Source organism: Neoarius graeffei, chromosome 17 (assembly GCF_027579695.1).
Source record: "Neoarius graeffei isolate fNeoGra1 chromosome 17, fNeoGra1.pri, whole genome shotgun sequence".
NCBI lineage: Eukaryota > Metazoa > Chordata > Actinopteri > Siluriformes > Ariidae > Neoarius > Neoarius graeffei.
This window is the reverse complement of record NC_083585.1, coordinates 946,046-1,018,134: the sequence shown is the minus strand read 5'-3', so window position 1 is coordinate 1,018,134 and position 72,089 is coordinate 946,046. Positions and strand designations below refer to the sequence as shown.

Genomic DNA, 72,089 nt, shown 5'->3' with positions numbered 1-72,089 from the left:
ATGTTAGCTTGATAGCTGCACAAAGTGATTCATGTTAACTTCATATCTGGACAGATTGATTCATGTTAGCTTGATAGCTGCACAAAGTGATTCATGTTAGCTTGATAGCTGCAGCGAGTGCTTCATAGCTGTACAGAGTGATTCATGTCAGCTTCATAGCTGGACAGAGTCATTCATGTTAGCTTCATAGCTGCACAAAGTGATTCATGTGAGCTTCATAGCTGCACAAAGTCAATCATGTTACCTTCATAGCTGCACAAAGTGATTCATGTTAGCTTCATAGCTGCACAACGTGACTCATGTTAGCTTCATAGCTGCACAAAGTGATTCATGTGAGCTTCATAGCTGCACAAAGTCAATCATGTTACCTTCATAGCTGCACAAAGTGATTCATGTTAGCTTCATAGCTGCACAACGTGACTCATGTTAGCTTCATAGCTGCACAAAGTGATTCATGTTAGCTTCATACCTGCACAAAGTGATTCATGTTAGCTTCATAGATGCACAAAGTGACTCATGTTAGCTTCATAGCTGCACAAAGTGACTCATGTTAGCTTCATCGCTGCAGAAAGTGATTCATGTCAGCTTCATAGCTGCACAAAGTGATTCATTTAAGCTTCATAGCTGCCCAAAGTGACTCATGTAAGCTTCATAGCTGCACAAAGTGATTCATGTTAGCTTGATAGCTGCACAAAGTGATTCATCTTAGCTTGATAGCTGCACAAAGTGACTGATGTTAGCTTCATAGCTGCACAAAGTGACTCAAGTTAGCTTCACAGCTGCAAAAAGTGATTCATGTTAGCTTCATAGCTGCACATAGTGATTCATGTTAGCTTCATCGCTGCACAGAATGATTTATGTTAGCTTGATAGCTGCACAAAGTGATTCATGTTAACTTCATAGCTGCACAGAGTGATTCATGTTAGCTTGATAGCTGCACAAAGTGATTCATGTTAGCTTCATAGCTGCAGCGAGTGCTTCATAGCTGCACAGAGTGATTCATGTCAGCTTCATAGCTGGACAGAGTGATTCATGTTAGCTTGATAGCCTCACAGAGTGATTCATGTTAGCTACATAGCTGCTTAAAGTGATTCATGTTAGCTTCATAGCTGCACAAAGTGATTCATGTTAGATTCATAGCTGCACAAAGTGATTCATGTTAGCGTCATAGGTGCTTAAAGTGATTCATGTAAGCTTCATTGCTGCAAAAAGTGACTCATGTTAGCTTCATAGCTGCCAAAAGTGATTCATGTTAGCTTCATAGCTGCACAAAGTGATTCATGTTAGCTTCATAGCTGCTTAAAGTGATTCATGTTAGCTTCATAGCTGCCAAAAGTGATTCATGTAAGCTTCATTGCTGAACAAAGTGACTCATGTTAGCTTCATAGCTGCCAAAAGTGATTCATGTTAGCTTCATAGCTGAACAAAGTGATTCATGTTAGCTTCATAGCTGCACAAAGTGATTCATGTTAGATTCATAGCTGCACAAAGTGATTCATGTTAGCTTCATAGCTGCACAAAGTGATTCATGTTAGCTTGATAGCTACACAAAGTGATTCATGTTAACTTCATAGCTGCACAAAGTGATTCATGTTAGCTTCATAGCTGCTTAAAGTGATTCATGTTAGCTTCATACCTGCACAAAGTGATTCATGTTAGCTTCATAGCTGCACATAGTGATTCATGTTAGCTTCATAGCTGCACAAAGTGACTCATGTTAGCTTCATAGCTGCACAAAGTGACTCATGTTAGCTTCATAGCTGCAGAAAGTGACTCATGTTAGCTTCATCGCTGCACAGAATGATTTATGTTAGCTTGATAGCTGCACAAAGTGATTCATGTTAACTTCATATCTGGACAGATTGATTCATGTTAGCTTGATAGCTGCACAAAGTGATTCATGTTAGCTTCATAGCTGCAGCGAGTGCTTCATAGCTGTACAGAGTGATTCATGTCAGCTTCATAGCTGGACAGAGTCATTCATGTTAGCTTCATAGCTGCACAAAGTGATTCATGTGAGCTTCATAGCTGCACAAAGTCAATCATGTTACCTTCAAAGCTGCACAAAGTGATTCATGTTAGCTTCATAGCTGCACAACGTGACTCATGTTAGCTTCATAGCTGCACAAAGTGATTCATGTGAGCTTCATAGCTGCACAAAGTCAATCATGTTACCTTCATAGCTGCACAAAGTGATTCATGTTAGCTTCATAGCTGCACAACGTGACTCATGTTAGCTTCATAGCTGCACAAAGTGATTCATGTTAGCTTCATACCTGCACAAAGTGATTCATGTTAGCTTCATAGATGCACAAAGTGACTCATGTTAGCTTCATAGCTGCACAAAGTGACTCATGTTAGCTTCATAGATGCAAAAAGTGATTCATGTTAGCTTCAAAGCTGCACAAAGTGATTCATGTTAGCTTCATCGCTGCAGAAAGTGATTCATGTCAGCTTCATAGCTGCACAAAGTGATTCATTTAAGCTTCATAGCTGCCCAAAGTGATTCATGTAAGCTTCATAGCTGCACAAAGTGATTCATGTTAGCTTGATAGCTGCACAAAGTGATTCATCTTAGCTTGATAGCTGCACAAAGTGACTCATGTTAGCTTCATAGCTGCACAAAGTGACTCATGTTAGCTTCACAGCTGCAAAAAGTGATTCATGTTAGCTTCATAGCTGCACATAGTGATTCATGTTAGCTTCAAAGCTGCACAACGTGACTCATGTTAGCTTCATAGCTGCACAAAGTGATTCATGTTAGCTTCATACCTGCACAAAGTGATTCATGTTAGCTTCATCGCTGCAGAAATTGATTCATGTCAGCTTCATAGCTGCACAAAGTGATTCATTTAAGCTTCATAGCTGCCCAAAGTGATTCATGTAAGCTTCATAGCTGCACAAAGTGATTCATGTTAGCTTGATAGCTGCACAAAGTGTTCATCTTAGCTTGATAGCTGCACAAAGTGACTGATGTTAGCTTCATAGCTGCACAAAGTGACTCATGTTAGCTTCACAGCTGCACAAAGTGACTCATGTGAGCTTCACAGCTGCACAGAGTGATTCATGTTAGCTTGATAGCTGCACAAAGTGATTCATGTTAACTTCATAGCTGCACAAAGTGATTCATGTTAGCTTCATAGCTGCACAAAGTGATTCATGTTAGCTTCATAGCTGCTTAAAGTGATTCATGTAAGCTTCATTGCTGCACAAAGTGATTCATGTTAGCTTGATAGCTGCACAAAGTGATTCATGTTAGCTTCATAGCTGCAGCGAGTGCTTCATAGCTGCACAGAGTGATTCATGTCAGCTTCATAGCTGCACAAAGTGATTGATGTGAGCTTGCTAGCTGGACGAAGTGATTCATGTTAGCTTGATAGCTGCACAAAGTGATTCATGTTAGCTTCATAGCTGCACAACGTCACTCATGTTAGCTTCATAGCTGCACAAAGTGATTCATGTTAGCTTGATAGCTGCACAAAGTGATTCATTTTAGCTTCTTATGTGCACAAAGTGACTCATGTTAGCTTCATAGCTGTAAAAAGTGATTCATTTTAGCTTCATAGCTGCACAAAGTGATTCATGTAAGCTTCATAGCTGCACAAAGTTACTCATGTTAGCTTCATAGCTGCAAAAAGTGATTCATGTTAGCTTAATAGCTGCACAAAGTCACTCATGTTAGCTTCATAGCTGCACAAAGTGATTAATGTTAGCTTCAAAGCTGCACAGAGTGATTCATGTAAGCTTCATAGCTGCACAAAGTGACTCATGTTAGCTTCATAGCTGCAAAAAGTGATTCATGTTAGCTTGATTGCTGCACAAAGTGATTCATGTTAGCTTCATAGCTGCACAAAGTGATTCATGTCAGCTTCATAGCTGCACAAAGTGATTCTTGTTAGCTTGATAGCTGCACAAAGTGATTCATTTAAGCTTGCTACCTGCCCAAAGTGATTCATGTAAGCTTCATAGCTGCACAAAGTGACTCATGTTAGCTTCATAGCTGCACAAAGTGATTCATGTTAGCTTCATAGCTGCACAAAGTGATTCATGTTAGCTTCATAGCTGCACAAAGTGATTCATGTTAGCTTCATAGCTGCTTAAAGTGATTCATGTAAGCTTCATTGCTGCACAAAGTGACTCATGTTAGCTTCATAGCTGCACAAAGTGATTCATGTTAGCTTGATAGCGACACAAAGTGATTCATGTTAACTTCATAGCTGCACAAAGTGATTCATGTTAGCTTCATAGCTACTTAAAGTGATTCATGTTAGCTTCATAGCTGCACAAAGTGATTCATGTTAGCTTCATAGCTGCACAAAGTGATCCATGTTAGCTTCATAGCTACTTAAAGTGATTCATGTTAGCTTCATAGCTGCACAAAATGATTCATGTTAGCTTCATAGCTGCACACAGTGATTCATGTTAGCTTCATAGCTGCACAGAGTGATTCATATTAGCTTCATAGCTACACAAAGTGACTCATGTTAGCTTCATAGCTGCGCAAAGTGACTCATGTTAGCTTCATAGCTGCAAAAAGTGATTCATGTTAGCTTCATAGCTGCACAAAGTGATTCATGTTAGCTTCATAGCTGCACAAAGTGATTCATGTTAGCTTCATAGGTGCTTAAAGTGATTCATGTAAGCTTCATTGCTGCACAAAGTGATTCATTTAAGCTTCATAGCTGCCCAAAGTGATTCATGTAAGCTTCATAGCTGCACAAAGTGATTCATGTTAGCTTGATAGCTGCACAAAGTGTTCATCTTAGCTTGATAGCTGCACAAAGTGACTGATGTTAGCTTCATAGCTGCACAAAGTGACTCATGTTAGCTTCACAGCTGCACAAAGTGACTCTTGTGAGCTTCACAGCTGCACAGAGTGATTCATGTTAGCTTGATAGCTGCACAAAGTGATTCATGTTAACTTCATAGCTGCACAAAGTGATTCATGTTAGCTTCATAGCTGCACAAAGTGATTCATGTTAGCTTCATAGCTGCTTAAAGTGATTCATGTAAGCTTCATTGCTGCACAAAGTGATTCATGTTAGCTTGATAGCTGCACAAAGTGATTCATGTTAGCTTCATAGCTGCAGCGAGTGCTTCATAGCTGCACAGAGTGATTCATGTCAGCTTCATAGCTGCACAAAGTGATTGATGTTAGCTTGCTAGCTGGACGAAGTGATTCATGTTAGCTTGATAGCTGCACAAAGTGATTCATGTTAGCTTCATAGCTGCACAACGTCACTCATGTTAGCTTCATAGCTGCACAAAGTGATTCATGTTAGCTTGATAGCTGCACAAAGTGATTCATTTTAGCTTCTTATGTGCACAAAGTGACTCATGTTAGCTTCATAGCTGTAAAAAGTGATTCATTTTAGCTTCATAGCTGCACAAAGTGATTCATGTAAGCTTCATAGCTGCACAAAGTTACTCATGTTAGCTTCATAGCTGCAAAAAGTGATTCATGTTAGCTTTATAGCTGCACAAAGTCACTCATGTTAGCTTCATAGCTGCACAAAGTGATTAATGTTAGCTTCAAAGCTGCACAGAGTGATTCATGTAAGCTTCATAGCTGCACAAAGTGACTCATGTTAGCTTCATAGCTGCAAAAAGTGATTCATGTTAGCTTGATTGCTGCACAAAGTGATTCATGTTAGCTTCATAGCTGCACAAAGTGATTCATGTCAGCTTCATAGCTGCACAAAGTGATTCTTGTTAGCTTGATAGCTGCACAAAGTGATTCATTTAAGCTTACTACCTGCCCAAAGTGATTCATGTAAGCTTCATAGCTGCACAAAGTGACTCATGTTAGCTTCATAGCTGCAAAAAGTGATTCATGTTAGCTTCATAGCTGCACAAAGTGATTCATGTTAGCTTCATAGCTGCACAAAGTGATTCATGTTAGCTTCATAGCTGCTTAAAGTGATTCATGTAAGCTTCATTGCTGCACAAAGTGACTCATGTTAGCTTCATAGCTGCACAAAGTGATTCATGTTAGCTTGATAGCGACACAAAGTGATTCATGTTAACTTCATAGCTGCACAAAGTGATTCATGTTAGCTTCATAGCTACTTAAAGTGATTCATGTTAGCTTCATAGCTGCACAAAGTGATTCATGTTAGCTTCATAGCTGCACAAAGTGATCCATGTTAGCTTCATAGCTACTTAAAGTGATTCATGTTAACTTCATAGCTGCACAAAGTGATTCATGTGAGCTTGATAGCTGCACAAAGTGATTCATGTTAGCTTCATAGCTGCACAAAATGATTCATGTTAGCTTCATAGCTGCACACAGTGATTCATGTTAGCTTCATAGCTGCACAGAGTGATTCATATTAGCTTCATAGCTACACAAAGTGACTCATGTTAGCTTCATAGCTGCGCAAAGTGACTCATGTTAGCTTCATAGCTGCAAAAAGTGATTCATGTTAGCTTCATAGCTGCACAAAGTGATTCATGTTAGCTTCATAGCTGCACAAAGTGATTCATGTTAGCTTCATAGGTGCTTAAAGTGATTCATGTAAGCTTCATTGCTGCACAAAGTGACTCATGTTAGCTTCATAGCTGCCAAAAGTGATTCATGTTAGCTTCATAGCTGCACAAAGTGATTCATGTTAGCTTCATAGCTGCACAAAGTGATTCATGTTAGCTTCATAGCTGCTTAAAGTGATTCATGTTAGCTTCATTGCTGCACAAAGTAATTCATGTTAGCTTCATAGCTGCACAAAGTGATTCATGTTAGCTTCATAGCTGCTTAAAGTGATTCCTGTTAGCTTCATAGCTGCACAAAGTGATTCATGTTAGCTTCATAGCTGCACAACGTCACTCATGTTAGCTTCATAGCTGCACAAAGTGATTCATGTTAGCTTGATAGCTGCACAAAGTGATTCATTTTAGCTTCTTATGTGCACAAAGTGACTCATGTTAGCTTCATAGCTGTAAAAAGTGATTCATTTTAGCTTCATAGCTGCACAAAGTGATTCATGTAAGCTTCATAGCTGCACAAAGTTACTCATGTTAGCTTCATAGCTGCAAAAAGTGATTCATGTTAGCTTTATAGCTGCACAAAGTCACTCATGTTAGCTTCATAGCTGCACAAAGTGATTAATGTTAGCTTCAAAGCTGCACAGAGTGATTCATGTAAGCTTCATAGCTGCACAAAGTGACTCATGTTAGCTTCATAGCTGCAAAAAGTGATTCATGTTAGCTTGATTGCTGCACAAAGTGATTCATGTTAGCTTCATAGCTGCACAAAGTGATTCATGTCAGCTTCATAGCTGCACAAAGTGATTCTTGTTAGCTTGATAGCTGCACAAAGTGATTCATTTAAGCTTACTACCTGCCCAAAGTGATTCATGTAAGCTTCATAGCTGCACAAAGTGACTCATGTTAGCTTCATAGCTGCAAAAAGTGATTCATGTTAGCTTCATAGCTGCACAAAGTGATTCATGTTAGCTTCATAGCTGCACAAAGTGATTCATGTTAGCTTCATAGCTGCTTAAAGTGATTCATGTAAGCTTCATTGCTGCACAAAGTGACTCATGTTAGCTTCATAGCTGCACAAAGTGATTCATGTTAGCTTGATAGCGACACAAAGTGATTCATGTTAACTTCATAGCTGCACAAAGTGATTCATGTTAGCTTCATAGCTACTTAAAGTGATTCATGTTAGCTTCATAGCTGCACAAAGTGATTCATGTTAGCTTCATAGCTGCACAAAGTGATCCATGTTAGCTTCATAGCTACTTAAAGTGATTCATGTTAACTTCATAGCTGCACAAAGTGATTCATGTGAGCTTGATAGCTGCACAAAGTGATTCATGTTAGCTTCATAGCTGCACAAAATGATTCATGTTAGCTTCATAGCTGCACACAGTGATTCATGTTAGCTTCATAGCTGCACAGAGTGATTCATATTAGCTTCATAGCTACACAAAGTGACTCATGTTAGCTTCATAGCTGCGCAAAGTGACTCATGTTAGCTTCATAGCTGCAAAAAGTGATTCATGTTAGCTTCATAGCTGCACAAAGTGATTCATGTTAGCTTCATAGCTGCACAAAGTGATTCATGTTAGCTTCATAGGTGCTTAAAGTGATTCATGTAAGCTTCATTGCTGCACAAAGTGACTCATGTTAGCTTCATAGCTGCCAAAAGTGATTCATGTTAGCTTCATAGCTGCACAAAGTGATTCATGTTAGCTTCATAGCTGCACAAAGTGATTCATGTTAGCTTCATAGCTGCTTAAAGTGATTCATGTTAGCTTCATTGCTGCACAAAGTAATTCATGTTAGCTTCATAGCTGCACAAAGTGATTCATGTTAGCTTCATAGCTGCTTAAAGTGATTCCTGTTAGCTTCATAGCTGCACAAAGTGATTCATGTTAGCTTCATAGCTGCACAAAGTGATTCATGTTAACTTCATAGCTTCACAAAGTGATTCATGTTAGCTTGATAGCTGCACAAAGTGTTTCATGTTAGCTTCATAGCTGCACAAAGTGATTCATGTTAGCTTCATAGCTGCAAAAAATGATTCATGTTCGCTTCATCGCTGCACAAAGTGATTCATGTTAGCTTCATAGCTGCACAAAATGATTCATGTTAGCTTGATAGCTACACAAAGTGATTCATGTTCACTTCATAGCTGAACAACGTGATTCATGTTAGCTTCATAGCTGCTTAAAGTGATTCATGTAAGCTTCATTGCTGCACAAAGTGACTCATGTTAGCTTCATAGCTGCCAAAAGTGATTCATGTTAGCTTCATAGCTGCACAAAGTGATTCATGTTAACTTCATAGCTGCACTTTGATTCATGTGAGCTTGATAGCTGCACAAAGTGATTCATGTTATCTTCATAGCTCCACAAAATGATTCATGTTAGCTTCATAGCTGCACAAAGTGATTCATGTTAGCTTCATAGCTGCACAAAGTGATTCATGTTAACTTCATAGCTGCAGAAAGTGATTCATGTCAGCTTCATAGCTGCACAAAGTGATTCTTGTTAGCTTGATAGCTGCACAAAGTGATTCATTTAAGATTACTACCTGCCCAAAGTGATTCATGTAAGCTTCATAGCTGCACAAAGTGACTCATGTTAGCTTCATAGCTGCAAAAAGTGATTCATGTTAGCTTCATAGGTGCACAAAGTGATTCATGTTAGCTTCATAGCTGCACAAAGTGATTCATGTTAGCTTCATAGCTGCTTAAAGTGATTCATGTAAGCTTCATTGCTGCACAAAGTGACTCATGTTAGCTTCATAGCTGCACAAAGTGATTCATGTTAGCTTGATAGCTACACAAAGTGATTCATGTTAACTTCATAGCTGCACAAAGTGATTCATGTTAGCTTCATAGCTACTTAAAGTGATTCATGTTAGCTTCATAGCTGCACAAAGTGATTCATGTTAGCTTCATAGCTGCACAAAGTGATTCATGTGAGCTTGATAGCTGCACAAAGTGATTCATGTTAGCTTCATAGCTGCACAAAATGATTCATGTTAGCTTCATAGCTGCACACAGTGATTCATGTTAGCTTCATAGCTGCACAGAGTGATTCATATTAGCTTCATAGCTACACAAAGTGACTCATGTTAGCTTCATAGCTGCGCAAAGTGACTAATGTTAGCTTCATAGCTGCAAAAAGTGATTCATGTTAGCTTCATAGCTGCACAAAGTGATTAATGTTAGCTTGATAGCTGCACAAAGTGATTGATGTTAACTTCATAGATGCACAGGGTGATTCATGTTAGCTTGATAGCTGCACAAAGTGATTCATGTTAGCTTCATAGCTGAACAAAGTGATTCATGTTAGCTTGATAGCTGCACAAAGTGATTCATGTTAGCTTCATAGCTGCACAACGTCACTCATGTTAGCTTCATAGCTGCACAAAGTGATTCATGTTAGCTTCATACCTGCACAAAGTGATTCATGTTAGCTTGATAGCTGGACAAAGTGATTCATTTTAGCTTCTTAGATGCACAAAGTGACTCATGTTAGCTTCATAGCTGCAAAAAGTGATTCATTTTAGCTTCATAGCTGCACAAAGTGATTCATGTAAGCTTCATAGCTGCACAAAGTTACTCATATTAACTTCATAGCTGCAAAAAGTGATTCATGTTAGCTTCATAGCTGTGTTGGTAACTCGCCAGCGCCCCCTATAACGATCCCACAATTTCCTTGCGCGCTCCACCCGGATGTGACGTGAAGTGGAACTGCTTTAACTGTATCGAGAGCGCCTCGATTCGCTCTCTCATGTTCTGACTACTGGAGTGGTCGGACGGACTGTAGGCACGCAAGCTACAGTGTTGAGACTAACCGCTATTGTCTGAGAACAGCCTGTTCAAATTAGTTTCGGCCGAACTTTTGAACGACCCGCTAAGTTTCAGCGATATAGTGGTTTCGATTCTAAACCTTTGCAAAGTTTAACTACAGTTAAGTAGTTTTCCACGCTAAGAGGCATTTGCGGACAGCTTCGCTCCTCTCAGCCTTTTTCTCGTCGACGCATCACCGGAGGTTTCTCCTGAAGCACCGTGGGCCAGCTAGGCCTTCATCTCCCTGCTTCGTTAGCCGCGGTTGGACGCAGCGCGCCGCTAACCTCCTCTCCTCGGACCGCGACCCTCAGCGCGGACATCGGAGAAAGAACTTCCATCGCATTGAGTAGGCACTTGGGCAAATTTTTAATTTGTAGCTTATTCAGATGGTTGTTAGGGTCATGTTTAAGCTTTGAGCTATTTAGCATACCCGCTCAGACACGGAAGGTGTTTGTTTGTTTTTATTGTTTTTGTTTGTTATTGTTTGTTTTGGTTCTGTTTTTTTTTTCTTTGAACTTGTTAGACAGGGTATCTTGCATGATATCTTTCCTTAACTCCATTGCTAGCTTCCCTATCTGATTAGCAGCGCAGCGACAAGTTTGTTATTTTAAGCTCCGAGGCTAGACCGCTACAAGGCCTAGTTCTCTCCATCCAACACATATACACACTCTCTCACACTCTTTCTCTCTCTCTCTCTCTCTCTCTCTCTCGCGTTGAGTTCTTTGCCTAGATAGTCTGTTGGAAATTGTTGTTAAGTGCAGTGTTTGGATCCAGCTGTAGCGTGGTCAGATTCTCCTTAGCAACTTATTGCTAGCTACCTCAGGGTGATACGCTAGCTGGTAGGCTTGTGTTCTCGACTAGGCCTGCAGGCGCCATTTTTCCGACGCCATTTTGATACCTTCCTCATTGAGTTACCTGTGATACGACACCTAGGCACTGACCGCCATTTTGTTTAAGCATTGCCAGAGTGGCTAGCATTAGCATCTGCCCACAGATACCTACACAAAGCACACATTAGCCACAGAGCTAATCCTTTGTTCTATTTAGCTAACATTCCTTTGTTTTAGCTAACATTCCTTTGTTTTAGCTAACGACAAGCTAGGTCACACACACACACACACACGCATCGGCTTGCCCTAGCCTCACACACACGCACACACAAGGGATTCTTTTCTTTTTTTTTTTCCTTCTATCTCTTTCTCTCTCTCTTTCCCTCAAATTTATAGTCCAGGTGTAATTGTTCCATTGTTTTGTCTTGTTATTACCTTTGCTGACATTGAATGTATTTTGAGTTTATTATTATTAGTGAGTAGTAGACAAATAAAAGCTAATAAAATTGAATTGCATTTTACTTGTTCCTGTTGTTTATTCACAAGGTCAACTATTTAGAACTCCTTTTTCCTTCAGAATTTAGCTTTTGTATACAACTGGGTTTCCCATCTAATACAGAGCTACCATTAATCTTGAGTGTAACCATTCACGGTGAGTATTAAGATTAATAATTTAAGATTTTATGAGACTGATCTTTATTTATAAATTGATTAATTTAATTATCAATTATTACATAATTTATAATTTAATTAATCCCAATTCAACCTACAGCTGCACAGACTGATTCATGTTAACTTCATAGCTGCACAGAGTGACTCATGTTAGCTTCATAGCTGCAAAAAGTGATTCATGTTAGCTTGATGGCTGCAAAAAGTGATTCATGTAAGCTTCATAGCTGCACAAAGTGACTCATATTAGATTCATAGCTGCACAAAGTGATTCATGTTAGCTTCATAGCTGCACAGAGTGGTTCATATTAGCTTCATAGCTGCACAAAGTGACTCATGTTAGCTTCATAGCTGCACAAAGTGAATCATGTTAGCTTCATAGCTGCAAAAAGTGATTCATGTTAGCTTCATAGCTGCACAAAGTGATTCATGTTAGCTTGATAGCTGCACAAAGTGATTCATGTTAGCTTCATAGCTGAACAAAGTGATTCATGTTAGCTTGATAGCTGCACAAAGTGATTCATGTTAGCTTCATAGCTGCACAACGTCACTCATGTTAGCTTCATAGCTGCACAAAGTGATTCATGTTAGCTTCATACCTGCACAAAGTGATTCATGTTAGCTTGATAGCTGGACAAAGTGATTCATTTTAGCTTCTTAGATGCACAAAGTGATTCATTTTAGCTTCATAGCTGCACAAAGTGATTCATGTAAGCTTCATAGCTGCACAAAGTTACTCATGTTAACTTCTTAGCTGCAAAAAGTGATTCATGTTAGCTTCATAGCTGCACAGAGTGATTCATGTTAACTTCATAGCTGCACAGAGTGACTCATGTTAGCTTCATAGCTGCAAAAAGTGATTCATGTTAGCTTGATGGCTGCAAAAAGTGATTCATGTAAGCTTCATAGCTGCACAAAGTGACTCATGTTAGATTCATAGCTGCAAAAAGTGATTCATGTTAGCTTGATAGCTGCACAAAGTGATTCATGTTAGCTTCATAGCTGCACAAAGTGATTCATGTTAACTTCATAGCTGCAAAAAGTGATTCATGTCAGCTTCATAGCTGCACAAAGTGATTCTTGTAGGCTTGATAGCTGCACAAAGTGATTCATTTAAGCTTCCTACCTGCCCAAAGTGATTCATGTAAGCTTCATAGCTGCATAAAGTGACTCATGTTAGCTTCATAGCTGCAAAAAGTGATTCATGTTAGCTTCATAGCTGCACAAAGTGACTCATGTTAGCTTCATAGCTGCACAAAGTGATTCATGTTAGCTTCATAGCTGCACAAAGTGATTCATGTTAGCTTGATAGCAACACAAAGTGATTCATGTTAACTTCATAGCTGCACAAAGTGATTCATGTTAGCTTCATAGCTGCTTAAAGTGATTCATCTTAGCTTCATAGCTGCACAAAGTGATTCATGTTAGCTTCATAGCTGCACAAAGTGATTCATGTTAACTTCATAGCTGCACAAAGTGATTCATGTTAGCTTCATAGCTGCACAAAGTGATTCATGTTAGCTTCATAGCTGCTTTAAGTGATTCATGTTAGCTTCATAGCTGCACAAAATGATTCATGTTAGCTTCATCGCTGCACAAAGTGATTCATGTTAGCTTCATAGCTGCACAAAATGATTCATGTTAGCTTGATAGCTACACAAAGTGATTCATGTTCACTTCATAGCTGCACATAGTGATTCATGTTAGCTTCATAGCTGCACAAAGTGATTCATGTTAGCTTCATAGCTGCTTAAAGTGATTCATGTAAGCTTCATTGCTGCACAAAGTGACTCATGTTAGCTTCATAGCTGCTTAAAGTGATTCATGTTAGCTTCATAGCTGCACAAAGTGATTCATGTTAGGTTCATAGCTGCACAAAGTGATTCATGTTAACTTCATAGCTGCACAAAGTGATTCATGTGAGCTTGATAGCTGCACAAAGTGATTCATGTGAGCTTCATAGCTGCACAAAGTGATTCATGTTAGCTTCATAGCTGCACAAAGTGATTCATGTTAGCTTCATAGCTGCACAAAGTGATTCATGTTAGCTTGATAGCTACACAAAGTGATTCATGTTAGCTTCATAGCTGCACAAAATGATTCATGTTAGCTTCATAGCTGCATAAAGTGATTCATGTGAGCTTCATAGCTGCACAAAGGGATTCATGTCAGCTTCATAGCTGCACAAAGTGATTCATGTTAGCTTCATAGCTGCACAAAGTGATTCATTTAAGCTTCATAGCTCCCCAAAGTGATTCATGTCAGCTTCATAGCTGAACAAAGTGATTCATGTCAGCTTCATAGCTGCAGAAAGTGATTCATGTTAGCTTCATAGCTGCACAAAGTGATTCATGTTAGCTTCATAGCTGCACAAAGTGATTCATTGAAGCTTCATAGCTGCCCAAAGTGATTCATGTCAGCTTCATAGCTGAACAAAGTGATTCATGTTAGCTTCATAGCTGCACAGTGATTAATGTTAGCTTCATAGCTGCACAAAGTGATTCATTTAAGCTTCATAGCTGCCCAAAGTGATTCATGTAAGCTTCATAGCTGCACAAAGTGATTCATGTTAGCTTGATAGCTGCACAAAGTGATTCATGTTAGCTTGATAGCTACACAAAGTGATTCATGTTAGCTTCATAGCTGCACAAAATGATTCATGTTAGCTTCATAGCTGCATAAAGTGATTCATGTGAGCTTCATAGCTGCACAAAGTGATTCATGTCAGCTTCATAGCTGCACAAAGTGATTCATGTTAGCTTCATAGCTGCACAAAGTGATTCATTTAAGCTTCATAGCTCCCCAAAGTGATTCATGTCAGCTTCATAGCTGAACAAAGTGATTCATGTCAGCTTCATAGCTGCACAAAGTGATTCATTTAAGCTTCATAGCTGCCCAAAGTGATTCATGTCAGCTTCATAGCTGAACAAAGTGATTCATGTTAGCTTCATAGCTGCACAGTGATTAATGTTAGCTTCACAGCTGCACAAAGTGATTCATTTAAGCTTCATAGCTCCCCAAAGTGATTCATGTCAGCTTCATAGCTGAACAAAGTGATTCATGTTAGCTTCATAGCTGCACAAAGTGATTCATTTAAGCTTCATAGCTGCCCAATGTGATTCATGTAAGCTTCATAGCTGCACAAAGTGATTCATGTTAGCTTCATAGCTGCCCAAAGTGATTCATGTTAGCTTGATAGCTGCACAAAGTGATTCATGTTAGCTTCATAGCTGCACAAAGTGACTCATGTTAGCTTCATCGCTGCACAGAATGATTAATGTTAGCTTGATAGCTGCACAAAGTGATTCATGTTAACTTCATAGCTGCACAGAGTGATTCATGTTAGCTTCATAGCTGCACAAAGTGATTCATGTTAACTTCATAGCTGCAAAAAGTGATTCATGTCAGCTTCATAGCTGCACAAAGTGATTCTTGTTTGCTTGATAGCTGCACAAAGTGATTCATTTAAGCTTCCTACCTGCCCAAAGTGATTCATGTAAGCTTCATAGCTGCACAAAGTGACTCATGTTAGCTTCATAGCTGCAAAAAGTGATTCATGTCAGCTTCATAGCTGCACAAAGTGATTCTTGTTAGCTTGATAGCTGCACAAAGTGATTCATTTAAGCTTGCTACCTGCCCAAAGTGATTCATGTAAGCTTCATAGCTGCACATAGTGACTCATGTTAGCTTCATAGCTGCACAAAGTGATTCATGTTAGCTTCATAGCTGCACAAAGTGACTCATGTTAGCTTCATAGCTGCACAAAGTGATTCATGTGAGCTTGATAGATGCACGAAGTGATTCATGTTAGCTTCATCGCTGCACAAAATGATTCATGTTAGCTTCATAGCTGCACAAAGTGATTCATGTGAGCTTGATAGATGCACGAAGTGATTCATGTTAGCTTCATCGCTGCACAAAATGATTCATGTTAGCTTCATAGCTGCACAAAGTGATTCATGTTAGCTTCATAGCTGAACAAAATGATTCATGTTAGCTTGATAGCTACACAAAGTGATTCATGTTAACTTCATAGCTGCACAAAGTGATTCATGTTAGCTTCATAGCTGCTTAAAGTGATTCATGTGAGCTTGATAGCTGCACAAAGTGATTCATGTTAGCTTCATAGCTGCACAAAATGATTCATGTTAGCTTCATAGCTGCACAAAATGATTGATGTTAACTTCATAGCTGCACAAAGTGATTCATGTTAGCTTCATAGCTGCACAAAATGATTCATGTTAGCTTGATAGCTACACAAAGTGATTGATGTTAACTTCATAGCTGCACAAAATGACTCATGTTAGCTTCACAGCTGCAAAAAGTGATTCATGTTAGCTTCATAGCTGCTCAAAGTGATTCATGTTAGCTTCATAGCTGCTCAAAGTGATTCATGTTAGCTTCATAGCTGCACAAAGTGACTCATGTTAGCTTCATAGCTGCACAGTAATTCATGTTAGCTTCATAGCTGCACAGTGATTCATGTTAGCTTCATAGCTGCTCAAATTGATTCATGTTAGCTTCATAGCTGCACAAACTGATTCATGTTAGCTTGATAGCTGCACAAAGTGATTCATGTTAGCTTGATAGCTGCACAAAGTGATTCATGTTAGCTTCATAGCTGCACAAAATGACTCATGTTAGCTTCACAGCTGCAAAAAGTGATTCATGTTAGCTTCAGAGCTGCACAAAGTGACTCATGTTAGCTTCATCGCTGCACAGAATGATTGTTAGCTTGATAGCTGCACAAAGTGATTCATGTTAGCTTCATAACTGCAGCGAGTGCTTCATAGCTGCACAGAGTGATTCATGTTAGCTTGATAGGTGCACAAAGTGACTCATGTCAGCTTCATAGCTGGACAGAGTGATTCATGTTAGCTTGATAGCTGCACAAAGTGATTCATGTTAGCTTCATAGCTGCAGCGAGTGCTTCATAGCTGCACAGAGTGATTCATGTTAGCTTGATAGGTGCACAAAGTGACTCATGTCAGCTTCATAGCTGGACAGAGTGATTCATGTTAGCTTGATAGCTGCACAAAGTGATTCATGTTAGCTTCATAGCTGCAAAAAGTGATTCATGTGAGCTTGATAGCTGCACAAAGTGATTCATGTTAACTTCATAGCTGCACAGAGTGATTCATGTTAGCTTGATAGCTGCACAAAGTGATTCATGTTAGCTTCATAGCTGCAGCGAGTGCTTCATAGCTGCACAGAGTGATTCATGTCAGCTTCATAGCTGGACAGAGTGATTCATGTTAACTTCATAGCTGCACAAAGTGATTCATGTTCGCTTCATAGCTGCTTAAAGTGATTCATGTTAGCTTCATAGCTGCACAAAGTGATTCATGTTAGCTTGATAGCTACACAAAGTGATTCATGTTAACTTCATCGCTGCACAAAGTGATTCATGTTAGCTTCATAGCTGCACAAAGTGATTCATGTTAGCTTCATAGCTGCACAAAGTGATTCATGTGAGCTTGATAGATGCACGAAGTGATTCATGTTAGCTTCATCGCTGCACAAAATGATTCATGTTAGCTTCATAGCTGCACAAAGTGATTCATGTTAGCTTCATAGCTGCACAAAGTGATTCATGTTAGCTTCATAGCTGCACAAAGTGATTCATGTTAGCTTCATAGCTGCACAAAGTGATTCATGTTAGCTTCATAGCTGCACAAAGTGATTCATGTTAGCTTCATAGCTGCACAAATTGATTCATGTTAGCTTCATAGCTGCACAAAGTGACTCATGTTAGCTTCATAGCTGCACAGTGATTCATGTTAGCTTCATAGCTGCTCAAAGTGATTCATGTTAGCTTCATAGCTGCACAAACTAATTCATGTTAGCTTCATAGCTGCACAAAGTGGCTCATGTCAGCTTCATAGCTGCACAAAGTGATTCATGTTAGCTTCATAGCTGCACAAAGTGATTCATGTTAGCTTCACAGCTGCACAAAATGACTCATGTTAGCTTCACAGCTGCAAAAAGTGATTCATGTTAGCTTCATAGCTGCTCAAAGTGATTCATGTTAGCTTCATAGCTGCTCAAAGTGATTCATGTTAGCTTCATAGCTGCACAGAGTGACTCATGTTAGCTTCATAGCTGCACAGTAATTCATGTTAGCTTCATTGCTGCACAGTGATTCATGTTAGCTTCATAGCTGCTCAAATTGATTCATGTTAGCTTCATAGCTGCACAAACTGATTCATGTTAGCTTCATTGCTGCACAAAGTGGCTCATATTAGCTTCACAGCTGCAAAAAGTGATTCATGTTAGCTTCATAGCTGCACAAAGTGACTCATGTTAGCATCATAGCTGCACATAGTGAGTCATGTTAGCTTGATAGCTGCACAAAGTGATTTATGTTAGCTTGATAGCTGCACAAAGTGACTCATGTTAGCTTCATAGCTGCACAAAGTGATTTATGTTCACTTGATAGCTGCACAAAGTGATTCATGTTAGCTTCATAGCACTGGCGGCTGGTAGTCTTTCAAACAGGGGAGGCTGGTCAGTTACGATATTTCCAGATTTTAAAAGAAAGAACACATCAATTTTGCCCATACTCTTGCCTCTGATCTTGCTGATTGTTGGCAGTGTCACAAACTGTGAAATAACAGGTTCTTTTGGCCCATTAGCCTACTGTCCAATATACATGATGGTGGTGTTGGGGGGGAGGGGTATATTTTAACATTTTATATTTTAAAATTGTGGCATGTTGTTTAAAAATTGATCATTACTGAAAGCAGCTCTTTGTCAGGAACCTCAGCAGTAGAGCTGGGTGCCAAACATTTCATTCAATGACACTTTCCCTATATTTTACTTATTTTGACTGAAATGTTTTATTGACAATTTTGATAACCCTTCCCTTTTAATCCAGGTCTGTAGTGTGAAATTGTTCTCGGCTGTGTTTTTGTTTAAAAATGTGTTCCAAATTGTAGCGGTGTTTAATTAATATCCAGAAAAATATATATTCCAATATAATATACTCAGCATAAACATTTTAAATAGATTCTATATTTTTGGTCCATCCATGACATATTACTAAAGTAGCCTATTTACTGTTGTTGATGTTGGTCACTTGCTGTTAGCCAATTCACTTTCTCGTACCAGGAGAGCTGAAAGGAACGAGTATTATTCCCTACCTTTTTCACCAAGTCAATTTGAGGCGTTGGTCTACCCTGCTCTTTAATTTTAATTTTTTCCTCGAAAGGAAGACTGGCAAATGGCTTCGCCAAAATTAAATCAGCAATGCTTGTCATCCGTGCGCAGCTTTCTTGCTAGCTGACTAGCCCCCTCAAGTTCAAGTTCAGTCACTCAAATAAACGAAATTTCTGGAACTAAGATAGCAAACTTGACAACACCATATTTACACTATATTTACAATGAAAATATATACAAACTAAAAAAGCTGGTAGAAACCGTATGTAATGAATGAAATCGAAATGTAAGCTTATCTCTTACAATACACCACAGCACTTGCGAATCCGCATGGGACTGAACTGAAATTCACCGCTGCCTGTCTATAGTTGAAACGAGCTGTCAATCAAAGAAAATATCCGGCCGCTTTCACCAATCACCAGTCTCCTCGGGGAAACTGGCATGTCCCTCCCATGTGAGGCTGGGAGTCCGTAGGCGGGCATTTTCGCAGTATTTGTCCAATAACCGTCTTGCATTTTGAGATTGAAAAGCACATAGCTACCAAATGCCATTGAAGTGCACTGAGGCTGGGAGTCCGGTGGGCGGGCGTTTTCGCAGTATTTGTCCAATAACCGTCTTGCATTTTGATATTGAAAGCGCAGAGCTCCCAAATGCGATTGAAGTGCACTAAGGCTGGGCTGCATTGCGCTGTCATGAGGGGGAAAAACTCACGCACACATTAGGCGAACTGGGGAAAGTTATAACGGAATGATTTCGCACTGCAGTTGGGTTGAGCACATATATTTCTATGATTCTGGATCTGAAATAGCAATGTTATAAGGTCGGCTATAACATAAGCCTAGCGCAATTCATCCTACACAATGTTCGTCATTTTTAGAGGAGGCTGAGCCTCCCTCGTTGTCTTAGAGCAATCGCCCGTGCTTCATAGCTGCACAGAGCGATTCATGTTAGCTTCATAGCTGCACAAAGTGATTTGCAGCTATAAAGCTCACATGAATCACTTTGCGCAGTTGTAAAGCTAACATGAATCACTTTGCGCAGCTATAGCGCTAACATGAATCACTTTGCTCAGCTTTAAAGCTAACATGAATCACTTTGCGCATCATTCCCCGCCACTTACAGCTCGCTGTGCGCAACGACGAGGAGCTGAACAAACTGCTCGGCGGAGTGACCATCGCTCAGGGTGGTGTGCTGCCGAACATTCAGGCGGTGCTTTTGCCCAAAAAGACCGAGAAGGCCGTCAAGACTAAATAAATTCACCCACTGCTGCATTCATCAGTCCCCAAAGGCTCTTTTAAGAGCCGCCCATCTATGCTCAAAAAGCACAATTTTTTTTAATCCTTATCAGGTTTTGGGGTATTAAATAATTCTAACATAAAAGGAATTCATAAATAACATAATCAAGTGGTATTAATAATGATGCATTTTATTTATAACGCATTTTAGCCGTAATAGGAAGGTTGATGGGTGAAAATAGATTATAACGGCGCTGTCCGTGCGGCGATTGAACCTACAAAACGCGCTAAGCTGCGCTGTTGGCTCTGCGGAGCTGCGCGAGCAGCAATAAATTAGGCCCGGCACCGTGGCTCTGAGGGAGATCCGCCGTTATCAGAAATCTACTGAGCTGCTCATCCGTAAGCTGCCCTTCCAGCGCCTGGTAAGAGAAATCGCTCAGGACTTTAAGACCGATTTGCGCTTCCAGAGCTCGGCTGTCATGGCACTGCAGGAGGCGAGCGAGGCATACTTGGTCGGCCTGTTCGAGGACACTAACCTGTGTGCCATCCACGCCAAGAGAGTGACCATCATGCCCAAGGACATTCAGCTGGCACGCCGTATTCGCGGAGAGCGCGCTTAAACGCAGACTCCGTCTAACGCACACAAAGGCTCTTTTAAGAGCCACCTCACTGTCTCACAGAAACGAGCCCGTCTCCATCCCCTGCACGGAACACCGTTCTGTTTGAGCTCACGGTTCGAGTGGAGTCGGAGCAGTGAAACAGAACAGCTGTTAGGACACAGTGGCCAGAGTTCTAGAACTCCTCGCGGTTTGACTGACAGGTTTTTGTCCTTTTAGATATTGTGGTGTCTGAGCGCCGCTTCAGTAATCAGAAGAGAGAAGCAGAAAGTTTTCTCCGCTGCTTGGAAATGAGCAAAGGTAATGCTGTATTTAATAATTGGTCTATATGTATCAAGGACAAAACCTTGTGCGTATTTCAATACATTTATCACTTCACACGTTTTGTGTTTTTAACAATGGACATTGTCACAAGGCAGATTTCCATTTATCCGCAGAAACAAATGAAGCATTTGAAATAACTCAGTGCAGCACCCATATAATTTTTACTCGGTTATTTTCGCTTTGCAAGTAAAATAGCTCCTTTATTTGCTCATTGATGGAGGTCTGTTTTCTTGATGTGGTAATTTTTCTCGCTGTATCTCCCGTAAATAAATTTTTATTCAATTCTGCATTTATTATAAAACAAGGGAACAGCACGAAGAGAGAGACACGAATTTGCTCTTCTATGAGAAAGTGGGTGGCTCTTAAAAGAGCCGTTGGGTTGCTGAAGGCGGCCGCAGCAGCAGCGCGCTTTACTTGGAGCTGGTGTACTTGGTGACGGCCTTTGTGCCCTCGGACACGGCGTGCTTGGCCAGCTCGCCAGGCAGTAAAAGGCGCACAGCGGTCTGGATCTCTCTGGAGGTGATGGTGGAGCGCTTGTTGTAGTGAGCCAGACGAGAGGACTCACCGGCGATACGCTCGAAAATGTCATTGACGAAGGAGTTCATGATGCCCATAGCCTTAGACGAGATGCCGGTGTCGGGATGAACCTGCTTCAGGACCTTGTACACGTAGATAGCGTAGCTCTCCTTCCTGGACTTTCTGCGCTTCTTGCCTCCTTTACCAGCCGCCTTGGTCACGGCTTTCTTGGAGCCCTTCTTGGGCGCGCTTTTAGGTGGCTCGGGCATGGCGCTGCTCCTCGGCTAAACTGTAAGAGAATGAATAAGGCCCGCCTCGCGGCCGCTCTATTTACAGGTCCGCAGTGTAATTAGACACGAGGCAGGAACATATTTTATTGGCCAGAGTTCCAAACCTCCTCATACGGGGCGCCTCCTACCGCTCCGCCCACTTCCTTCCCCTCCGCCTCGCTTTGTCTCCCTTCCCGCCGTTTTATATTCACAGCACTGATGGAAGAATTTTATAGATAAGAATTCATTCCATTCTTATATTTCTATTACCACCATCTGAAGCGTTTCTCTCTCACACAGCTTTCATATAGAAGCGGTTAAGTATTACTGATGTTACTCGTGTCTGCAGTTTCCTGTTCTCTGCTTCATTTTAAATAGACTTTATTTTCCTTCAGATTTGCATCAAACAATACACATTAGAACGAGATTTCGTTGCTGTGGCTCAGTGTAGTGCAGAACGAAACAGCAAGTATATTATCTGAGAATTAAAAAGTTATATACACACACTACTTTTCTTTTTCCCCTCTCTCACACACACACTCATGGAGAAAGAGCTCTTTGTGGATGTTTGGGTGGCTCTTAAAAGAGCCGTTGTGTTGGTGCGGCTCAGTGTCGGAGCGTTTAACCGCCGAAGCCGTACAGAGTGCGTCCCTGGCGTTTCAGGGCGTACACCACATCCATAGCGGTGACGGTCTTTCTCTTGGCATGCTCCGTGTAAGTGACGGCGTCGCGGATCACGTTCTCCAGGAACACTTTCAGCACACCGCGAGTCTCTTCGTAGATCAGGCCAGAAATGCGCTTCACACCGCCACGGCGAGCCAGACGGCGAATAGCCGGCTTGGTGATTCCCTGGATGTTGTCGCGAAGAACTTTCCGGTGCCGCTTAGCGCCTCCTTTCCCGAGCCCCTTGCCGCCCTTTCCTCTGCCAGACATCGCGCTGCTTTCTCCAAGTCAAGCCGCTCAGTTCATGTCACTGCCAGCGCCCACAGCCTTTATACAGTCTCTACAGGACCGAGTTGAGACCCGGAGTGGGCGGGCCTCAGGCCTAAGAACAACGGTCCCGCAGTAAAACACATTCAAAAAGAAACAGAACGCCACAGCTTTTCACTGGCGAGCGCATTCTTCATCCTTTCTGTGCACAGAAACATTATCATTCACATTATTTTTTACGCCGTTTTGATCGGCTGAGCGAACTGCAAACAACTGCCGACAGATCATGGTCTGCTCATGCGCAGTTACTCCCTGTCAACAAACAAACAAACAGCCATCACTGTAATGAGGTTAGTAAAAGCACTCTGTGTTTGTGCAACATTGGCGTTCCCTTTTGAGCCCGTCTGCGGCTTCAAGGCCCGGATTCTAAACTCCTCGGTCCACTACAGCTACAGGTCACAGAACGCAGAACATCGCCTTATTACTCGGCCCGGCACTCAGCTCTGATCCACACCGATGTCTGTGTACACTGTTAACGGAGCCGACGCTTCACCACACAAGCACCCTCGAAGAAACGCTGCCTTGTTTTTCTTCCTTCCCCAACCTAAACGCTGGGTCGAGGCTGTGGGGTCATATTCTTGGGTTATTTTAACTCATTCTGAGTTGCTTTCTATAACCCAGCTGCTGGCTTAGTGGTTGAGGACAGTCAGATATGATGCAATCTACCCAGCAGCTGCGTCCATTTAAATCGGTCGTTATAGTATTTGCGCTACATTACAATTAAAAAAAAATCTATTCTTCCAACTGTCCTGTCCAGTATCTTTCAAAATGCACTGGAAAAGGGCTGATTTTGGAGGGCAGTAAACAAAGTAGTTTCAGCGGATCAGCAAAGTGGCGATCCACAGGCAGAAGGGAACCGACAGGGAAGGGAATGGACAGTCAATGGGACAAGGAGCCACAAGCCGTAACCAGCTGTTTCTAAGCTCCTTCCCCTGCTGATTTTCAGCAATGATTGTGGATGATCTGATTAAGTAACGTAAACAAATAATGCTTTGTTTGTGACGACCATGTTGTGTAGTTTTGTGTAGTTTTAACAGCTCGGCATTGTCCAGTGTGCTCAGGCACGGTCACTTCTAATCTTGCGCAGCTGTTGGGCTGCTGTTGAGTCGAAACACCCCAGCCGCTGGGTCACGCTACATTTAAAAGCACTGTTTTTCCCCCAATGAACAGTCTTTGTGCCCGGGAAGACGACGACTGGCAAGGGGGCAGTTTAAAGCTACACAGATTAAGGGTTGTAATATTATGATGTGCTTATACAAACTCTCCCTGCTGTAAAGGCAGCAAAATTACATGGAAAAATTTATTCACAGTTAGCCAGTTTGCATGGTGATACAGGTGGTGAATGTCAATCCTTATTCGTATTGACACAGATATCATCAAATGTTACGACATGTTGCTGCTGCTTTTCTTCATTGAGACAGACATGTTGATTTTGTTTTGACAGATGTGTGTTTTTCCTGCAGCCTTTGTATGCATATAAACGGACAGCTGTGTCAAAAACAAACTTGCAAAATAGGAGCTTCACGAGCTCACAGATGGTTTTGGAGGTAAGCGTGTAATTGCTGGAAGTTTCTGCAATGGAAAACTACAATACTTATATTTATCAACAATAGTATACAATATAATACACAGTAAAATGTGTACTGTGTGTCTGTGGATAAGGGCTGGGATGGCAGTGGGTTAGCTGGATAATTTGTGCCATTATAAGACCCACAACGTACAACTACTGTTTTCTGTGTTTCAGGTGAGGCAGTCGATGAGGAGAGTTTTCTTCATTTAGATGAGGGCCCCATTGCGAGTCTCATTCCCAAAATTGCCCTCCGATCACAATTTTTAAAACTACATAGTAATGACATTGTCACAAGGGACATTTATATCAAAATATTCAAATATTTTTATGTTAAAAAATAATAATAGGTCATTTAAAGAAATAATTGGAGGAAGATTAAAAAGTGATGAATAAAATAAATAAACGTTTTTGTTTGGTTTTTTGTTTGTTTGTTGTTTTGTTTTGTTTTTGGCAGTGCTGCGTGTTGTTCTGTGTAGATCTTGACTACCATCGTATGGACAAGTTTAAGAAGTGCATGTCACTCAATGTTTACCCTCTGTGTGTGTGTGTGTGTGTGCGTGTGTGTATGAGACTCATGAATCTGAATCAGAATCGAGTTTATTGCCAAGTTGGTTCTCACATACAAGGAATTTGCTTTGGTGGTTGGTGCTTGAATGGTTAAGATAAAATATTTTAAAAATAGACAAAATAGTTATATAAATGTCAGTGAACATGCCACTAATTTATCTAAGTTACCAGCAGCAGCAGAGAAAGGAATGCAATAACAAATATCAGACCTTACTTTATCAGCTCTCACAAATGCAACATTTAATACAGAATTTATAAAGTTCTAAATTCGCTGCATTTTCACCAACACTAACCTCATTCTTACACTCCAAGTTTCATTTACAGGGAAATCTTATTCATTTCACCAGTTGGGCAAAATAAACCAACATGCAGAACATCAAACCCATCTGTCAAAATTAAGCCAGCGCTCTAATGAACACACTCAGCACTGTCTACTCCCAGGCCTTTTCTTCTCTATAGACCCTTTTCACATGACGTCACGACAAACGCGGCCGCCATTTTGGACATGGACTACCAGTAGTCTACCACAGCCAACAACGAGGAATGACGGCGAAGCATCGAAAGGAATATAGCCATCAAAGAAAGTTTTTACTTTCAGCAAGACTTCCATCATACCACTATATTGTTGTGCACCTGGATGTAGTAACCATCAACACACAAGGCAAGATTTATCATTTTATCGGATCCCGACAAATGCTGACCGACAGAGAAGATGGATGGTCTCTAAAATATTGGCAAAATGATGTTTATTGACTTTGCAATCGTGTGTAAGGGGAAGCATTTGCATATCCGAAGTGTTGTGTTTACATCAAAGATAAAATAAACTGATATGACAACGACTGCTGCTGCCAGGTTGGGGACACAAACTAGTAGAAAGGAAGTGTGCCAACAGTGCCAACACACTTCCTTTGTGGTCGATTCTGCTTTAAGGTAAGATGCATTTAATTATTCGTCTGCTGTGGGTTTGGAATCGGTAGCCTGACCGATTCGTTCAAGTTTGTGGTGCCATTTGTTTGTTGACGCGTGTTGAAATGGAAGATTGGTTGTTGACATGATTTCCAGTGATGCTTTGGTGCTGCTGTGGATCAGATGTGTTGAGTAGCCTGACTGTTTTTTTTTTTTCTTGTGTGTGGTATCATTGTTGACGCGAGGTTGTTTTTTTGAACATGCCAATGCGGACATGATTTCCCCTGATGAGTTATGACTTCAGACGCGATGCGTGTGTGGATGTGTGGAGTCCGCGTGATATGTGCGTAAGATAGGCTTCTCATGTGTTTGGAGATCCGCGCTCTGAGACAAGCGCAAGCACCCCCCCCCCCCCCCCCCCAAGGGAAAAAAAAGGGACCCCCCAAAAATATCGGCATAGTTCGAACACTGGGTTGGAGAAAGTAATGGCAAATAGTGAGTGCACAAACCATAGAAGGTAAACTGTACACAGCGCCAGGGCAGTGTGATGGTATGTCTACTTTTAGATTGTGTTAGCTTATCAATGAACACACTAGTCACTCGACGAGTTTCACATCTTTATGACGGATACTTAAATGTGTGTTAGGTATTATTGTTGCAGTCTAAGCAGTCATTGTAGCAGCTAGATGAGCGAGAACCGAAAGGGTCTGTGCCATAAACCGTTATTTCTTCATGTCCAAAATGGCGGTCGCGTTTACGAAGGTCACTTGAGTGAAAAGGGTCTATAAACACAATGCTCACAGTAAATGGGGGTTTAAGGCCCATCATCTTCCCAATCTGGGTTACAGTAAATGTATATTCATTTACACTCTGTTTTGACCAGATTGATGTATTTATTTAGTTTTGTGATTATTTATTTTGATTATTTTTGATCTAACTACTTAATTTATTACATGTCTACAGTATTCCTCAATTCACACTCCAGTGTTGATCAAACTGCCATGCAGTACAGTGGGTTGAACGCAGGCATTAATACCCAATGGTGACAAATAAACCCACGCTCTTCACATCTCTCATGGATGAATGGGATGGGAGCGGCATGCATCCATATCCTACATTACAATTATTGGATCATTTCATTATTTCAACCAATTTATTGACTGAAAATGCAGCGAGTCAAGTTTCCAAATGTGGCCACATGAGGGAAACCAACAGCCATCCAGTACAACATAAGTTATTATTATTATTATTATTATTATTATTATTATTATTAAATTCATTTTCTAACAGGCAACAAGCCTCGCACTGATAAGCCCCCCCCCAGCTATTTCTTACAGATTTATTGCTGAAACGCTGTGACTTTAATCAACAAAAGGAACGTGCACTTCCTAAACGTGGCCACACAATGGCAGTCAAGAGCCACGCAGAACACACAGCGCTGTCTAACACCCATTATTATTTACATTATTCATCAACCTTTAGCATTTCTCCTAGTATTTCCCTACTTAGTTAATTTATTATTATTATTATTATTATTATTGTTATTATAATTATTATTAGATGTGTTTCTACATTTCTCAGTATATAGATGTTAAACCGGATTTGTCCTCAGGAGCGAGCTACAACTAGTAGCCGAAGGTCCAAAGGAATTTAATTGTTTCTTCATAAGCATCATTTTCATTTTTCCAAAACTTTCCGCAATATTCTCGCTGTTCCTAACAAGGCAGTCTTTTGGAGATGTTCTATTTTAATACTCATGTCGATCTTTTTCATCCATTGTCCTAACTTATTCAGTTCATTCAATAATTAGGGGTACATGTCATGTCCACAGGTTGTATTTATTCATTTTACAAAATATTCACTTCAAAAAATTATCAATTTTATATTGATACACATTCTTTTTAAATTTAATACAAAACGTCAGCAAGTCCCATCGTTTATTTTGCAGAAATTGCGTACACTACATTGGATTTTTTTTTGTGCTGTCTGATTTGTTAAAGCTCAAGGTTTGCTCTCCAAATTAACAGTAGGATGCATGTTTTTGTATATTATTTTCATCATTTTTGTTGAAAATAACCATTAAAACATGATAAAGGTGTTTTTAAATCTATTTGACTCACTACATATTCAATTATTCACTTTGCATGTGTCCGAGAAATCTCTGTCAACTGTGTTAGCCACTGGCAAAACCCCTTTAACTCAGCAATGGTTTGCTCCAAAGTCACCTGTCCAACAGCATGTGATGTCACTTCCTTTAGTGGAGGAAATTTTAACGTCAGTGTGGTCCGTCTTTTCTCCTCCTCCTCAATATTTCATCAATATTATTGTCTGCACATAGAGTGGGTTAATTGCTCATCAACTGTGTTATCAACATGTTCGTGTGCACTTGATTTAGATATTATATTTACAACACTGTAGAGAAAGATTGTTTAAACAGATGTTGATCAAGGTCATGAGGTGACATGTTAGCACCTAGCGGCTAGCACAAGGGCCTAAAATGAAAGAAATGTTGTGTTACCCATCAAGTGTTGGTGGAGTGGAGGAACCTGTCTGCTTTGGCACAATCAGCTCATCAAAAGAAAAGGGCCCCGCAGCCATATGGACCCATTTATCCCCAATACTTGACCTGGTCAAGGCTTCCTCTCCCAATGTGACTGTGGTACACAGTCAGTTTTTCACAGTTTACTTAGTTTCTTTGAACTGCTATTTATTTTACTACATGAACTATGTTCAGAACACTCGTGTTTTTTCTGCTTGTTTGGGGACTTCTGTTCGCACTCATATTGGGGCAGCTGGCGTATAGCCATGGGGCTATTGTTTACACCAGGGAACCGCTGCTAGCACTCAGTAACACCGCATGCTCATACATGCACAAAAAAAATGCACACCAACATCTGGCTCATAGACACTCCTGCTCTGCAGCTCAGCATTTAATCCACTGTTTGTTTTGGGCTTTTTTTGTGGCTACTGCCTCATAAAGGCGAAGCGAGGCAGTAGCCACTATGTCATCGTGCTGTAAGAATGAGTGTAACAATAGCAAAACTTTTAGAAACGGAATAAGAGAAACCTCGTTATAACTTCGTAGTGTCATAAGATAATCGGCAGATAAAAAGATAAACGAAATTCACCTCGTGGTTCACCAAGGCTACTGATTCGATATCGAGTAAGTGGTGTTCATTTTAAGAAAAGTTACCTTTTTGATTAACACGGCTTTTGTTTGGTCCTTCTGAAAGGTCAAATGAAAGGTTTTGTAAGGTTTTTTGAGCTTTTTGGCAGATAGATTGAGAAGGCGATATCAAACTTCTGCTATTTGCTTTAATTTGTTAATTGTATTTTTTATTTCAGTCTTTACACTCCACTTGTGAAACAAAATGTGCTCAATAGTTCTAAATAATGCTTTGAAGACAATTCATGAACAAGTGCTTTCGTACTATTTTGAAAATAGATCGAGTTCACAGCACTGTATTTAGAACAAAATACACTAAACAAAATTGGTAACCAAAACACTCCAAGCCCTGATGCTGCTCACAGCTTGGTGATTGTAAGGTTTTATTCCTTTGTAAGGATAAATAATTGTAAGTATTTGTTCTTGACCAAGAAGGCAGTAATTTATTTTGTGACAAAATTGTAAGGATTTATTCTGTTCAGTTAAAATGACCTTCTGTCTCAGCTAGACATTGTTTAAAAATTCCATTCTGTCTGAACATTGCTATCATATCATCAGAACATTCTGCTTATTTTGATATGAAATGTGTATTATTGATTAGATTATTGTGTCTGAACAGTGCCAAGGTCTGCAATGATGTCAGACACACCCATACACACCCACAGCTGCATATCCAACGTGTATTTGGGATTAAAAGTTAGATTTAAAGCCATGATTTAAGTTAGTTTTATAGCTACACGTGATTTAGGATTGTTAGATTTAACCAGTCTCTTCAGTGTTGAATTTGAAATTGAAATGATTAAATGTTAGATTTAATGTTAGATTTAAAGCTGCATTAAGTGATTCATGTTAGTTTTATAGTTTTATAGATTTATATTAGCCTCATTGCTGTACAAGGTGTTAAGACTTTATGATTTTAATATTTTAGAGCTTACATATACTATAACAGTGATTTTAAACTATTCCTGTGTAACCTGACCTTCGTCCAGTGGAGAAGACACTTCTTTGTTAGACTAAAGATAGTCTTTGTTTAAAATTGTCATGATTGATCCAAGGTTTCACTCACATACACATGTATAAAACCCCTGTATACTCTCGTCTCAGGGGGGACTTGCGAATAAAGATTGCGAACTAAAGATTGTGGGGTTCCTTTCTTTTTTCTGCGACTCACCCCCAGATGTCTGGGTGACGCGAGGGGACTGATCTCGAGATGGTGAGGGCCAGAGGTGAAGAAACCTAACAGTGATGCTTTCAAGAAATGAGGCGAGTAGAATTGATAACATGTATAGATGCTATATTTACTGTATGGACATGGGATCAGAAAACTATTTTATTTGTAAGCAGTAGCCACATGGACCTATAGGGTACCTATTTTTTTTTCTTCCCCATTACGGTTTGCGATGTGTTTCCTTGTCGAAACACATCGTAATGAGTCATGTTATTGGTCGCATTTGAAGCAGGAAATTTTACATCCAATCACAATAACGATGTTAACACATAAATCAGACAGTGCACAGGAATTTTAGTGAAATCCCCAGAGTTGTGGTCTTGACCGGTCTTGAGATAAAATCTCGAGTCCTCCATGTCTGAGACCAAGACAAGACTGAGTAAAAATGTGGTCAACTCCGAGACGTGACCGAAACCTTCAAAAAGTGGTCATGAGATCAGTCTCGAGTTCTACAACACTAGATTAAACCATAGGTTCATAAAATGTTTCTAGATCTTCGGTGTTGCATTTATATTTTTGTTCACTGGAGAAACAGGAAGTTCTTTGAAACTGTTTCCATCTCTTCTGGTAATTGTAGAGCATTGTGTAACCAACAGATGGCAGCAGATGGAGTTGGGGAGAGAAAATAGATTGAATATAAGATCAAGTCCCTCTTTAAATGATTGAGGAGAGAAACATAACATGACTGCACTTTCAGTGGCCACTGGGATAGAAAACAACACGATTGGTTTAATATGATTCCCAGTTCGGTAAGACGATTGGTTTTTGGGGACAGGGGAAAAAATACCTGAAGGTTTGTCAGGTTCTCGGTTGTTCCAAAAGTCACACACAGAGCAGCAACGGCAGCTTAATGTTTATTTACTTCTCAGTCCAAGAAATCAAGCACTGTTTCTGCCTGGTTTCAAACCAGGATCCTTTCGCGTGTGAGACAAATGTGATAATAGGGCTGCCAACTCTCTGAACCCCAAAAGAGGGACACTTTCAACCCAAATGCAGGACTTTTTTTTCCCAAGGCCTATCTGCACTGCCCCACGATGGCAATCATAACGTTTCCTTATCCAGACCACAATCCTACTAATTTCAGTATAATTTTGGTAAATTAATACTGCACGAGCAAAACTGTATTGTGTTTAAGTAATAGTCAAAACAATCATTAGGCCTACAAGTGTCTCTCAAATTTCTCAAACTCTGAAAAGCTTTAGGCCTAAACCAACCATTGTCATAGTTATTCTATTTGAGGGGCATATCTTGAAGGAAAAGCAAAGACAGAAATGTATGCAAGTTTTTTAAACTATTTATTAAAACTTAAGAGAATATGTTGTTGGTCTGCATCTTTTCAGTATGGCATGGGCCTCCTCTTATCCTGCAATAAATAAGAGAAAGAAAGGATATTTAGATTGAGAAATAGCCTACTGCCATCCCATGAACTTATGTGTGTATAATAAGATGTTTATATGGACATTCAAATGAAGGCTCCCCAGTTACTTCTTTCATGGCTTTTCCAGATTCCAGCATCTCCTCATCCTTCTGCACAGCCCAAACTATTTACAGAACAGTGGCATGGACATCCTCTTATCCTGCAGTAAATAAGAAAAAAACAAATGATATTTAGATTGAGAAATACTGCCACCCCATGAAGTTATATGTGTGTGGGTTGCATAAACAAGATACAACATAGACAAATTAAAATTATATTTAGATTGAGAAATACTGCCACTCCATGTTATAGTGGAAGTGTGTGGGTTGCATAAATAAGATATACAGACAAATTCAAATGAAGGCTCACCAGTTACTTCTTCCATGGCTATTCCAGTTTCCAGCATCTCCTCATCTTTCTGCACAGCCCAAACTATTTACAGAACAGTGGCATGGACATCCTCTTATCCTGCAGTAAATAAGAAAAAAAAAACATGATATTTAGCTTGAGAAATACTGCCATCCCATGAACTTGTGTGTGTGTGTGTTGCATAAACAGGACACATAGACAAATTAAAATGATATTTAGATTGAGAAGTACTGCCACCCCATGAAGTTATATGTGTGGGTTGCATAAACAAGATACAACATAGACAAATTAAAATGATATTTAGATTGAGAAATACTGCCACCCCAAGTGTGTGGGTTGCATAAATAAGATATATAGACAAATTCAAATGAAGACTCACCAGTAAGGCCTACACCTTCCAGGGATATTTCCTGCTGCTCCTGACTGATTCCAGCATCTTCTTGTCCTTCTGCACTGTCAGGTAGAATTCCTTGCAGGACAAGTGACAGTTCACAGTGACAAGGAGTTCGTTCTTTATAAGATATGTGCTGCATCGGTTCCTGGCATCGGACCATTTCCCACTCATCAAAAAGAAAATCCTTTCCACAAAGGCATTAGAGCCTGGCATGCTGAGGACGAAGGAGATGATCTTGAATATGTTTGTCATCTTTTCTTTCCCAACATTTTCAAAGATAGCCACCCATTTTTCACCAGTGGATTCTGTGGCATCCTTTGAGTGCTTCTTGATTTCTTCCCTGCTGTTGCAGAACTCTTCATATAGCTCATCCATATTGATTGTGTCTGAAAGTTTTAGAGCAGGCACCATCTTTTCTAGGTCTGGGAAGGAGAGCTCATCATATAGGCCTATTGGCTTCAGCTGCACCATTACATTGTCAGGTGAGAAGTCAAACCACTTGTCGATGTATTGAATGGCTGAGTCATAAAACGTCTCAAAGTCATCTTTGATTTTTGACTCCTGGCACCTTCTCCATCAGCCTCTTGGTCTGATAGCCGAAGAAGCTGTCTTCCTTCCTTTGGAGCATTTTTTGCCTGAACTGTCTCAGCTCCTCATAGACATCAGTGATGCACAGATCAGTTTCCTCAAGCTTCTTAACAAGTTGGTCAAAGACGGCCCCAACATTGTGAAAAAAGCACAAGTAAATCTTTGCAGTGTCAGTTTTTTCCTCATCTTCAAATATCTTCCTCAGTGCCACCGGACCCTGTTCCCCTAAGGACCTGAAGTAGGAGGTAAGTGCAGGCCAAGTTTCCAGGAGACGTGTCACAGCTGGATGTAAAGAGAGCCACCTAGTGCTCACATGATGCAATATCTCCCGCCACTCAATGTCAGTGAAAGAAAAAAAGGACCGCAGTTCCTCTCGCTGAGATGATGACAGAGAGAAATTATTGTAAATTTTCAAAACGATGGTCTCGATATCCACTGTCAGCTTATCGCTCGCATACTTGCATGCGTTGTGTGCGACATGGGCAGGGCAGTTAACTTTTAGAATGCTATCGTTTGTGCTGCTGAGCAATTTGTAGACAGAATGGTGCTTTCCAAAGTTCACATTTGCATTGTCGGCGGCATACGCGGTGATGTTTTTAACATTAAGCCCATACATGTCAAGGCAGGCAATAAGAGCCTGGTGTATTCCATTTGCAGTTTCGTCGCTGTCTTCATAGAAATCCAACAGCTTGGATTGTACACTATCCGACGTGGAGAAATACCTCACACATACTGGAAACATTTTCCTATTTCCCTTGTTCGAGGCATCGCTAGCAAGTGAAAAATAAATTGGCTCACCATCATCTGTAGAACTAGAAAGGTCAGACACTATTTTCCCCACAGTGCTTGGTCCCAAGACATTCATGGTTATCATCTCTGCTTTGGTTCTTCCCAATTGCATCTTCTTAGCAACACTCGAGTCTTGAAATAAGGTCCCATTTAATTTCACTGTACAGTCCGCGGTGTTATAGCTATGGCCGTGTTTGATGGTGTGATACACATAGGCTACCTCGCTTGCAGAAATTTTGTCGATTTCAGAAGTAGATGTGGCGAAGAATGTACTGATGTTGCTAGCTCCTTTAAATAGCACAGCCCTTTTGTGCGAGTCTGTGTCTTCATGGCGGGATAAGTTGTGCTCGCCACCATGACCAATAGATATCTCTCGGCGGCATAATGTACAAAATGCTCTCATAGCGTCTGTGGTGGCTTTAACCCACGACCTTTTTGCTTCCCATTCCTTGTTGTAGCTGCAAAGCTTCTTTTTCTTACCAGGTTCATCCATTTTCACTGACTTGTTCACGAGCAGAGAACCACTGACTGAACTGAACTCAACAACCGTCTCCCACAGCAACGTTTGCATGAGTTTTGGCGCCTTATCACAGTAGCCTATCAAAGATCCCTGTTCAGAATGTGTCATCAATCACCAGTCTGCTACTATTGGATAAAATATTTCATCCATATTTCATCAAAAACTGTGACTGCGATTGGAATACGGGACAGGAGCTGTTCCTCGCAGGACAAATTAAATTCACCTAAAATTCGGGACGTCCCGGGCAAATCGGGACGGTTGGCAACCCTATGTGATAACCACTACACTATAGAAACTGCAGCAAGCATGCTGATTTGCTGTTGCCTGAGGAACAGACTTGCTTTTTAGTCAATTGGTCTCCTTGTTCCATAAAGACAGGTATGGTTGAAAATTGTGATGCTTGTCAAAGGAGTCCAATACCATAACAAGAAAGGGATTCCATGAACCAAGATAAGACTTTAGAATAATGGTCATAAAGCATACTTCATGATGGTAACATTTTCCAAGTGACCTGATGGTCAATCTTTTTCATGTTTGAAAAGAAAATATGTCCTATGGTTCAGTACAGCTCACCTTATAGCCTGCACAGCTCAGTAGATAGGACCAAGATTCAAATTCTATGAGTTAACTATATCATTTTGCAGGTTAAACAAGTACTTTTGATCATTATTTGTGCCAGATGATGGGCAATAATTTGGAAAAGGTGTTTTGTATGAGTTATACAAAGACAAGATGACACCTTGTTGGCTTGAACACACAACCTTCTGATCCGGAATCATGCTGGTAACATTTTTCAATTGACCTGATGGTTAAAATGCTTCATGTTCTAAAAGAAAATACATGTCCTATGGTTCAAGAAAGCTCACCTTAGAGCATGCACAACTCAGTAGATTGGACCAAGGTTCAACATTCTTGGAGTTACCTGTACCATTTTCTGAAGCAAGGACATCTTTCAACAAGGCCACTGAAACCTGTGTTCTGAAAGCTAACTCTGACAAAGCTCGAAGCTTCTGCTCACAGTCTAACCATGGGCTATGACCAGCAACCCTTTGAGAGGGGGAAAATTTTCTTACAGATGCTGTAATAGAGCTGTGATGACATCGCTAGTTACTGAAGAGACAGGGGGATGCTCCGACTGCCCAGATGAGGATTGGAGGGTAATGGAGTTAAAAGAGAGCGGCTCTGCTGATGACAATGAGGGGATAATAATGGATAGAGGTGGGAGTGGGCTTTGGTAAGCAGGGCCATGGATGGTAGTGAGGGTGGCGACATCAAAGCGGTTAAAATGCAGATTTAATGTATTTGCCCACTGCTTATCACCTGCTTCTAGGCCCTTTCCCTTATCTTTGCCATGGCCAGAGATCGTTTTCAGGCCCCTCCAAACCTCCCTTGCATGTTTCCTCTGGAGGCGTTCCTCAAGCTTCCTCTTGTAGGTGTCTTTCCCCTTCCTTATTGCCCCTTTTAACTCTTTCTGTACTCTCCTCAATTCCTCTTTGTCTCCAGATTTAAACACCCTCTTTTTCTCATTGAGTAGGGCCTTCAGTTCAGGGGTAACCCAGGGCTTATTATTTGCAAAACATTTCACTTTTTTTAAGGGAACTACAATGTCCATACAAAACTTCATATAGTCTGTAGCACAATGTGCAATATTGTCAATATCCTCATCATCATCAGGATTGCACAGAACTTCCCATTCTGTCTTCTCAAAACAGTCTCTTAAAATCTCAGAGTTATCTTCAGTCCATTTCCTCACATATCTATACATTGGTGGTTGTCTTTTCACTAAGGGTATGTAGTCAGGGAGAAGATGGACAAGATTGTGGTCTGAACAACCCAATGGGGGAAGGGGTAATGCTCTATATGCTTTCTTAATGTTAGCATAAAATAAGTCCAAAGTTCTATTATCCCTCGTTTTACAGTCTACATACTGTGTAAATGTAGGGATAGTGGCTGTCAAAGGGGCATGGTTAAAGTCCCCAGAGATGAGGAGGAGGGCTTGAGGGTGAGATGTTTGTAACCGGGATACTACAGTGAGTAGAAAGTCACAGGCTGACATAGAAGCAGCTGACGGGGGAATATACACAGCTATGACAATAACATGTTTAAATTCTCTTGAAATTTGCAAAGGTCTGATACTAACTGCTAGAACTTCTATGTTCGGGGTGCAGCACTGTTCTTTAACTCTAACGTGATATGGGTTATACCATTTGTTGTTCGCATATATCGCAAGCCCCCCACCTCGCTTCTTTCCACTCTCCACTGCTCTCCTATCCGATCTCACAAGTTGAAATCCATCAAGTGCTACATGCGAGTCAGGGGTGAGTTCATTCATCCATGTCTCTGAGAAGCACATGAGACTGCACTCCCGATATTGCCACTGCGTTTTGGTAAGCGTCATTAGCTCTTCCATCTTGTTCAGGAGAGATCTCACATTACCCATAATGACAGCCGGTACCGGTGGATTATATCGTCTTCTCTTCACTTGGCACTTCACTCCCGATCTGCAGCCCCTCTTCCTTCTCCTTATTTCCACCGGGATCGTAAATCTATCCCAGGGGAGCAACTTTGTGCTGCGCAGTGCTAGCAACTGTTCTCATTCGTAAACAATGGAGTCATGACCAAATGGGCCCGCTGATATAACATTAAAAAGTCCCAGAAAGAGCAACAGGCATATCACTAGTCTCAAAAGTTGTGTATCCATAACCGCACATCTCCGACGTAAAAACACAAAATATCAAACAAGCTGAGTTGTATATAAGCAGAGTTCCACACCAGAAGTGTGCTGGGCTCAGAACCCAGAGATCAAAACCATTTGCTGCTTTTTCTTGACAGTGGTGTTCTCAAAATTCCCAGCAGAGGCAATAAACTTCATCTATCTATCTGACTATAAATTTATTTGCTGAAGGCAGCTTAATGGCCCACCATTCCATGACCTTGAAAATTGTCCACAAGGAGGCCTGATTTTCAGTGTTCTGTCACTAGTTTGGCATTGATCAGTGTCTTTGTATCACGAAGACAAGCACATAGACATTATGGGAATGAAATAAGGCCCACCCCCAGTACCAACAGCTGTCACAGTATGTTACTCATGTCTAAGACTCACAACTCAGAGCTGTTTTGGTATCAAAGTGAATAAGGAAAAATCAGAGTCGATTTCATTGTTTTCTAACATTTTTCACCATGTTGTTCTTAAGCACAAGACATAAAAAGACATAATGCATAATTAAACAAGTGCTCTGACTTGTATACATATATTCATGACTGATATTCATGAAATGAGGATGTGCTGACATTAAAGCCAGACTTTGCAAGTGTTTGACTTTGGTGCAGACCCAGCAAAGTATTTCAACTGAGCAAATTGAGTACACATAAAAGAAAATTCTGTATCCGAGATGAGAAAAATCTGAAGAACAACCCTAGCAGTTTCTGAGTGACTGTACTATTTCAGTAGGGTACAGTGGTGACCGAATGGATAAGGCACTAGCCTCTTAAACCAGGAATTGTGCCTTTTAGTCCCACAGGGGCTGAGTGGTGCAGTGAGAGTGTGCTGGGCCCATTACCCAGAGGTTGAGAGATTGAAACCATCATTCGCTAGTTCTGAGGTCTTTGATACCAACGTTTTCCATGAGCCAGGGATTGTGGGTTTGAGTCCTATCTCAGGTGTGAGGTGAACAGAGTGCTGCACCGGAAGCGCACTGGGCCCAGAACACAGAGATCAAAAGCATCTGGTGCTTTTTCTCTCCAGTTTTTTTCCCAAAATTCCCAGCAGAGGCAATAAACTTCATCTATCTATCTTACTATAAATTTATTCGCTGAAGGCAGCTCATTGGCCCACTGTTCCCTGACCTCAAAAATTGCCCATAAGAGGCTTAATTTTCAGTGCTCTGTCACTAGTTTAGCATTGATCAGTGTCTTTCTATCACATAGACAAGCATATAGACATTATTGGAATTAAATAATGCCCACCCTAAATACCAATTGTTGTCACAGTATGTTACTCATGTCTCAGATTCCCAACTCAGAGCTGTTTTAGTATCAAAGATCTTGGTAAGTGAATAAGGAAATATCAGAGTCAATTTCATGGTTTTCTAACATATTTCACCATGTTGTTCTTAAGCACAAGATATAAAAACACATAACACATAATTCACAGAAACATTTCCTGTTGACTCAGGGCAGTTCAAAGCAGAATGTCTGTCCTCTTTCAAAAAACATGGAGAGGAAATGGGCATTTTGCTTTGTTGTGTGGGATATTAAAAAATGCCATCGGGAGTGATGGCAGAAAAAAAAGAACACTATGGAGCGCTTTATACACTCTGTGCATATTACAGTTGCTGTTTATTTTAACCAAGTAGGTACCAGATGGTGAAATAATTAAACACCAATGTGCTGTTTCTCAACCCCCCCCAAATAAATAAATAAATAAATAAATATAATAATCATAATTAAGAAAGAAACATCCCCAGAATCTTCAAACATATTGAAGCAATTCACTGATAAATCATTCAACATGTTGTCAAAAGCAATCTCAGGGTGACAAAGGTGAACAAGGACCCCCTGGTGAGCCTGGGCCAAAGGTAAGCATGCATGTATTATTCATTATTATAGCACAACTGATTTATTCTCATTCTGTGGCAGGCATGTGACCAGAAGTGGTAGAAGCAGACCAATTTTATACCCAAGTAAAAGTGCTAAGTCTTGTATTTAAAAAAAAAAAAATCCTTCAGTTAAAGAATAAAAAAAGAATTCCTTAAATTACCTTGAAGTGCAAGAATAAAGAAAGCAAGAATAAAGAAAGCTTGTTACCCGAGATTTTGGGTAACAGTAACTAACAAACTGAAGCTAGGTGTGTAATCTCTCAAATGTTAACTAGTCTGTTAATAATTCTGGCAATACAGCCTTGTTTACATGCTAGTAATAAGCAGATATAATACAAATTTGCTGATGCAAATACAAAATACAGCTCACAACATATATTTGAAACAATGCTGCATTTTTTGGAGAGAAAAATATTGCTATTTAGTGTAAACACTCTGCTTACACATGTAAAATGTACATATAAATATTTCACCCTTTTATTTATGATTTCACATAAGCTAAAAATTTGATTGAAGCGATCAGAAGAGAAAAAATGAGGTAAAGTTTTGAAAAAATATGTATATCATAGAATTTTGAAATGTATTTATTTATTTGCACATGATAAGTCAAGTCAAGTCAACTTTATTGTCAAATATGCTATACATGCTCGACATACAGCACAGATTAAATTTCAGTCCTCTCTGACCCACGGTGCAAACAGGCAATGCAATAAATAAAAATAAAAATAGAATAATTAAAAAAACAAACAATATAAACAGTATAAATAAACAGTATAAACACTAGATAAGAACAAGACATAGACTAAACACTCAGACAATATAAACAGTATAAACACTAGATAAGAACTACACAAAGACTAAACACTCAAACAGACAATATAAACAGTATAACCCTAGTAACACAGAACGTTAATGTACCGTTAGCCTATGGTTCTCTAAAGGTTTGTTAGAACGTAACCAACAACTAACATTTAGAGAACGTTTCCTCATGGTTATGCATAAACCTAACGAAGCCAAACGTCCCCGAAACGTTGAGGTAACTAACCAACTGAAATGTTATCATTTGGTTACACTATAACCTCCACACAACGTTATGTTTGGTTGTTTTTTTGTTGTTCTGAGAACTATACTATCTGCTTTTCCTGATGCTGGCTAAATTATCTTTTAATCTTTTATTTCAACCTCTTTTGTACTTGTAGCCTATTTTTTTTTTTGCCATAGTAAACTGTCACATATAACTTTCCTTTTGTCATGCATTGTTATGTCGTGCCATTTTGGTTTGGAATCCAACCCTCACACATTGAAAACGCCATGGTCAACAGAACGTGTGCATACTAGGCCAGATAAATAGGCTAGTCTATGTTGAGTTGTGAGATATACTGCAAGGAAATTTTCACAAAAATAGGCGACAAACCCATGTACATTCCTGAGTAATGTGTTTTGACTGTCTAGGTTGCCAACCTTTTTTGGCCTGGGACCCCATTTTTACATCACCAATTTCTCATGACCCCATACACATTTTTTAGATTTTATAGAGATTGCACAGTGTCACATATTCTATATTTTGATCAGCAGCCTAGCCTTCAGTTATGTGGATGTTTTCTTTTCAAAGCTGATATATAGCATTTTATTTGTAATGTATAACATAATTAGTTGAACATTTTTATTTTCAGTATTTTCCTTCTATTGGTTATTTCAGGCGACTCCAATTCAATTCCAGGAGACCCAATTAAGAACGAAGGAAAGGAAGCATTTTGAGTGTTAAATGTAAAAGATATTTTACTGGGCAAGAAGGGAATGGTGAAAGCAAAATGGACAGGTTAAATGTTTTTCTAGTTAGTGCAATGTGGGTAGAGTGTGGCTGATTTGCAGAAATGAACTTATAGGCTAAATTTGTTTGGATTGTAAGTGGTGATGTTTTTTGTGGAATTCAAGTGATCTGTAATGAGCAGGCTGCAGCATATATCATATGAAGAGGGTGAACATGGTTTGGCAATGGGTTGTTGTGACTTGGTGCACAGTCTTGTGTGGTGCAAATTGGCTCCTGATAATATGGCAGAGCAGCAACAAAAGTTTGACCTTTAAGTTGTGGTCACACATTTCTCCCTCAAAACATGCTGCATTACAATAATGCCTACATTTTCTCATGCACATACTTCTGGTACATTATCCCTATTGTTGCCCCAACTACATTTTCTCATGCACATACTTCTGGTACTATTGTTGCCCCAACTCACTCACACCCAGCTCCATTGATCAACTTATTTGTACTTTGTCCCAACAACAACCAAATCCACCCTGTACCACTAACAAAATCTGCTGCAATACAAAAATCCACTTCTCTTCTCTTCTTATTTTCTAAAAATAAAAGTCCAACTAGGTAGCTTCGATGCATCATCATCCTGCACATTACCCAGAATTCTCTGTGCTTTCAAACAGCTCTAAGGCAAATAACAAAATGGCGGACTTAATGGATGCTACGATAGCCCTTTTATTTAGCTATTTGAAAATTTCACCGAGTCTCCTTGTTGGATTTAGAACTACCAGCGCCAGTGTACGTTATCTGGATTTACAGTACGTGCGATCAGGTAATGTGTTATTTTATTCTGTATAAATGTGAATAGTATTCACCTAGCAGTTAGCTGCTATGCGTGCAATCATCTCCGGTCACATTATACAAAGTGAATCATTGTTGGTATCTCTAAAACACGTCTTTTCCAGTCTCCCATCTGACAAAGAACTTGTACATAATTCTTTCACCTTTGTTGTGATTTAGCACGCTGATATAATGCTATGTAGCATACCTTAGCATGGCTAATGCCATAGCGCCGAGATTACGCATGATTACCCCATATCGATATACATGTCGTGTAGGTGACGGTGTTCTCTGTTAAAATGTCTGTGTATTTGTGCCTCAGAACGCCGGCATAACAGCAGTACGGATTTCCCCATGTATTATTTGACAAAATATAGTATGTTGGTGGATAAAACCTCAAGTAAGGGCCTACTTTTGTAGGCTGCAAAGATCAGCAACATGTTTACTGCAGTACTCTGTTAGCCTAGCTCACTCAAACCACATTGCTTAGAGTTTAGAATATAGCACGAGACAAGCATTGTAGTTCAGAGGTTGCACAGAAAACGTAACGTAACTTTTACTGTCTGTTGAAAAACAACACTTTGTTGGTGTGAAGGGTTGTCATAAAAGTTAATAATCATCATGTATTAAATCCAATGGATAAGGGAATCTGAACTATAAAATAAGTAACTTATTTTATAGTTCAGATTCCCTTATCCATTGGATTTGTTCCCATGGGGTCTACAGGAAGAAACGAGACCTAGCCACTGTAAGTTGTTGATTGGTCAGGTTGCCTGACGCAACGGCATGTGACGCAAAACGAACACTCCTCATTGGCTGGACAGATGGATAAGAGGACGTAGGTGCGTGTAGTAAAGTCACTACCCGGAACTTGGATTTGGAAGCAAACATCTCTGTTGGAAGTACTGAAGCCTGCTTCTGTTCAAGTACTCTACTTTCGAAAAGGTAATTTGTGATTTCTTTCTGGTTGTGGTTATACCTTAAAGGAGAATTCCGTCTGTTTTGCAAATATGTCTCAAACGTTTGTGGTCAAGGAAAGTTGCTAATGATGCCTTTGTTTTCACAGATGAGTTCACAGACAATGCTATTGAGGTTGTGCCATCTTCATGGCTTGGACACACTTCTGAGGTACGAGTCTTTTTTTTTTTTTTTTTTGTCGATACATAGCAAATATGTATGCTTACATATATGCCTATATACTTTTGATAGCAAATATATATATATGCATATATATATATATATATATATATATATATATATATATATATATATATATATATATATATAAAATAAATATATACAGGGTGCGATTTGTCAAAAAACCAGAAGGGGGGATTTTTTATTTTTTTTAATCATGAAACGTCACAAAATTAAGGTAACAATAGGCTAACAGCTCAATAACATCCGATGATATCAAATGAATAACACTAAATGAAAACGAACACTAAACCAGAGATAGTAAATTCATCTTCCTATCTCTCTGACTAAATACACGAACACACAACAAAGTTTGCATTGCTTGTCGCGTTGCTGTGATGTTTCTCTCCCTCCGGATTAAATGGACAGTGACTCGAAAATCACTGAAATACATGAATACTAAATGAACAGTTTGCTCTGATGGTGCAGTTCATGTGGCCTTTTCTGCTTTCCCGTCGGTGCGCTATCCGCCGCGTTTCGCCCTTCTTTAATCCACATTTCTGCGAATTTCTCAGCAGGGAAGGAACGCACGTCTGGCCCATTGACAGCGAGGAAAAGAAGGCTGTCAGTGTGGATACATACATTCTGTTGCGCTCATCAGTAAGGATGTGATTCATGGCGCTAAATCCACGTTCACACTCTGATTATCTACAATATATCTATTTGCTGGGGATGTTCGTAGGGTTGCCAACTTTCTCATATCCAAATGAGGGACACTTTGTTCCGGGTGCGGACAAGTACCGGTACAGGCCCTGTACACGCACCCCAGCGCCCCAAAATAGTTACAGTACCGAATCGCCTTTAGGTGAGCGTTTCAAATGTAGGCCACTACAAATTCATTTCTAAAATAGAGCTTTTAAAAATTAATAGACCAATTAATGGATATTTTTAAGTAACTTAATGCAAAATAACAAACAATTCTAATATTATTGTCTCATTTTTCTCTTTTAAACTTTGGCCAAATAATTCATCAGGCCATATTTATGAAGGCAATGTCATAAACTGAAAAATGATTTGCTGTAGCTGTAAAACCCTGATATTTGCTTAATTGTCCATTTGAAAACCCTAAGAACCTTCTGCAATGCTTCATAGCAGAAGAAGAAGAGAGAAAGACATCACAAAGGCAGGAGTGTTTCGGAAGGTTTTTTTTTAAGCTATCTGCTATCCTTATCGAACAGTTATCAAATCAAATCAAATCAAGTTTATTTGTACAGCGCTTTTAACAATAAACATTGTCACAAAGCAGCTTTACAGAATTTGAACGACTTAAAACATGAGCTAATTTTATCCCTAATCTATCCCCAATGAGCAAGCCTGTGGCGACGGTGGCAAGGAAAAACTCCCTCAGACGACATGAGGAAGAAACCTCGAGAGGAACCAGACTCAAAAGGGAACCCATCCTCATTTGGGCAACAACAGACAGCCTGACTATAACATTAACAGTTTTAACAGGTATAACCCTCAACTGTCCTCATGGGGCCATCCTTCACAGGAGTGGGGCGATAAAACTCCGACCAGATACAGGGCACCAGGATGGATCAAGCAGGTCCGAGGGGCAGAAGAGGCCAGCATCTCAATCCCAGGATCAACATGTAACTCAGAGGGACAGATGGGGGGGGGGAGAGAGAGAAAGAAAGCACGTTGTTAGGTATGCCCTAAAAGTTGTATCCACTGGCTGCACCACTGGCTGCACCATCTGCTCTAGTTTACTTTGATGCCTATTTTGTCAGTATAGCTTAAAAATTCAGGATATGGCAACAGTGAATGGTTTTAAATCGCAGATGACCGCGACTCGCGGTAATAGCGCTTCTCACGGCAATTACGCGATTTACACCACAGCATTGGAGTGAGGGGCAGGATCTGTCCCTGACGGGACAAATAAAAATTACCCAAAAAACGGGATGTCCCGCCCAATACGGGACGGTTGGCAACCCTAGACGTTCGTGAACGTCAAAGCTGCCACTTCGGGTCATTTTGAAAGTGAGTGCAATGTAGACCATAGAAAACTGTCTCACAACATGCCTGTCATGTCAACTTTTTTTTTGGTTTGTTTGTTTTATTGACAGGGTTGTCCCCAAGGATTTTTTTCAGCAGAGATAAAAACCAGAGGGGGGGATGATCCCCACCATCCCCCCCAGCAAATCGCACTATATATATATATATATATATATATATATATATATTTAGCATGGCATGGTCTGCTACTGGACGATACACAATGTGCGATTGCATGTTGTGAAGTGCCGAGCACCAAATACAACTTGGGCCAAACATCCCGTTAAGAAAACTTGGTACGAAACAGGTGAGCTATCGCTGCTATGCACTACATAGAATATACTGAATTGTTCTCTCTATGGCAGCACTTTTTTTTTTTTGTGCTACTGACTAAAAGTCATTTTCCATAGATTCATACGCCAAAGCTGAACAGAAGTGTTTGCAATTGATGGAGTCCTCAAGTGTTGAGACAGAGGATGATGTGAACACTTTTGCAATAAGGCAGCGTAAGTGCCCAAGGAGGTTTGTCTCCGAATCCTCTGATGGTAAGCTCTCTTCACTAATGACAACATTAGTTACTCAATTCAGTGTTCATTTTCAAGTCATTTACAAGAAATTTACATTGCACATTGTATGGTCTTTCCTTCCAGATGATTCTGCTCCAGTGGTAGCAGCAACCAAGAAGCAACCCAAGACTCGGACTGTGCCTGGAAGCCCTGTGTGTAAGTTAACAGTTCCCAAATCATCATTCATAGCTTGGAGCTAACATTCATGATGAATACCGGTATATATTACGTGACTGATCTGATGTTTGTGTGCTCTTTTCAGGTCAGCAGGACCCAATGCCCTTACCACCACAATGTAAGTGTTTTTCAATTTATTTGTAAATGTCTAATGTATTATCATAGGTTCTTCTTTTGCGAATACCATGTATAAGAACCCCCCCCCCAATAAATGACTTAACATCCATATGCACCATCTTTTCAGGGTCAACACCAGCTGGGACTGGAGCCAGTCCTCACCACCCTAGCCCAAGTCCTGTTGACCTTGTTCAAGGTACAGTTGCTTTCAAGTTCCCATTTACAGATGTTGGAATACAAAGTCATTAACATGAAAACTAACATTTTCTTTGTGAAAACTTCAGCCAGCAGCCGGGCACTACACCCAATTCAGTCAACCAGGCACCTCCAAGAATCACTGGAAACCTCTTTTGACTCTGTTCAAGGTACAGTTGCTTTCAAGTTCCCATTTACAGATGTTGGAATACAAAATCATGAACAGGAAAACTAATATTTTCTTTTTGAAAACTTCAGCCAGCAGCCGGGCACTTCATGACGGACAGGGTGTCTCGGCTATCGCAGCCATGTTTGAGAGAAGTAAGTACTTTTATACACACTAACTAGTTCACTCACTCAGGAAAGTACATTATAAATTACAACTTCCATCACATTTGTCCCCATAGTCACAGAGGCCCACATGAGTCGCTTGATGCGGAGGCTCCAGGCTAGGTTTGACAGGACCGAGGCTAGGTTTGACAAGATCGAGTCATTGGTGGAGACCAATGCCCCGACACACACGCCTCAACTCCAGCAAGATGATGTGGTGTTGGCTAAACCATGCAGCATGGTGATGGAGCTGCTGGAGTTGGATAGGAGTCTGGAACAACCAGACAAGTGGAACAAGATGGTAATTTGATCTATCTATCTATCTATCTATCTATCTATCTATCTATCTATCTAATAAGCTCGCTACAGTAATTTTCATTGTATAATTATTTTTATTTTTTTACAGCAACATTTTCTTGAAACTGTCAGAGGGGCAGGTTTAGGGGCAGCCATTCACCGTATGCTACGCCGAGCAGCAAATAATGAGGTACTCGCCCAGTACAGCTTGCGGGGCAGACGGGCCAAAATGTCCTTTGATGACCTCGTTCTGTGCAAGATTATAAAGGGTAAGTGTTTACATATTGATCACATCACTTTTATGCCATGCTTGACTGACTAGGTTTTGATGTGTAACTTTCCTTTATTTTGCCTTCTAGCTGCATGTGTCAAAAAATTTCCTGGCCATACGGAAGCTGAAGTGGAGGAATGCCTTGGGCAGACTCTAAAATTTGCACCACACAGACGGTATACTTCTGCTCTATAATTTGGTGCAATCACAGAAATTTCGTGGTTGGTAGTAGGGTGGTTTATCATGCTTTTGTGGACATGTGCTCATTGTTCTTGTTTTTAAACATTTTGTTCCTTTTTCTTTTCAGATCAGCTGGTCAGCAGCAATGGATGGACAATTGAATTGTGAACAGTGATTTTTATTCTTTTTTTTGTGAAGTGATTTTTTTTATTCTATTTTGTTTGTTATTGAATGCACAGTTACACTTTAAAAAACTGTTATTTCTATTTTATTCTGTTTTGAATGTGTTTTATTGAATGCACCATTTCAGAAACTTTTCTATTTTATTCTGTTTTGTATATATGATTGTTTTATTGAATGCACTGTTACACTTTCAGAAACTTTTCTATTTTATTTTTTTATTTTCAAACATTTTTTTATTCAAATTTGTTATTGATATTTTATCTCATTAAACTTTCAAGACCTGCCAAATTTGCCTGTTCATTCATCACTGAGTTTTCTCATGTAGATATGCTAGCAGTTGTGTTGATGTTGCTAATTAGTTGAAAGCAAAATCTAACCAAAACATAACATTCTACAACGTCAGGGGGACGTTAGGCTAACATTCAGGGAACCAAACATGCAACCAGCAAGGTTAGGGGAAGGGCAGGGGAAGGTTGTTGTTGTAACCAACAGGAAACGTTTGGGCAATGTCAGAAAAACTTTCCATGGCAACCATATGGCAACCAAGTGGCAACCAAACCTAACGTATATGCACCGTATAGGCAACCAAAGGCGTACGTGCCCAGAACGTTCTGGGAACATAAAATTGTTACTAGGGAAACACTCTAGATATGAACTAGACGTAGACTAAACACTCATATACATACATATACACACACACAAACACACACACTGGTTCAAATAAACAAAACAGTCAAGGGCACTTGAGGTATAGCAGGTAAAAATGAAATAAGCAGTATAAACAAACTAGCAGCTGTTAAGATGAGGTAGTGCGGAATAGTGCAAATGAGTGAGGTAAAGTGAGATGTGCGGTCCCTGAGTTCAGTGTGTTAATGAACGATGAGATGTATGTGTGTGTGTGTGTGTTGGGGGGCGGACACTGTGAGGATGACATGTCAGATGCTGAAGGGGGGCAGGGGTGTGTGTGAGCAGAATCTGTGGCAGGGGGCAGAGGGGGGAGGAGGGGCAGAACAGGGAGGGAGTTGAGCCTCCTGACTGCCTGGTGAAAGAAACTGTTCTTGAGCCTGCTAGTTTTGGCCCGGAGACTCCGCAGTCTCCTCCCCGATGGCAGCAGGCTGAAGAGGCTGTGAGATGGGTGGATGGGGTCACCTGCAATTCTGATGGCTTTGCGGGTGAGGCGGGAGTTATAAATATCCATTAGAGAAGGGAGAGAGACACCAATGATCCTCTCAGCTGCTCTCACGATGCGCTGCAGAGTCTTGCAGCAGGACACGGTGCAGGCGCCGTACCACACGGTGATGCAGCTGGTCCGAATGTTCTTGATGGTGCCTCTGTAGAAAGTGTGCATGATGGGGGCCGGGGCTCTTGCTCTCCTCAGTTTGCGGAGGAAGTACAGACGCTGTTGGGCTTTTTTAGCCAGTGATGCGGTGTTGTTGCTCCAGGACAGGTCTTCAGAGATGTGCACACCCAGAAACTTGGTGCTGCTCACCCTCTCCACTGCAGCACCGTCGATAGATAGTGGAGCATGCTGGGTGTGCTCTCTCCTGAAGTCCACAACAATCTCCTTCATCTTCTCCACGTTCAGACGGAGATTGTTGTCCTTGCACCACATGGCCAAGCGGCTCACCTCACTCCTGTAGATTGTCTCATCGCCATTGTTGATGAGACCCACCACAGTCATGTCATCCACAAACTTAATGAAGAGATTTGAACTGGATGTTGGTGTGCAGTCGTGGGTCAGCAAAGTGAAGAGGAGGGGGCTTAGCACACATCCTCGGGGGGCCCCTGTGTTCAGTGTGATGGTGCTGGAGGAGTTGCTGCCGACCCGTACAGTCTGTGGTCTCCCCGTCAGGAAGTCCAGCAGCCAGTTGCACAGGGAGCTGTTGAGTCCCAGCTGGTCCAGTTTATGAATGAGCTGCTGAGGAATGATTGTGTTAAATGCTGAGCTAAAGTCTATGAACAGCATTCTGACATATGAGTCTTTTGTCTCCAGGTGGGTGAGGGCTGAGTGGAGGGCAGTGGAGATGGTGTCATCGGTCGAACGGTTGGACTGATATGCAAATTGGAAAGGGTCCAGGGTGGGGGGGAGGGCAGACTTGATATGTCTCATGACTTAGCCACTCGAAGCACTTCATGAGGATGGGAGTGAGTGCGACAGGGCGGTAGTCATTGAAGCAGGAGGGAGACGGCTTCTTCGGGACCGGGATGATGGTGGTGGTTTTGAGGCATGTTGGGACAACAGCCTGGCTCAACGAGATGTTGAAGATGTCTGTAAAGACATCTGTGAGCTCCTCGGCACAGTCTCTCAGGACACGACCAGGAATGTTATCAGGACCCGGGGCTTTCTGTGCATTTGTCGTCCTGAGAGCTCTCCTCACGCTGTCTGGGGACAAATAAAAGAGATTTACAAGAAAACATAAATTGAACAAAAACAGAAAACATGCTGGGGGAAGAAAAAAAGCACAATGGCTTGTTTTAAGTCTTCCCCCATTTAAATTAACAAGTAATTAATACAAATTTAACAAATTAGAGAATAACTATATTAACAATCGTAAATAATAACAAATAATAACAAAGATAGTAATAATATAATAATTGGTAACAAAATTATACATTAAACTGTAACTGGTATCATAACTAAAATAAATATAAACAATGTCAATTGCAGATAACAAAATATAAGTTAATGAGTGAAAATAAGAAACAAATAAAATGTAACCTAAGATCTATACATAAAGTAAAAAAAGTATAATTGATTGATTTCGAATGGTGAATAAATATTGTACTAATAACAGAAGCCTGGTGCATGGTGTAGTGTAATATTTTACAATTTGATCCAAGACTGAACTATATTTAAAGATAAAGGTCAAGTGTGGCTGGTGAATGAAAATAGGTGGTTTTGGAGATTATGTTTAAAACTAATCATGGATGTAAAACTTTTAAAGTGAAGGGGGAGGTTATTCCATTCAATTACACATTTGTATTGAACACTCTTTTGACCTAGGGATGTTCGCACTAGGGGGATATGCAGTTGGTCGCTTTGTCGAGTTTTGTAAGCATGAAATTGGGAATTAAGGTTTAAAAAACTATCAAACGTGTCTGGAAGAGAATTTCTAAGAAATTGGAAAGTGAAGATATTTAGCTGAAGTCTATTGATATCAATAATATTTAAAATCTTAAGCTTCGTAAATAGAGGTAAAGAATGGGCATAAAAACTGGATCCGGTGGCCATATGAACAAATCTTTTTTGGAGTAGTATTAGGGGCTGTAGTGTAGTTTTGTAGGCACATCCCCATACAATATTTCCGTAGGTCAGATATGGGTATATTAAGCTATTATATATGGTGATAATGGTTTGTTGAGTGAGAAGATGTTTGATTTTTCCCATAAGTCCAATAGTTTTAGATATTTTATTACATAACATGGCTATATGTGGTTTCCAGGTCAGTTTGTCATCGATTATTACGCCTAAGAATTTAGCTTGACACTCTTGAGAAAGGGGTATACTTTTTAGTAAGATTTTTGCGTTATTTCTATTGTAGGTTTTATTTTTATTACAGAAAATAAGGAAGTATGTTTTTTTGACATTGACAGATAATTTGTTAGCCTCGAACCAGATAACAACTTTTTCTAATTCTTGATTAGCTAGTTTTATTAGAGTATTAAAGTTTGAGTGTGAAAGGAAAAGATTGGAGTCATCTGCAAATAAGATAAAGAAGATGATTGTGGAAGCTTGTGCAAGGTCATTGATGTAAATTAGAAATAGTAAAGGTGCTAAAATTGATCCCTGTGGTACTCCACATTGTACTGTTTTAAGTGTAGATTTAGTGTTGTTAATTGTTACATATTATTGTCTGTCAGACAGATAAGAAGAGAACCATTTTAATGCACAGTCATTTATGCCATATCGTTTTAGTTTGCTTAGTAGAATAGAATGATTTACTGTGTCGAATGTTTTAGATAAATCGAGAAAAATCCCAATGGTGTACTCTTTGTTGTTTATAGCTGAGGAAATTTTGTCCATTAACTGAATCAGTGCCATAGAGGTGGAATAGCCCTTTCTGAAGCCATATTGGTGTTTGTATAGGATGTTATTATGATCTAAATGTTTCAGAAGACGGTTATATATTAGTTTTTCGAGAACTTTAGATATACAGGGGAGGGCAGATATGGGTCGATAATTGTTGATATTAAGTGGATCACTACTTTTAAAGATGGGAGTTACCTTTGCGACTTTTAGTGAGTGAGGAACAACTCCATTTTGCAAGGAAAGAGTAAGAATGTGTGTAAGAGGGGCAATGATATAGGGCAGGGAAAGTTTTAGAACTTTAGCACTTATTTCATCATGCCCAGCAGATGAATCTTTTAGGTTTTTGACGATGTCTGTGATTTCGGCATTAGTTGGTGGTATAAAGGTCGCTAAATTAGATTCTACTTGTAAGGTAATGTAATTCAGAGGGTCCTGTGGTCCTTTTTGTATTTTGCTTTCTAGTGAAGGCCCAATATTGACAAAAAAATCATTGAATTCATCACATAGTTCTTCTTTATTTTCGATAGTTTTATTTCCAATTTGAATTTTGTTTGGACCGGGTGTTTTTATTTTGTCACGATTTAAGATGTCATTTATCATTCTCCATGTTTGTTTTATATTAGAAGCGGCTTCAGTAAACTTTCTGTGATAGTATTCTTTCTTTGCAGTTCTAAGGAGATGATTTAGCTGATTTCGGTACTTTTTGTAGACACTGTGGTTAAGAGGTGTAGGGTTCTTGACGTACTTAGCATAAAGTTTGTTTTTTCTGCGTATTGATTTTAATATTCCGCTACTTAACCAAGTTTTTTTTGAGAATGGTTGAAAATTTTTGCATTTTTCTTAGGAAAACATTTTTCATATAAAGATCCGTACGTTTCAAGAAACTGATTGTAAGCTTTCTCTGTGTCCGCCTCGCTATGTATGTTGTCCCAAACTATACCTGATAGGGATTCTGTAAATTTCTTAATGTTTGTCATGTTAATGAGACGGTAAGATATTTTGTCTGTCTTCCTTCCTAGTTGGTTCCACTAAATCAGATATAAGGAATATTGGAAAGTGATCCAATATATCTGTTACCATAATCCCAGCCGTGTAGTCAATGTTAAGTGTGTTTGTGTATATGTTATCAGTTAAGGTAGCAGAGTGTGGGGTAATCCTGGTGGGCTTGTATACAAGAGGGAAAAAGGAGTTAGAGAAAATGTTATTAATGTGATCAGTAGTAGAGGGAATGCGAGGTTTTAAGTAAGTCTGTTATAGTCTCCAAGAATGTAGCAAGTACTCTTTTCTTTGTTGATGTTATTCAGGCATTCTGTTAATTGGTTATTAAATTGTTGAATGTCTGTATTAGGACGACGGTATACGCAGCTAATGACGATTTTTTCCCCTCATTACCATTTGAAAACAGTTCAATAAAAATACGCTGTGTGCCCGATTCATCGATTACAAATTCCAAGTCATTTCTTTCTATACTGTATAAGATAAATTATTTCTTATGTATAGAGAACCCCCCCACCTACCTTGTTCAGTCTACAGTGATGAATGCTTTTATACCCGGGTATGTTATAATTGTGGATTGTATTTTCAGTTAGCCAAGACTCTCTGAGAACAATTACTGAGAACCTATGTTTTATAGAGTATAGGTATTCATTGAGCTCTTCAAAGTGGCATGAAAGGCTCCTGACATTTAAATGAAACATAGAGAGAGAATTGCTTTTTCTTGATTTGCATGTATTGATGAATGAGTTAGTGTTGTAATACTGTGTGGTGCTCTTAGAAGAACTACGGTATAGTAGTTATTAAAGAAATTTAAATCCGGGTCGAGAGATGAAAAGTGTGATTCATAAACATTTTCATTTAAGTCAAAGGGGTTAAAAACTAGGGTACTTAAGTCACTGTTACTTATTTGTGAAGGTAGAGATGGCTGTTTTTCAGTAGTGGAGATCATGAGGTTTGATTACCGGTGATGACTTAGTCGAGTCTGGTTTCTTCATGTGTTGTCCCTCCTTGGTGTGTCTCTCGATGGGTGCACGACCAGCCGATCGTACCGTAAGTATGCCACGTTTTCTCTCTCTCGCTGCCCGCATTTCCGGGAGGAGTTCTTTCCTCTTTTGGCGTACTGCTTCCGAAAAGTCTTCGTTGATGTAGATGTTCGATCCTTTGAGGTACTTTGCTCTCTGCATGATGGCTTCTTTGTCTTTGTATCGGAGAAGTTTCACAACAATGGGTCGTGGCCGGCCGTCTTCCTGGAATTTTCCATTACGATGAGAACGTTCGATTTCAATCTTAAGTGGGTCGAGCTTGAGTTTGTCCTTGAGGATTTCTCTGACTTTCTGTTCACATCGGTACCAGTTCTCTTGTTTGTTGTCAGGGACGCTGTCGATCAGAATGTTATTACGACGAGACTGGTTCTCCAAGTAATCGGATTTATGAAGGATCGTGTTGATGTCAGCTCCTAGACGATCTATTTTCATCTCAACTTCCTTGATATTGTGGCTCTGGTCATGTTGTTTTGCTTTACCGTCTTGGATTTCTGCCTGGGAGAATTGTAGACTGTCCTTTATTTCCTGCACCTCACGGATGAGACTGTCCATTCTTTTGTTGTTAGTATCCATTACTGTTGCGATGAAAGACTGAAAGGTGGATTGTTGTCTCATCAACAGGTCCTTATATTTTGCCCTTTGTTGATCTAGCATTTCTTTCAGGGTACCAAGAGTGACTACGTCCTCATCTTTAGTTGTTTTTGTCCTTGAGTAGGCATGGCATCGACGGTATGTGGGAATTTAGAGATCACACAATTCCCACCTGGGTAGATCTAATTAGCGGACTCCGATGTAAATTTGGCAGGAGTGGGGATGAACACACCACGCCGCGGGGGCTCCTTTTAAGCCTGCTACGGTTAAGCCGCGTGAAACAGAAGTGTAGACAACTCGCTGCCGGGCTCGCCAGGCCGATCACTAGTTGTTGGGACAAAACTGGCTTCAAGTCACTTCAAATTGCAAATGATGGTTTGAAGACAATCTCCGTGGTCCTTGAATGTCCAACTTACAAGGATGTCTTGTTAGTTTAAGTAAAAGTTGTAAAAATTCGCCTTTTTTTTGCTGATAGTTACGGAGTTGTAAAAACCGGCGTCTTTAACCTCTGGCACATGCGCACTCCTCAATGTAGTGAGTAAAATCAATAGGAAAATAATTGAAAAGAAATATAGATACTTGAAAACAACACTAAAATATATAATAAGATATAAGTATTTAAATACTGTAATAGTGTAACAGCAGATGTAAGTTCCTTCGTATGTTTGTAAAGGACATATACTAGGATATTTATATCATGAAGAATCAAAACTGTGTTTTACAATTTATAATTCTGCACGGTCATCATTTAAAAGTATACAATACAGAATTGTCAACTACCTTGGTTAAAATGACAGAAATTATGATGCACTTTATATAAAATACATTTAAAATACTTGTATCAACTACAAATATACTTGAAATAGTGACAAGTTGTGAATATACAGCATGTGAGTGATATCTGTGATGGTCTGCTGTCATTGCCAGCTGCCAAAAAGCAGCAGTGCATTCACAGTGTGTTCAGAAAAGGTCTACACATAGATGAGGCTAGATTGTGCCAGCTAAAGCAAGCTTCTGTCAGCTGCATAATTAAAGCACATTTCTTCTGTTCTTCTGTTCACTGTTCTCTGCATTTAACACGCATCACAATACCCACAAATGTTTTCACACTTTCCAGACACTTGGAAAATAAAGAACTAAATAGTCTAGACAGGGGTTCTCAAACATTTGCGATCTGGGCCCCCCTGACTGTACCAAGCATACTTTGATCACCCCCCACCCCCAACTGTACACTCAAGAAAAAAAAAAAATTGGATTTACTTAACCGAGTTATGGCAACCGGTCCCACGAAACTGTGTTAATTTAGATGTATTGAATACAGTTATGTTGAGTTATTCAAAACATAACTGTATTCAATACATCTAAATTAACACAGTTTCGTGGGACCGGATGCCATAACTCAGTTAAGTAAATCCAATGTTTTATTTTTTTGAGTGTAGCAAGAAGAAGAAACCTTTATTCATCATATGCACACTTCAAGCACAGTGAAATTCATCCTCTGCATTTAACCCATCTGAAGCAGTGAACACACGCACACACTCAGAGCAGTGGGCAGGCACACCAGAGCACCCGGGGAGCAGTCAGGGGTCAGGTACCTTGCTCAAGGGCACCTCAGCCCAAGGCCGCCCCATTTCAACCTAACTGCATGTCTTTGGATTGTGGGGGAAACCAGAGCACCCGGAGGAAACCCACGCAGACACGGGGAGAACATGCAAACTCCACACAGAAAGGCCCTCGCCGGCTGCTGGGTTCGAACCCAGAACCTTCTTGCTGTGAGGTGACCGTGCTAACCACTCACAACCATGCCGCCCAAGTGTACTTTGAGCGCACCCACCCAAAAAAAAGATAGATCAGCTATTATTATTATTGGGCTTTTTTTATTGCCGTGTATTATTGTATTATTACAATGTTAGACAACAGTCTGAGACTGAAAATGTTCAATTTTGCCCTGTAGGTACAGTCCGTCAAGGAACAACAGCAGCCCGTCTCTTTAAGAAACTACATTTCCCATCAGCCAACTTCCACGTTGACCTACATCACGCATGGGCGGGATCATCTACGTCACTTCCTCTACAATTCTATAAGCAACTGAAAAACGCTTCCTTCTTTCTCTTTTCCATCTGGACTTCAATCCGTCTGGACACAGAGAGATCCGCTCGGCCGAGCAAACTAGATTAAACGTCTTTTTGTCTAGAATCAGAGTTTCGCGCTGTTTCTTTTACTTACCTTTGGCCACGATAGACTCGAGAATTGTGCGATTTTGACTCAACTTGAATATAACCGGTTTCATCTGTTCCTCATCAGCACGTGCAAAACTGCAGCCCAAGTGGTTTTTAGTCTGAAGACAAAGAAGCGGCTGGACCTCTTCAGTAAAGCTGTGCACCTTGTTTCTACAGAGATTTTTCTTCGCACGAGCAATGAAATTTCTCAAAGAATTCTCTGTTTTTCACAGATTTTCTTCTCAGGAGCTCCTGTGAAAGTCACCTTCTCCAAAAATTCTCAGCCCTCTGCAGAAGGGCGAAATACGGAAGTAAGACTTGGCATTCTTTTGGGCATAGTAATAAAGCTAGTCTCAGGAATTTTGATTTATTGAGGTAGTGTGAATTTTAAACTCAGGAACGGTTTGTGTACACTGTATGATTGTTCGATTTTGATTTAATCTCTCAATTGTTTAATTGATAGGTTATGCATGCCTCTTTTCCCTCTCTAACACTCTAATTTCATTCTTATACATATATCGACCTCATCAAGATTTCAGGAGATTTAATAATACTATAAAGCTATTGGGTTAGCTTTCTAGGGAAGCCTTTTGTCCCCAGGGACCAGGCTTCAACAGGTGGTCACACACACACTAGGCCTCATACACACTTTAGCTAGCAAACCAAAGCTAACTCTCTTTGTTCTGTAAGGAAACACATGGTGAACCCTCCCCCCTCCTTTGTTCTTTATCACGAGGTCTTTTGTCTCAACTTTAGATGATATTCTAAGTCCTGATTCAATTCAACCTTTACAGCGCACTCCCCCATGCCCACATTCAACTCCACATATATCACGGATGACCATTTGAATGTATTTTAATTGTTAACATTTAATTGTTGTTATCACACATACACACATGCTCACACACAACCACGTGGCCACTAGGCCTCAAAAGCACATGTTAGCTAGCCTTCCTTTGTCTAGATAGCACACAGAGCTAATCCTTTGGCTTACACACACTCACACACACTGCTGAAGAGTTCATCTGCTGTTATTCAATTTTATCTTTGTTATAATAAATTCCATTATCATTGAAACTGTGTGTATGTTTGTTTGCTGTTCCGATATTTCTGGAAGTCACCCAAATCTCAAAAGAATTCTGAGGTGTATATGAATACTATTAGCTGCAGCTTGGTAAGTGACCATAATAATTTGGAATATACCATAATTTAGCTGTTTGGTAATTTATTATTAAGCACCAAAATTAATGGTGGGCGGCACGGTGGTGTAGTGGTTAGCGCTGTCGCCTCACAGCAAGAAGGTCCTGGGTTCGAGCCCCGGGGCCGGCGAGGGCCTTTCTGTGTGGAGTTTGCATGTTCTCCCCGTGTCCACGTGGGTTTCCTCCGGGTGCTCCGGTTTCCCCCACAGTCCAAAGACATGCAGGTTAGGTTAACTGGTGACTCTAAATTGACCATAAGTGTGAATGTGAATGGTTGTCTGTGTCTATGTGTCAGCCCTGTGATGACCTGGCGACTTGTCCAGGGTGTACCCCGCCTTTCGCCCGTAGTCAGCTGGGATAGGCTCCAGCTTGCCTGCGACCCTGTAGAAGGATAAAGCGGCTAGAGATAATGAGATGAGATGAATTAATGGTATTAATTAATGAGATTGATTCAATTTAATTATTAATGATTGATCACTTAACACCAATCTCATCTCATTATCTCTAGCCGCTTTATCCTTCTACAGGGTCGCAGGCAAGCTGGAGCCTATCCCAGCTGACTACGGGCGAAAGGCAGGGTACACCCTGGACAAGTCGCCAGGTCATCACAGGGCTGACACATAGACACAGACAACCATTCACACCTACAGTCAATTTAGAGTCACCAGTTAACCTAACCTGCATGTCTTTGGACTGTGGGGGAAACCGGAGCACCCGGAGGAAACCCACGTGGACAACATGCAAACTCCACACAGAAAGGCCCTCGCCGGCCCCGGACCCAGGACCTTCTTGCTGTGAGGCGACAGCGCTAACCACTACACCACCGTGCCACCCTAACACCAATCTACATACACATAAACATAATACACCTACAGCCCTATATCCTTTTAAAAATTAATGGATCCAGATGCGGTTCTGGATCACCTCCAAAATTTAAGTTCTTCATTGGGCCAAGATACGTATCTCATAAAATTTTCATGAAAATCCGTCTGTACATTTTGTTCTGCAAAGTTGCTAACAAATACATGAACGAACAAACACACTCTACCAGAGTACCAGAGGTAGTGTTAACAAACATCTTAGTGTGACATATGAGCCTACTTTGTTTGGCAGAGTTTTCAAATTCTCAGCTCAATTTTAGTTAAATACAGCCTCAGGTCATCCTCAATCTGTGCATGATTGCGGTACTTAGTTTTGAGTGTGGTCAGTTTTGAAAAGCCTGCATCACACAAGTATGTTGACACGAAAGGTAGGAGAATTTTTAAGGCAATGTCACAGAGCTGGGGGTACTCCTGCATCAGTGTTACCCAGAAGGATGTAAGAGAACAGGTGCTAAAAAGGTGCTTCAGCCTGCTGTCACTCTTCAGCTCATTAAGCTGCTGTTGCATTTGCAGTGACAAATCGTTTGCGGTGGAAACGAATGAGTCCCGAACCCATGAAAATGACCGGTAGTCCTCCTTGAAATAAGAAACTAACTGCTGCTCAAAGGGCATATTCTGGACCAATTTTGTGTTTTTTATATGAAAGCATGCCCCTTTACACACTCATCCAGAAGGGTAATTTTGCACAAGGCCATCTTTCAACAGCAGAAAAAAAAATAAATAACAAAACGCACCTGGAAAAATCCCAAGGGAGTCTGGAGCCAGATTCATGACGTTATCTGCGGAAGCACAAGCAGGATGCGCGAGCTTTGCACGGTTTAAGTGCACAGCCTGTGTAGACCAAGCACTCCCATTTCTCTCTCATTACCCGGTCTTTTGTAAAACAATGAGTACTAAGCCCATCAAGATTGGTGTTGCTACACCCTCCTACGATACATCTGTTAACCATTTTAATAATTACGCGATAACGTTGAAGAAATTTGCAGAAAACCACCAGGTTATTTTCTCATAAACAAACCAGTGCTGATGTAGGATTCAGAGGGAGGTGTCCCACAGATGGCATCACGAAAATCAGTATTTGCCAGGAAATTCAAATGCCAAGTTTTTTCAGAGGCGGACCAATTTGCCTCAAATGGCTTGATTTCAACTGAATTTTTCTGGCATTGTGCAAGGTAAAAAAATTGCAGAGAATGCAGAATGTTACAGATATTTGACCAAAGTTTAATATAAAATAGGAGAATTACATTGATCTTGCTCCTGAATTTACCTGTGATATGCACTTTACAGTCCCACCAGGATTGCGCGATGTTTTTTCGTGAATTATGTGATCAAAATCACTGATTTTGCGGCAGCATTTTCTCATTTTATGCGAAGAATTATGCGCCCCTTTTTTGTTGTTTTATTTACTTTTAAACAACATCAAAAAGTGAATACAGGCTTAATAAGACTAAATCACGACAGACAGGTTGAGAAACACTGTTTCCTTTTTATTTTTTTGCCAGAATCATTACTTTTCTACTGGAGTGTAAAACCGAACTTAACCCAGTACTGAGTGATGCTAGATAATTATTAGTTATCCAAAACAAAAAAGACAAATGATTGGCAGTCTCTCATATTCACAATACATAAGTGATTCCCATCCCATCTGGACAATGAGAAAGGTCTAATGCTTTCCATAAGTCAAGAAACAAGAACACATTTTCACATGATGGCGCTGCATTGTGGGTGATTGTGGGTGCATTGGTATTTTTGTGACTCCTCAACACACTGAAGACAACATGAACAGACAACCGAACAATAGCAAAACGAAAAACATAGTCCCATGGGCATTTACATGTCAATTTCATCATGTGGCTCTTCTGACTCAAAAAGACCACACTGAATTTTCTGGTTGTAGTAAAGGAAAACTAGAGCCTTCAGGTTGCTACATGATGTTGACCGCCTCCTGTTGGACAGAACAAGTTTGTATATGCTGTTGCTGCGCTCGGCATCGGCTGAATTTGACACAGCATTCATGTACATCAAAGCCAACTGGCTCATGCTTGGGAGCCTTTCTCGCAGGCCAAGCCAAAACACATCAAGGTCGACAGTTCCACTGTCAGCAACTTGTAGTGCTTCCGGACCAAACTTGTTGAGGTAGTTGCTGAGCTCCTCACTTGGCACTGAATCGAAGCCAGGGATGGTATTGTAGCTTTTTGGGCAAGTTGGCATGAAAGGAATGCATTTTGGTTGGAAGACCCTGACCTGTTTCAAAAACTTAATCCCAGGTTGTCTGTTGGACATGTATTTTGTAACCTTTTCTTCAGCTGCACCGAATGCTTCCTCAACCTGCCTGAGAATTTCTGACTTTTGCACCCCAGTCAAGGGAAACTGAGAGAAGTAATCAGCACAAACATCTTCATGGAGCGCTTTGTTTGCTGCTAGGTTCATCTGCAAGTCTTCAAGGTAATTAAACACCTTCGTTGTGACGGGGGTTCTGCTTTGGAAAACATCCAACAGTTGCAACGTCACCTTGCACTTGTCTGAAATGATTCTCAACTGGATTTGTCGACACTGGACTCGGACAGGATCTTCGAATACTTCATGAAGTTTTTCCACTGACATTGGGGCACTACGACCACAAACCTGAAGGAGTAAAAGGAAAAAAGACAAAAGGATGTGATGAGATTAAACAAATAAAGCTGATGTAAATTTCACCTGTTTCATTACTATTATCTGAGTATTGGGAGCAGCAGGGCCTATGGAATTGATGGATAATGATTATTAATACTGGGACAATGAGACATAACACAAGCAGCCTAGCACATGGGTCCCAAACAATACGCCTCTATACATTTTTAATCACTTAGGTATTTTAGCTTTTTTCACAGCAGTGTTAATGTTACATGGCAAATTTACATGATGAATTTACTTTTGTGCCTACCTGCATTTCTGACTGAAGAAACTCTCGGTAGAAAGAGAAGTGTCTTGCGTGGTATTCTGCTGCACAGAACCAGGAGTTCCAACGGGTAGCACAGGGATTGGGTGCCATTGTTGCCTTGGAGCCTTCCATTTTGGCTGCCAAGTGGGACAGGTATCTTCTTTTTCGTCCTCCTGCCATGTAGAACATCTGACTAAAGTGCATCATGAATTCATTGAGTTCAGTGAAAGGCTTGCGGAAAGCACCTCCAATCAAATTCATGATGTGTGCCGTGCAGGTTATGTGAATGGACTGTGGAAACAAAGACTTCAAAGCTTCGCGATAAGCTTTCAGCATGTATGCTGCATTGTCTGTGTCAAACACGATGACATTTTCATTGGCGATGTCAAACTCCTGCAGTGTTTTTACCACAGACATGGACACAGTGGAATGGTTGCACACATCCAAAAAAATGGTGTTGGCCAGGTAAGCTACAATTCTTCCAGATGGGTCTTTCTCCAGGGGCGCAAGCAAAATGTTGAGAACGCACCTTCCCTCAACATCAGGTGTCTCATCAAATATGACTGCGACATGTTTCCCAGATACCCTTTTCTTTAATTCAGACTTCTCCTTTGCATAAAGATCTCCCAGGTACTTTTCCTGCAGCTGGTGAGACCTTGGAATGCTCCCTCCATTTATTACTTTTTCTGACCGGAATAGTCTCACCAGGGGATGGTCCGTCTTTGATAGTGGAATATTGAGTGCGGTGCACATGCGGACCCAGTCTTCACAAGTCCGCAAAAATACCAAAATACAAAATTTGAGTGATTTTAGTCCACTTCACCACACAAATCACTGCTTCAACCATCTGCCATATATTCATTCGTTATTTTAAATTAACTTTGGTAAATGTAGTAGAATGCCTCTCAATCCTGAACAGGAAAACTTATTTCTTTAATTAATTCACTCATTCATTCATTCAGCTCCAGACACACCATCGGTGCCTGCACAGGTATGTGTTGGAGCTGTGTCTGAGTGCCCGTGAATGATGGGGAGACAGATAAATGAAGAGAACAACAGTCATTTGTAGGTGTTGTATGACGGACCATTTTTTAAAACCATGAATAGGACTGATGTTTTCTCTTGCCAATCTATTTTTATTTTTCTGACGGCTGGTTGCAGAGGTATGACTTCAAGTGCATTTTACTCATGGCACTGAGTAGACCTAGGCTAAGTTGCTCCAGCCGTCTAAGTTCCATCATGTATACAGCCACATGAAAATCTTGCGGATGTTACAGACATAAACAGCGGCGTTCATGCGCCATACTGTTGTGCGAATTTATGATCAGTCATGTTACGTTTGTATGCCAAAACGCATGCAAATGTTCCATTTCAAGAGCTAGCATTACCTCGATTGACCCCAAACGAGCTCGCTAGCAACAGACCATCACACTTAGCGGACGCTTTTTAAACCCAAAGCGACTTCGACAATCGTTTACAAATAGGTATCAAAACCTCAATTCTAAACCTTATATGACAATAACGTTGTGTCTTACCTGTACACGTTCAGCTGTTGCCACCGTTTTTCTGTTTTCTGATGATTCTGTCATTGTCATTTGTCTTTGCCTTCTGGACCGCCAACTCTCTTCAGCCTTCAGGTGCTTCTGGCCTAATAAGTGGTGTTCTATAGTTGACTTTTGGCGATGGTCTAGTACTTTGTTACATGGGCTACAAAATAATTTTCCCCCACTGGCATGTAAAATCGAGGGATATTGCTTCGCTCGGTCACTTGCTGATATAAATGACGGCAGGTGCGACTTGTTAGTCGCCATGACTAACGATTGTTCCAATCCTTTCACGTGTGTGTGCGCATGCGTGAAAATGAAATGATCAGTGAAAATGGCTGCGCACGTGACCAATGATGTCACTTTTTCCCACAATGCCGCCAGTAGATTGTGTTATTTTGCAATAATTATGCGACATAGTAGGAAATATGCGGCCTCGCGGAAATATGCGGCATATGGCTGATTACGCGTGAATCCACGCGATCGCAGAATCACGAAAAACTGGGGGGACTGACTTTAAGCTCAGACAGGTGATCTGCAGCTGATTGAAAAATAGAGGAGAAATCACTGCTGCATGCCTCAGTGATGAAGTCTGTGAGGCTGGGAAACATCACAATTTCAGACAATTATGCAGTCATGCCACAGGACAAGTTTTTGGATGAAAGTTTCCACTTTGTCAGCAAGGACCAACATATTGGAATCTCGGCCTTGCAAAGACAGATTCAAACTATTCAGTCTGTCAAATATGTTGACCAAATATGACAAGGAAGCTAGCCACAGGGAATTATGGAGGTGCTTGGCCAGTTCCGAATTGGGCTGCGGATACAGAAACCTCCCCGCGGTGCAGCCTGGGAAACGCTGGCTGAATGAGATGGAAGGACTCAGCAGGACTTTCTAATCTGATACTGCCAGTAGGCCAAGCTCTGTATACTTACCCACACAATCAAATGATGAAGACACATGCTAAATCCCAACAGCCCACAAGCACCTGCCCCTCACCGGGCCTGCACTGTCAATCATCTCAACCAACATCAAAGGTTTCTCCAGATGCAAGGCAGACATACTGGCAACAATGGCCAACCGTTTTGATATACTGTGCATGCAGGAAACCCACATCGGCCCTGCACAACATCGACCTGTCATCCCTGGAATGAAACTGGTTGCAGAAATCCGACACAGACAGCACAGATCAGCCGTTTTCAGCTGACCAAACCTCAAGATTGAGGAAGTCTCTACCCACACCACAGAGGGGCACATGGAAACCATCACAGTTGCCCTCCCAAACGTATCTGTTACATCTGTGTACAATCCACCCCCAACCCCCTTTATTCACACAGAACTACCAGAAAGATGCAAAAGGAGATTCCACATCAGTGACTTCAATGCCCACAGCACATCATGGGGCTATGAGAGCAACAACCAAAATGGAGCTGAAACCTGGCTTGAGTCTAAACACCTGACACTAATCCACAATGCCAAACTATCCAAGTATTTCCACAGCGCCAGATGGAAATGGGGATATAACCCAGACCTTGCCTGTGTGAGCAGCAAAATCACTTCCAGAAGTGTGAAGGAAGTCCTGGATCCCATCCCTCATACCCAGCACCGACCAATTGCCATCAAAGTCAGATCTGCACTCCAAGCAACAACCATCCCTACCTGCAGAAGGTTTAACCTACGGAAAGCTGACTGGTTGTCATTCCAAAAGGAGATTGAGCACTCCATAGCCAACATCACATGTTTATCAAGATATCGCAAGATTCCATTTACATCTCACCAACATATCTCAAGACTCTGTTTACAAACCCTGATTCCAAAAAAGTTGGGACAAAGTACAAATTGTAAATAAAAACAGAATGCAATAATTTACAAATCTCAAAAACTGATATTGTATTCACAATAGAACATAGACAACATATCAAATGTCAAAAGTGAGACATTTTGCAATTTCATGCCAAATATTGGCTCATTTCAAATTTCGTGACAGCAACACATCTCAAAAAAGTTGGGACAGGGGCAATAAGAGGCTGGAAAAGTTAAAGGTACAAAAAAGGAACAGCTGGAGGACCAAATTGCAACTCATTAGGTCAATTGGCAACAGGTCATTAACATGACTGGGTATAAAAAGAGCATCTTGGAGTGGCAGCGGCTCTCAGAAGTAAAGATGGGAAGAGGATCACCAATCCCCCTAATTCTGCGCCGACAAATAATAGAGCAATATCAGAAAGGAGTTCGACAGTGTAAAATTGCAAAGAGTTTGAACATATCATCATCTACAGTGCATAATATCATCAAAAGATTCAGAGAATCTGGAAGAATCTCTGTGCGTAAGGGTCAAGGCCGGAAAACCATACTGGGTGCCTGTGATCTTCGGGCCCTTAGACGGCACTGCATCACATACAGGTGTGCTTCTATATTGGAAATCACAAAATGGGCTCAGGAATATTTCCAGAGAACATTATCTGTGAACACAATTCACCGTGTCATCTGCCGTTGCCAGCTAAAACTCTATAGTTCAACAAAGAAGCCGTATCTAAACATGATCCAGAAGCGCAGACATCTTCTCTGGGCCAAGGCTCATTTTAAATGGACTGTGACAAAGTGGAAAACTGTTCTGTGGTCAGAGGAATCAAAATTTGAAGTTCTTTATGGAAATCAGGGACACCGTGTCATTCGGACTAAAGAGGAGAAGGACGACCCAAGTTGTTATCAGCACTCAGTTCAGAAGCCTGCATCTCTGATTGTATGGAGTTGCATTAGTGCGTGTGGCATGGGCAGCTTACACATCTGGAAAGACACCATCCATGCTGAAAGGTATATCCAGGTTCTAGAGCAACATATGCTCCCATCCAGATGATGTCTCTTTCAGGGAAGACCTTGCATTTTCCAACATGACAATGCCAAACCATATACTGCATCAATTACAGCATCATGGCTGCGTAGAAGAAGGGTCCAGGTACTGAACTGGCCAGCCTGCAGTCCAGATCTTTCACCTATAGAAAACATTTGGCGCATCATAAAACAGAAGATACGACAAAAAAGACCTTAGGCAGTTGAGCAACTAGAATCCTACATTAGACAAGAATGGGTTAACATTCCTATCCCTGAACTTGAGCAGCTTGTCTCCTCAGTCTCCAGACGTTTACAGACTGTTGTAAAGAGAAAAGGGGATGTCTCACAGTGGTAAACATGGCCTTGTCCCAACTTTTTTGAGATGTGGTGTTGTCATGAAATTTAAAATCACCTAATTTTTCTCTTTAAATGATACATTTTCTCAGTTTAAACATTTGATATGTCATCTATGTTCTATTCTAAATAAAACATGGAATTTTGAAACTTCCACATCATTGCATTCTGTTTTATTTACAATTTGTACTTTGTCCCAACTTTTTTGGAATCGGGGTTGTATATATAATAATCTCCTTCTCACCCCCGGCGGGGGGTGGTATCCATGTCATCCTCAAGCTCGGGTCCTCTACCAGAGGCCTGGGAGTTTGAGGGTTCTGCGCAGTATCTTCGATGTTCCTAGGACTGCGCTCTTCTGGACTGAGGCTTCAGATGTTGTTCCTGGGATTTGCTGGAGCCACTCTCCCAGTTTGGGGGTTACTGCCCCAAGTGCCCCCACTACCACGGGGACCACGCAACCCTTGACCTTTCACATCCGTTCCAGCTGCTCTTTCAACCCTTGATACTTCTCAAGTTTCTCATGTTCCTTCTTCCTGATGTTGGCGTCAGCTGGGATCGCTACATCTATCACCACCACCCTCTTCTGCTCTTTGTCCACCACCACTATGTCCGGTTGGTTAGCCAGGATCTGTTTGTCAGTCTGGAAGCTGAAGTCCCACAGAACCTTGGCCCTGTTGTTCTCAGCCACCTTCTGTGGTATGGCCCATTGGGACTTGGGTACTTCTATTCCATACTGGTTGCAGATGTTCCTGTATACTATCCCAGCCACTTGGTTGTGCCTCTCCATGTACGCTGATCCAGCTAGCATCTTACACCCTGCTACTATGTGCTGGACTGTTTCAGGGGCTTCTTTGCACAGTCTGCATCTTGGGTCTGATCTACTCTGGTAGATCCTGGGCTCTATGGCTCTTGTGCTTATGGCCTGTTCTTGTGCTGCCATGATTAGTGCCTCTGTGCTGTCTGCCAGTCCTGCATTATCCAGCCACTGGTAGGATTTCTTGATATCAGCAACTTCCTCTATCTGACGGTGGTACATGCCATGTAGGTGTTTGTCCCTCCAGGTTGTCTGTTCCTCCTTCTCTGCACTCTCATCAGGGTTCTGCTGCCTGAGACATTCACTTAGCAGTTCATCCTTTGGGGCCATCTTTCTGATGTATTCTCGGATTTTCGATGTTTCATCCTGGACCGTGGTCTTGATGCTCACTAGCCCTCGGCCTCCCTCTTTCCGCTTAGTGTATAGTCTCAGGGTGCTGGACTTGGGGTGGAACCCTCCATGCATGGTGAGGAGCTTTCTAGTCTTGATATCTGTGGCTTCTATCTCCTCCTTTGGCCAGTTTATGATACCAGCGGGGTATCTGATGACTGGTAGTGCGTACATGTTGATGGCTCGGACCTTGTTCTTACCATTCAGCTGACTTTTCAGGACCTGCCTTACTCTCTGGAGGTATTTGGCTGTGGTTGACTTCCTTGTGGCCTCTTCATGGTTTCCATTAGCCTGTGGGATGCCAAGGTACTTGTAGCTGTCTTGGATATCACCTATGTTGCCCTCTGGTAGGTCAATCCCCTCAGTCCTGATCATCTTGCCTCTCTTTGAGACCATCCGGCCACACTTGTCCAATCCGAATGACATCCCTATGTCATTGCTGTAGATCCGGATGGTGTGGATCAGCGAGTCTATTTCTCGCTCATTCCTGGCATACAGCTTGATGTCATCCATGTAGAGCAGGTGGCTGATTGTTGCCCCACTACGGAATTGGTACCCGTAGCCGCTCTTCGTGATGATCTGACTGAGGGGGTTCAGGCCTATGAAGAACAGCAGTGGTGATAGCGCATCTCCTTGGTATATGCCGCACTTGATGTTGACTTGGGCAATGGGTTTTGAGTTGGCCTCTAGGGTTGTCTTCCACATTTCCATTGAGTTCTGGATGAAGGTCCTTAGGTTCCTGTTGATCTTATACAGTTATATATATATATATATATATATATATATATATATATATATATATATATATATATATATATATATATATATATGAAATAAAGTCAATATTTCCTGTGAACAGTTAAGCGTAGAGCATCTGATGATCTTAGTACTTGGTCACTGGTGCTGCATTGGAGTGGAAGATAGGATGGCCAGTCCAAAGAATACAGCACTTTATTTGCAAGGCACATTAGATGATAGTCCCTTCAGTCTTCAGTAGGAAGCCATTTTAACTGGATTATGTCCCTGACATTGGCATAATGCCGAAGAACAAATCCAGCAGTTGCTAGCTGCACTCGTTCTAGTCTCTGAATCAAATAGGCAGGAATAGGGTGGTACACAACATTGTTGTAGTCAAGTTTATGGAGGATAAGGCATTCTTAGAGTTGTTTCCTCACCGAAAAAGGGGCGATATTATTCAGCTTGCATAGCACTGAACGGGTAGCATAACATGATGCAGTTACCATGTTGACATGATCTGTCCATAAAAGGTGCTGGTGAACATGTGTTCCTTGGAGCTTCATTTGCTGTAGTCGTTCAAGCTCTCTACCATTGGAAAACAGTTTTTTGTCAATGTCATGTAGTCCATGTACTCGCGATATCTGCTGCATAGAGAAAAGCATGCATTTGTTTTTTTCTGCGTTTAACACAAGATTTGAGTCTGAAGACCAGTCACTTAGCTTGTCAATAGCTCCCTGCATCTCTTCATAACATTGATTTAAGGAAGATGGTTTACAATGTGAGTAGAAGGTGGTGTGGCCAGCATATTGATGAGACGTCACTGTCCGGGGGAGCCTGGAGGAGAGGTCATTGACATAGAGATTAAAGAGGACAGGCCCGAGGATGGATGGATCCTTGAGGGACACCAAATGTAACTGCAAGCTCCTCTGATGTCCAATCGTCTATTTGAATGTATTGTCGATGCTCAGAAAGATAGCTGAGAACCCACTTCAAGGTTTATTTAGAAAAGCCGAACCTATGAAGTTTACAGAGAACAGTCTCGTAAGTCATGGTGTCAAAGGCCTTGCTAAAGTTGGTCATGACAGCAAACATGAGTTCCTCTTTCTTCATTGCTGTGAGAATGTCATCTCGTATCGCCAACATTATTGTTGTTGTTGTATGACCCCTGCGGTACACACTGATATTAGGCCCTAGAATTGCGATGTCTGTGAGAAAGTTAGTCATCTAGCGCAACACAAGCTTTTCGTACACCTTGGACAGCACAGGCAGGATGGAAATGGGACAAAAGTTACCTAGTTCTTTGAGTTACCTATACCATTTTCTGAAGTGAGGACATCCTTCAACAAGGCCACTGAAACCTGCGTTCTGAAAGCTTCTCAAGCAGTATTTTGCAGCATTTTTTCAAGCAAGCCCAATGGACAAATTTTGGAAACATATTAAATTAGGTTGTGAAGTTATGAAAGGCACATTGGTGAAAGAGTTGTTAGCAGAGCAATCTTAGCTTTTTGCATGAGCTTGACAAAATCCTGAATGGTTATCCTAGAGATTGGAGTCCAGATTGGGGCAGATGTTACCTGCCCCAACGGGCAGGTAACATCTCTGCGGACCCATCACACCCTGGGCACAATCGGTTTAATCTTCTCGCCTCAGGGAGACGATATAGATCACTGTATGCAAAAACAACCAGACACAAGAATAGTTTTTTCCCTCAGGCTGTCTCTGTGATGAACAGCTAAAATCCAGATTCATCTATCAGTAAGATCACTTGCAAAATATCTGCACACTCATACCGTCATTCTGTGCACAGTGTATACTTTATATTCATCTATTTCATACTTGACTTACTTGGATTACTTTGCACTATGCACCTATTGCACCATTTTTTTTGTTTGTTTGTTTTGTGTATACGCTTTTTTATCTGTTTTGTACTATGAGAGCTAAGTGAAACCGTAGTCAAATTCCTCGTGTGTGTCCACACACCTGGCAATAAAAGTGATTCTGAAAATTTCTGCATTAGACTGTGGAAAAAGCCAAAAGCATTATCTTGGCGTCTGACCTCAACGTGATTTGAACACGCAACCTTCTGATCTGGAGTCAGATGCGCTACCATTGCGCCATGAGGTCTAAGCTGACATAGAATGGCCCATACCAGCAAGGTACAAAGTTGGCATTGCGCTGAACTCAAGCTTTTTCAGAGGATGAGCTCAATATGAAAGCATAACCTGTCTGGATTACCCTTCTCAATATATTCAGGGATCTTTCCAAGATCATATAGTAGTTCTCACCTCAGTGTGTGAGGTGGTGTTTACATTAGACCGTATCCATCTCGTTTTCGTCGCGGATGCACTGTCTGTTCACATTAAAATGCCGGGAAATGACTCCACAGGCGGAACAACTTGAATCCGCCAGGGCCCACGTATTCAACCCAGTTCGTATCTGATCCGGTGCTGTGTAAACATTGAGATATGAGGAAACGCAGTGCTGAGCTCTAGCTGATGTCATCATTGGACAACGTCACTGTGACATCCATCTTCTGATTCGCTGGCGTTAGGATCACACACACAGCGGCTCAGTCCCGAATCACTGCTCGTGCGCTTCACTCGCGTGCTCTGTGAGCTGCGCAGGGCCAGAGTGCGCACCCTCCAGAGGGCACTCACTGTTCAGAGTGGAGTGATTTGGAGCGCAGGAGGAAGCGCTGAGCTGCACTGAGGTTTATTTACACATTTCAACTTATTTACCTCCTTCAGGTGCTTAAACTCAGTGAGAACATGAACATCACAGCCAGATGTGTTTATTTGCTGGAGAAGGTGTTCGCTTGCCATCCTTCCACTTGCAAGTGGTGAGTGACTTGCGCATGCCCGATATGCAGTGGGATCATGTGATGTGCCGTCTAATTAGTCATGTGATTAGCGTATCCGTGTATTGGCGTTGCTGTGTGCACACAAATCGTGTATTGGCGTTGCTGTGTGCACGCGAATCGTTTTAAAAACATTAATCTGATGATCCGCTGATACGGTCTAATGTAAACACCACCTGAGTATATTCTGTGGACAACTTTTGCTCAACTTAAGCACTCATCATCCAATGTGACAAGCCCAAGGTGTCAACTAACTTTCAGTTAACTTCACATTTTATATGAATCCTTATTGTCACCATTTGTGTCACATGATGGGCAATCAGTGGAAAAGTTGGTTTTTGAGGGTGCCCTGTTTTGAGGGTTCAAAGGAAAGGTATATTACAACATTTTTGAATGTGACAAACAGCAGATGGTATGAGCAGGGCATTAATTGAATCAGAGGAACCTGTTGAAAATGTGTGTCCAAAGTCCTGACATGCTTTGACTCTTACAGAAACAGAAAAGCGGAGCCTGGAAAGCTCAGTCAGGAGCGCATCAGTGTTTTAATCTGATGGTCCAATGATGAATTCTGTCTTTGTCAGAGGAACAGACTTGCTTTTCAGTCAATTGGTCTCCTTATTCCCAAAAGACAAGTATGGTTGAAAATGGTGTTGCTTGTTAAAGGAGTCCAATACCATGACAAGAAAGGGTTCCTTGAACCAAGATAAGACTTTAGAATGACTGTTATAAAGCAGACTCATGATTGTAACCTTTTCCAAGTGACCTGATGGTCAATCTTCTTCATGTTCGGAAAGAAAATATGTCCTATGGTTCAGGACAGCTCACCTTACAGCCTGCACAGCTCAGTTGATAGGACTAAGGTTCAACATTCTTTGAGTTAACTATATCATTTTGCAGGTTAAACAAGTACTTTTGTATCATTATTTGTGCCAGATGATGTGCGATCATTTGGAAAAGGTGACAGAGCGCTGAGATATACAGAGACAACATGATAACTTGTTGGCAAGAACCTTTTGAACTGAAGTCATGCTGGTAACATTTTCCAAGTGACCTGATGGTCAAAATTCTTCATGTTCTAAAAAAAATACATGCCTTATGGTTCAAATACAGCTCACCTTTGAAGCTCAGTAGAAAGGACCAAGGTTCAACATTCTTTGAGTTACCTATACCATTTTCTGAAGTGAGGACATTTTTCAACAAGGCCACTGAAACCTGTGTTCTGAAAGCTAACTCTGACAAAGCTTGAAGCTTCTGCTCACAGTCTGACCATGGGCTATGACCAGCAACCCTTTGAGAGAGGGAAATTTTTCTTACAGATAACATCTGTATGATATGTATGTGTGTGTGTGTGAGAGGGACTTTGCTGTGTGGTGCAACAGGAACCATCTGCAGCTCAACACCTTGAAGACCAAGGAGCTGGTCATTGACTTTGGGAGGTCCAGACCAAGGTCACGCCCAGTTCTGATCAAGGGAGTTGAGGTGGAGGCTGTGGATTCCTACAAGTACCTCGGGCTGTGGCTGGACAGCAAGCTGGACTGGACTTGCAACACC

General features: G+C 40.9%; 2 protein-coding genes, 1 long non-coding RNA gene, 1 other non-coding gene and 1 pseudogene across 4 annotated transcripts; 2 read left to right on the top strand and 3 right to left on the bottom strand.

The window, feature by feature from the left end:
• The first annotated feature begins 20,048 nt into the window (after window positions 1–20,048).
• On the top strand, window positions 20,049–24,532 carry LOC132864543 (uncharacterized). The gene is made up of 3 exons (XM_060897987.1): window positions 20,049–20,149; window positions 20,536–21,115; window positions 24,085–24,532. The coding sequence occupies exons 1-2, from the start codon at window positions 20,049–20,051 to the stop codon at window positions 20,816–20,818; spliced, it is 384 nt and encodes a 127-aa protein (XP_060753970.1). The 3' UTR covers window positions 20,819–21,115; window positions 24,085–24,532.
• LOC132901291 (histone H2B-like) lies at window positions 21,492–22,202 on the bottom strand. The gene has a single exon (XM_060943602.1). It carries the CDS (start codon window positions 21,922–21,924, stop codon window positions 21,550–21,552), a length of 375 nt encoding a protein of 124 aa, XP_060799585.1. The 5' UTR covers window positions 21,925–22,202; the 3' UTR covers window positions 21,492–21,549.
• On the bottom strand, window positions 22,496–22,893 carry LOC132901296 (histone H4-like; annotated as a pseudogene).
• Window positions 24,533–45,956: 21,424 nt separating the features above from the next.
• Window positions 45,957–46,313, top strand: LOC132864579 (uncharacterized). The gene is made up of 3 exons (XR_009650232.1): window positions 45,957–46,039; window positions 46,128–46,190; window positions 46,277–46,313. It is a non-coding gene; the product is annotated as an uncharacterized LOC132864579 (long non-coding RNA).
• A 23,420-nt stretch (window positions 46,314–69,733) lies between these two features.
• On the bottom strand, window positions 69,734–69,805 carry trnaw-cca (transfer RNA tryptophan (anticodon CCA)). The gene has a single exon. It is a non-coding gene; the product is annotated as a tRNA-Trp (tRNA).
• Window positions 69,806–72,089: the final 2,284 nt, after the last annotated feature.

Coding starts and splice junctions, on each gene's coding strand:
- LOC132864543 (XM_060897987.1), top strand. CDS start 20,049: ATGAATCACTTTGCGCATCATTCCCCGCCACTTACAGCTCGCTGTGCG. Junction 20,150..20,535: donor AGTGACCATCGCTCAGGGTG/GTGTGCTGCCGA, acceptor GCAATAAATTAG/GCCCGGCACCGTGGCTCTGA.
- LOC132901291 (XM_060943602.1), bottom strand. CDS start 21,924: ATGCCCGAGCCACCTAAAAGCGCGCCCAAGAAGGGCTCCAAGAAAGCC.